Genomic DNA, 72,089 nt, shown 5'->3' on the forward strand with positions numbered 1-72,089 from the left:
CCATGTAACTTATGGGGCAGTAACAGAACACTTTTCAAAACGTGTTTTTCAGCCCGAAATAAACGCGTTTTTTCAGACATCAGGATCCTAATGTAACTGCAAGTCTCAGAAGAGCCCACACACTCTGCTCTTAACCCCAGTGTGCTGAAAGTGTCAAAACGTGTTTTTCAGCAGAAATAAACATGTTTCTGCAAGTTTGGTCAACCCCATGTAACTTATGGGGCAGTAACAGAACCCTTTTCAAAACGTGTTTTTCAGCCCGAAATAAACGCGTTTTTTCAGACATCAGAATCCTAATGTAACTGCAAGGCTCAGAAGAGCCTACACACTCTGCTCTAAACCCCAGTGTGCTGAAAATGTCAAAACGTGTTTTTCAGCAGAAATAAACATGTTTCTGCAAGTTTGGTCACCCCCATGTAAGTTATGGGGCAGTAACAGCACACTTTTCAAAACGTGTTTTTCAGCCCGAAATAAACGCGTTTTTTCAGACATCAGAATCCTAATGTAACTGCAAGGCTCAGAAGAGCCTACACACTCTGCTCTTAACCCCAGTGTGCTGAAAGTTTCAAAACGTGTTTTTCAGCAGAAATAAACATGTTTCTGCAAGTTTGGTCACCCCCATGTAAGTTATGGGGCAGTAACAGCACACTTTTCAAAACGTGTTTTTCAGCCCGAAATAAACGCGTTTTTTCAGACTTCAGAATCCTAATGTAACTGCAAGGCTCAGAAGAGCCTACACACTCTGCTCTTAACCCCAGTGTGCTGAAAGTTTCAAAACGTGTTTTTCAGCAGAAATAAACATGTTTCTGCAAGTTTGGTCACCCCCATGTAACTTATGGGGCAGTAACAGCACACTTTTCAAAACGTGTTTTTCAGCCCGAAATAAACGCGTTTTTTCAGACATCAGAATCCTAATGTAACTGCAAGGCTCAGAAGAGCCCACACACTCTGCTCTTAACCCCAGTGTGCTGAAAGTGTCAAAACGTGTTTTTCAGCAGAAATAAACATGTTTCTGCAAGTTTGGTCAACCCCATGTAACTTAAGGGGCAGTAACAGAACACTTTTCAAAACGTGTTTTTCAGCCCGAAATTAACGCGTTTTTTCAGACATCAGGATCCTAATGTAACTGCAAGTCTCAGAAGAGCCCACACACTCTGCTCTTAACCCCAGTGTGCTGAAAGTGTCAAAACGTGTTTTTCAGCAGAAATAAACATGTTTCTGCAAGTTTGGTCACCCCCATGTAACTTATGGGGCAGTAACAGCACACATTTCAAAACGTGTTTTTCAGCCTGAAATAAACGCGTTTTTTCAGACATCAGAATCCTAATGTATCTGCAAGGCTCAGAAGAGCCCACACACTCTGCTCTTAACCCCAGTGTGCTGAAAGTGTCAAAACGTGTTTTTCAGCAGAAATAAACATGTTTCTGCAAGTTTGGTCAACCCCATGTAACTTAAGGGGCAGTAACAGAACACTTTTCAAAACGTGTTTTTCAGCCCGAAATAAACGCGTTTTTTCAGACATCAGGATCCTAATGTAACTGCAAGTCTCAGAAGAGCCCACACACTCTGCTCTTAACCCCAGTGTGCTGAAAGTGTCAAAACGTGTTTTTCAGCAGAAATAAACATGTTTCTGCAAGTTTGGTCACCCCCATGTAAGTTATGGGGCAGTAACAGCACACTTTTCAAAACGTGTTTTTCAGCCCGAAATAAACGCGTTTTTTCAGACATCAGAATCCTAATGTAACTGCAAGGCTCAGAAGAGCCTACACACTCTGCTCTTAACCCCAGTGTGCTGAAAGTTTCAAAACGTGTTTTTCAGCAGAAATAAACATGTTTCTGCAAGTTTGGTCACCCCCATGTAAGTTATGGGGCAGTAACAGCACACTTTTCAAAACGTGTTTTTCAGCCCGAAATAAACACGTTTTTTCAGACTTCAGAATCCTAATGTAACTGCAAGGCTCAGAAGAGCCTACACACTCTGCTCTTAACCCCAGTGTGCTGAAAGTGTCAAAACGTGTTTTTCAGCAGAAATAAACATGTTTCTGCAAGTTTGGTCAACCCCATGTAACTTATGGGGCAGTAACAGAACACTTTTCAAAACGTGTTTTTCAGCCCGAAATAAACGCGTTTTTTCAGACATTAGGATCCTAAAGTAACTGCAAGGCTCAGAAGAGCCCACACACTCTGCTCTTAACCCCAGTGTGCTGAAAGTGTCAAAACGTGTTTTTCAGCAGAAATAAACATGTTTCTGCAAGTTTGGTCAACCCCATGTAACTTAAGGGGCAGTAACAGAACACTTTTCAAAACGTGTTTTTCAGCCCGAAATTAACGCGTTTTTTCAGACATCAGGATCCTAATGTAACTGCAAGTCTCAGAAGAGCCCACACACTCTGCTCTTAACCCCAGTGTGCTGAAAGTGTCAAAACGTGTTTTTCAGCAGAAATAAACATGTTTCTGCAAGTTTGGTCAACCCCATGTAACTTAAGGGGCAGTAACAGAACACTTTTCAAAACGTGTTTTTCAGCCCGAAATTAACGCGTTTTTTCAGACATCAGAATCCTAATGTAACTGCAAGGCTCAGAAGAGCCCACACACTCTGCTCTTAACCCCAGTGTGCTGAAAGTGTCAAAACGTGTTTTTCAGCAGAAATAAACATGTTTCTGCAAGTTTGGTCACCCCCATGTAACTTATGGGGCAGTAACAGCACCCTTTTCAAAACGTGTTTTTCAGCCCGAAATAAACGCGTTTTTTCAGACATCAGGATCCTAATGTAACTGCAAGTCTCAGAAGAGCCCACACACTCTGCTCTTAACCCCAGTGTGCTGAAAGTGTCAAAACGTGTTTTTCAGCAGAAATAAACATGTTTCTGCAAGTTTGGTCACCCCCATGTAAGTTATGGGGCAGTAACAGCACACTTTTCAAAACGTGTTTTTCAGCCCGAAATAAACGCGTTTTTTCAGACATCAGAATCCTAATGTAACTGCAAGGCTCAGAAGAGCCTACACACTCTGCTCTTAACCCCAGTGTGCTGAAAGTTTCAAAACGTGTTTTTCAGCAGAAATAAACATGTTTCTGCAAGTTTGGTCACCCCCATGTAAGTTATGGGGCAGTAACAGCACACTTTTCAAAACGTGTTTTTCAGCCCGAAATAAACACGTTTTTTCAGACATCAGAATCCTAATGTAACTGCAAGGCTCAGAAGAGCCCACACACTCTGCTCTTAACCCCAGTGTGCTGAAAGTGTCAAAACGTGTTTTTCAGCAGAAATAAACATGTTTCTGCAAGTTTGGTCAACCCCATGTAACTTATGGGGCAGTAACAGAACACTTTTCAAAACGTGTTTTTCAGCCCGAAATAAACGCGTTTTTTCAGACATCAGGATCCTAATGTAACTGCAAGTCTCAGAAGAGCCCACACACTCTGCTCTTAACCCCAGTGTGCTGAAAGTGTCAAAACGTGTTTTTCAGCAGAAATAAACATGTTTCTGCAAGTTTGGTCAACCCCATGTAACTTATGGGGCAGTAACAGAACCCTTTTCAAAACGTGTTTTTCAGCCCGAAATAAACGCGTTTTTTCAGACATCAGAATCCTAATGTAACTGCAAGGCTCAGAAGAGCCTACACACTCTGCTCTTAACCCCAGTGTGCTGAAAATGTCAAAACGTGTTTTTCAGCAGAAATAAACATGTTTCTGCAAGTTTGGTCACCCCCATGTAAGTTATGGGGCAGTAACAGCACACTTTTCAAAACGTGTTTTTCAGCCCGAAATAAACGCGTTTTTTCAGACATCAGAATCCTAATGTAACTGCAAGGCTCAGAAGAGCCTACACACTCTGCTCTTAACCCCAGTGTGCTGAAAGTTTCAAAACGTGTTTTTCAGCAGAAATAAACATGTTTCTGCAAGTTTGGTCACCCCCATGTAAGTTATGGGGCAGTAACAGCACACTTTTCAAAACGTGTTTTTCAGCCCGAAATAAACACGTTTTTTCAGACTTCAGAATCCTAATGTAACTGCAAGGCTCAGAAGAGCCTACACACTCTGCTCTTAACCCCAGTGTGCTGAAAGTTTCAAAACGTGTTTTTCATCAGAAATAAACATGTTTCTGCAAGTTTAGTCACCCCCATGTAACTTATGGGGCAGTAACAGCACACTTTTCAAAACGTGTTTTTCAGCCCGAAATAAACGCGTTTTTTCAGACATCAGAATCCTAATGTAACTGCAAGGCTCAGAAGAGCCCACACACTCTGCTCTTAACCCCAGTGTGCTGAAAGTGTCAAAACGTGTTTTTCAGCAGAAATAAACATGTTTCTGCAAGTTTGGTCAACCCCATGTAACTTAAGGGGCAGTAACAGAACACTTTTCAAAACGTGTTTTTCAGCCCGAAATTAACGCGTTTTTTCAGACATCAGAATCCTAATGTAACTGCAAGGCTCAGAAGAGCCCACACACTCTGCTCTTAACCCCAGTGTGCTGAAAGTGTCAAAACGTGTTTTTCAGCAGAAATAAACATGTTTCTGCAAGTTTGGTCAACCCCATGTAACTTAAGGGGCAGTAACAGAACACTTTTCAAAACGTGTTTTTCAGCCCGAAATTAACGCGTTTTTTCAGACATCAGGATCCTAATGTAACTGCAAGTCTCAGAAGAGCCCACACACTCTGCTCTTAACCCCAGTGTGCTGAAAGTGTCAAAACGTGTTTTTCAGCAGAAATAAACATGTTTCTGCAAGTTTGGTCAACCCCATGTAACTTAAGGGGCAGTAACAGAACACTTTTCAAAACGTGTTTTTCAGCCCGAAATTAACGCGTTTTTTCAGACATCAGAATCCTAATGTAACTGCAAGGCTCAGAAGAGCCCACACACTCTGCTCTTAACCCCAGTGTGCTGAAAGTGTCAAAACGTGTTTTTCAGCAGAAATAAACATGTTTCTGCAAGTTTGGTCACCCCCATGTAACTTATGGGGCAGTAACAGCACCCTTTTCAAAACGTGTTTTTCAGCCCGAAATAAACGCGTTTTTTCAGACATCAGGATCCTAATGTAACTGCAAGTCTCAGAAGAGCCCACACACTCTGCTCTTAACCCCAGTGTGCTGAAAGTGTCAAAACGTGTTTTTCAGCAGAAATAAACATGTTTCTGCAAGTTTGGTCACCCCCATGTAAGTTATGGGGCAGTAACAGCACACTTTTCAAAACGTGTTTTTCAGCCCGAAATAAACGCGTTTTTTCAGACATCAGAATCCTAATGTAACTGCAAGGCTCAGAAGAGCCTACACACTCTGCTCTTAACCCCAGTGTGCTGAAAGTTTCAAAACGTGTTTTTCAGCAGAAATAAACATGTTTCTGCAAGTTTGGTCACCCCCATGTAAGTTATGGGGCAGTAACAGCACACTTTTCAAAACGTGTTTTTCAGCCCGAAATAAACGCGTTTTTTCAGACATCAGGATCCTAATGTAACTGCAAGGCTCAGAAGAGCCCACACACTCTGCTCTTAACCCCAGTGTGCTGAAAGTGTCAAAACGTGTTTTTCAGCAGAAATAAACATGTTTCTGCAAGTTTGGTCAACCCCATGTAACTTATGGGGCAGTAACAGAACACTTTTCAAAACGTGTTTTTCAGCCCGAAATAAACGCGTTTTTTCAGACATCAGGATCCTAATGTAACTGCAAGTCTCAGAAGAGCCCACACACTCTGCTCTTAACCCCAGTGTGCTGAAAGTGTCAAAACGTGTTTTTCAGCAGAAATAAACATGTTTCTGCAAGTTTGGTCAACCCCATGTAACTTATGGGGCAGTAACAGAACCCTTTTCAAAACGTGTTTTTCAGCCCGAAATAAACGCGTTTTTTCAGACATCAGAATCCTAATGTAACTGCAAGGCTCAGAAGAGCCTACACACTCTGCTCTAAACCCCAGTGTGCTGAAAATGTCAAAACGTGTTTTTCAGCAGAAATAAACATGTTTCTGCAAGTTTGGTCACCCCCATGTAAGTTATGGGGCAGTAACAGCACACTTTTCAAAACGTGTTTTTCAGCCCGAAATAAACGCGTTTTTTCAGACATCAGAATCCTAATGTAACTGCAAGGCTCAGAAGAGCCTACACACTCTGCTCTTAACCCCAGTGTGCTGAAAGTTTCAAAACGTGTTTTTCAGCAGAAATAAACATGTTTCTGCAAGTTTGGTCACCCCCATGTAAGTTATGGGGCAGTAACAGCACACTTTTCAAAACGTGTTTTTCAGCCCGAAATAAACGCGTTTTTTCAGACTTCAGAATCCTAATGTAACTGCAAGGCTCAGAAGAGCCTACACACTCTGCTCTTAACCCCAGTGTGCTGAAAGTTTCAAAACGTGTTTTTCAGCAGAAATAAACATGTTTCTGCAAGTTTGGTCACCCCCATGTAACTTATGGGGCAGTAACAGCACACTTTTCAAAACGTGTTTTTCAGCCCGAAATAAACGCGTTTTTTCAGACATCAGAATCCTAATGTAACTGCAAGGCTCAGAAGAGCCCACACACTCTGCTCTTAACCCCAGTGTGCTGAAAGTGTCAAAACGTGTTTTTCAGCAGAAATAAACATGTTTCTGCAAGTTTGGTCAACCCCATGTAACTTAAGGGGCAGTAACAGAACACTTTTCAAAACGTGTTTTTCAGCCCGAAATTAACGCGTTTTTTCAGACATCAGGATCCTAATGTAACTGCAAGTCTCAGAAGAGCCCACACACTCTGCTCTTAACCCCAGTGTGCTGAAAGTGTCAAAACGTGTTTTTCAGCAGAAATAAACATGTTTCTGCAAGTTTGGTCACCCCCATGTAACTTATGGGGCAGTAACAGCACACATTTCAAAACGTGTTTTTCAGCCTGAAATAAACGCGTTTTTTCAGACATCAGAATCCTAATGTATCTGCAAGGCTCAGAAGAGCCCACACACTCTGCTCTTAACCCCAGTGTGCTGAAAGTGTCAAAACGTGTTTTTCAGCAGAAATAAACATGTTTCTGCAAGTTTGGTCAACCCCATGTAACTTAAGGGGCAGTAACAGAACACTTTTCAAAACGTGTTTTTCAGCCCGAAATAAACGCGTTTTTTCAGACATCAGGATCCTAATGTAACTGCAAGTCTCAGAAGAGCCCACACACTCTGCTCTTAACCCCAGTGTGCTGAAAGTGTCAAAACGTGTTTTTCAGCAGAAATAAACATGTTTCTGCAAGTTTGGTCACCCCCATGTAAGTTATGGGGCAGTAACAGCACACTTTTCAAAACGTGTTTTTCAGCCCGATATAAACGCGTTTTTTCAGACATCAGAATCCTAATGTAACTGCAAGGCTCAGAAGAGCCTACACACTCTGCTCTTAACCCCAGTGTGCTGAAAGTTTCAAAACGTGTTTTTCAGCAGAAATAAACATGTTTCTGCAAGTTTGGTCACCCCCATGTAACTTATGGGGCAGTAACAGCACACTTTTCAAAACGTGTTTTTCAGCCCGAAATAAACGCGTTTTTTCAGACATCAGAATCCTAATGTAACTGCAAGGCTCAGAAGAGCCCACACACTCTGCTCTTAACCCCAGTGTGCTGAAAGTGTCAAAACGTGTTTTTCAGCAGAAATAAACATGTTTCTGCAAGTTTGGTCAACCCCATGTAACTTAAGGGGCAGTAACAGAACACTTTTCAAAACGTGTTTTTCAGCCCGAAATTAACGCGTTTTTTCAGACATCAGGATCCTAATGTAACTGCAAGTCTCAGAAGAGCCCACACACTCTGCTCTTAACCCCAGTGTGCTGAAAGTGTCAAAACGTGTTTTTCAGCAGAAATAAACATGTTTCTGCAAGTTTGGTCACCCCCATGTAACTTATGGGGCAGTAACAGCACACATTTCAAAACGTGTTTTTCAGCCTGAAATAAACGCGTTTTTTCAGACATCAGAATCCTAATGTATCTGCAAGGCTCAGAAGAGCCCACACACTCTGCTCTTAACCCCAGTGTGCTGAAAGTGTCAAAACGTGTTTTTCAGCAGAAATAAACATGTTTCTGCAAGTTTGGTCAACCCCATGTAACTTAAGGGGCAGTAACAGAACACTTTTCAAAACGTGTTTTTCAGCCCGAAATAAACGCGTTTTTTCAGACATCAGGATCCTAATGTAACTGCAAGTCTCAGAAGAGCCCACACACTCTGCTCTTAACCCCAGTGTGCTGAAAGTGTCAAAACGTGTTTTTCAGCAGAAATAAACATGTTTCTGCAAGTTTGGTCACCCCCATGTAAGTTATGGGGCAGTAACAGCACACTTTTCAAAACGTGTTTTTCAGCCCGATATAAACGCGTTTTTTCAGACATCAGAATCCTAATGTAACTGCAAGGCTCAGAAGAGCCTACACACTCTGCTCTTAACCCCAGTGTGCTGAAAGTTTCAAAACGTGTTTTTCAGCAGAAATAAACATGTTTCTGCAAGTTTGGTCACCCCCATGTAAGTTATGGGGCAGTAACAGCACACTTTTCAAAACGTGTTTTTCAGCCCGAAATAAACACGTTTTTTCAGACTTCAGAATCCTAATGTAACTGCAAGGCTCAGAAGAGCCTACACACTCTGCTCTTAACCCCAGTGTGCTGAAAGTGTCAAAACGTGTTTTTCAGCAGAAATAAACATGTTTCTGCAAGTTTGGTCAACCCCATGTAACTTATGGGGCAGTAACAGAACACTTTTCAAAACGTGTTTTTCAGCCCGAAATAAACGCGTTTTTTCAGACATTAGGATCCTAAAGTAACTGCAAGGCTCAGAAGAGCCCACACACTCTGCTCTTAACCCCAGTGTGCTGAAAGTGTCAAAACGTGTTTTTCAGCAGAAATAAACATGTTTCTGCAAGTTTGGTCAACCCCATGTAACTTAAGGGGCAGTAACAGAACACTTTTCAAAACGTGTTTTTCAGCCCGAAATTAACGCGTTTTTTCAGACATCAGGATCCTAATGTAACTGCAAGTCTCAGAAGAGCCCACACACTCTGCTCTTAACCCCAGTGTGCTGAAAGTGTCAAAACGTGTTTTTCAGCAGAAATAAACATGTTTCTGCAAGTTTGGTCAACCCCATGTAACTTAAGGGGCAGTAACAGAACACTTTTCAAAACGTGTTTTTCAGCCCGAAATTAACGCGTTTTTTCAGACATCAGAATCCTAATGTAACTGCAAGGCTCAGAAGAGCCCACACACTCTGCTCTTAACCCCAGTGTGCTGAAAGTGTCAAAACGTGTTTTTCAGCAGAAATAAACATGTTTCTGCAAGTTTGGTCACCCCCATGTAACTTATGGGGCAGTAACAGCACCCTTTTCAAAACGTGTTTTTCAGCCCGAAATAAACGCGTTTTTTCAGACATCAGGATCCTAATGTAACTGCAAGTCTCAGAAGAGCCCACACACTCTGCTCTTAACCCCAGTGTGCTGAAAGTGTCAAAACGTGTTTTTCAGCAGAAATAAACATGTTTCTGCAAGTTTGGTCACCCCCATGTAAGTTATGGGGCAGTAACAGCACACTTTTCAAAACGTGTTTTTCAGCCCGAAATAAACGCGTTTTTTCAGACATCAGAATCCTAATGTAACTGCAAGGCTCAGAAGAGCCTACACACTCTGCTCTTAACCCCAGTGTGCTGAAAGTTTCAAAACGTGTTTTTCAGCAGAAATAAACATGTTTCTGCAAGTTTGGTCACCCCCATGTAAGTTATGGGGCAGTAACAGCACACTTTTCAAAACGTGTTTTTCAGCCCGAAATAAACACGTTTTTTCAGACATCAGAATCCTAATGTAACTGCAAGGCTCAGAAGAGCCCACACACTCTGCTCTTAACCCCAGTGTGCTAAAAGTGTCAAAACGTGTTTTTCAGCAGAAATAAACATGTTTCTGCAAGTTTGGTCAACCCCATGTAACTTATGGGGCAGTAACAGAACACTTTTCAAAACGTGTTTTTCAGCCCGAAATAAACGCGTTTTTTCAGACATCAGGATCCTAATGTAACTGCAAGTCTCAGAAGAGCCCACACACTCTGCTCTTAACCCCAGTGTGCTGAAAGTGTCAAAACGTGTTTTTCAGCAGAAATAAACATGTTTCTGCAAGTTTGGTCAACCCCATGTAACTTATGGGGCAGTAACAGAACCCTTTTCAAAACGTGTTTTTCAGCCCGAAATAAACGCGTTTTTTCAGACATCAGAATCCTAATGTAACTGCAAGGCTCAGAAGAGCCTACACACTCTGCTCTTAACCCCAGTGTGCTGAAAATGTCAAAACGTGTTTTTCAGCAGAAATAAACATGTTTCTGCAAGTTTGGTCACCCCCATGTAAGTTATGGGGCAGTAACAGCACACTTTTCAAAACGTGTTTTTCAGCCCGAAATAAACGCGTTTTTTCAGACATCAGAATCCTAATGTAACTGCAAGGCTCAGAAGAGCCTACACACTCTGCTCTTAACCCCAGTGTGCTGAAAGTTTCAAAACGTGTTTTTCAGCAGAAATAAACATGTTTCTGCAAGTTTGGTCACCCCCATGTAAGTTATGGGGCAGTAACAGCACACTTTTCAAAACGTGTTTTTCAGCCCGAAATAAACACGTTTTTTCAGACTTCAGAATCCTAATGTAACTGCAAGGCTCAGAAGAGCCTACACACTCTGCTCTTAACCCCAGTGTGCTGAAAGTTTCAAAACGTGTTTTTCATCAGAAATAAACATGTTTCTGCAAGTTTAGTCACCCCCATGTAACTTATGGGGCAGTAACAGCACACTTTTCAAAACGTGTTTTTCAGCCCGAAATAAACGCGTTTTTTCAGACATCAGAATCCTAATGTAACTGCAAGGCTCAGAAGAGCCCACACACTCTGCTCTTAACCCCAGTGTGCTGAAAGTGTCAAAACGTGTTTTTCAGCAGAAATAAACATGTTTCTGCAAGTTTGGTCAACCCCATGTAACTTAAGGGGCAGTAACAGAACACTTTTCAAAACGTGTTTTTCAGCCCGAAATTAACGCGTTTTTTCAGACATCAGAATCCTAATGTAACTGCAAGGCTCAGAAGAGCCCACACACTCTGCTCTTAACCCCAGTGTGCTGAAAGTGTCAAAACGTGTTTTTCAGCAGAAATAAACATGTTTCTGCAAGTTTGGTCACCCCCATGTAACTTATAGGGCAGTAACAGCACCTTTTCAAAACGTGTTTTTCAGCCCGAAATAAACGCGTTTTTTCAGACATCAGAATCCTAATGTAACTGCAAGGCTCAGAAGAGCCCACACACTCTGCTCTTAACCCCAGTGTGCTGAAAGTGTCAAAACGTGTTTTTCAGCAGAAATAAACATGTTTCTGCAAGTTTGGTCACCCCCATGTAAGTTATGGGGCAGTAACAGAACACTTTTCAAAACGTGTTTTTCAGCCCGAAATAAACGCGTTTTTTCAGACATCAGAATCCTAATGTAACTGCAAGGCTCAGAAGAGCCTACACACTCTGCTCTTAACCCCAGTGTGCTGAAAGTTTCAAAACATGTTTTTCAGCAGAAATAAACATGTTTCTGCAAGTTTGGTCACCCCCATGTAAGTTATGGGGCAGTAACAGCACACTTTTCAAAACGTGTTTTTCAGCCCGAAATAAACACGTTTTTTCAGACTTCAGAATCCTAATGTAACTGCAAGGCTCAGAAGAGCCTACACACTCTGCTCTTAATCCCAGTGTGCTGAAAGTTTCAAAACGTGTTTTTCAGCAGAAATAAACATGTTTCTGCAAGTTTGGTCACACCCATGTAACTTATGGGGCAGTAACAGCACCCTTTTCAAAACGTGTTTTTCAGCCCGAAATAAACGCTTTTTTTCAGACATCAGAATCCTAATGTAACTGCAAGGCTCAGAAGAGCCCACACACTCTGCTCTTAACCCCAGTGTGCTGAAAGTGTCAAAACGTGTTTTTCAGCAGAAATAAACATGTTTCTGCAAGTTTGGTCAACCCCATGTAACTTATGGGGCAGTAACAGAACACTTTTCAAAACGTGTTTTTCAGCCCGAAATAAACGCGTTTTTTCAGACATTAGGATCCTAAAGTAACTGCAAGGCTCAGAAGAGCCCACACACTCTGCTCTTAACCCCAGTGTGCTGAAAGTGTCAAAACGTGTTTTTCAGCAGAAATAAACATGTTTCTGCAAGTTTGGTCAACCCCATGTAACTTATGGGGCAGTAACAGAACCCTTTTCAAAACGTGTTTTTCAGCCCGAAATAAACGCGTTTTTTCAGACATCAGAATCCTAATGTAACTGCAAGGCTCAGAAGAGCCTACACACTCTGCTCTTAACCCCAGTGTTCTGAAAATGTCAAAACGTGTTTTTCAGCAGAAATAAACATGTTTCTGCAAGTTTGGTCACCCCCATGTAAGTTATGGGGCAGTAACAGCACACTTTTCAAAACGTGTTTTTCAGCCCGAAATAAACGCGTTTTTTCAGACATCAGAATCCTAATGTAACTGCAAGGCTCAGAAGAGCCTACACACTCTGCTCTTAACCCCAGTGTGCTGAAAGTTTCAAAACGTGTTTTTCAGCAGAAATAAACATGTTTCTGCAAGTTTGGTCACCCCCATGTAAGTTATGGGGCAGTAACAGCACACTTTTCAAAACGTGTTTTTCAGCCCGAAATAAACACGTTTTTTCAGACTTCAGAATCCTAATGTAACTGCAAGGCTCAGAAGAGTCCACACACTCTGCTCTTAACCCCAGTGTGCAGAAAGTTTCAAAACGTGTTTTTCAGCAGAAATAAACATGTTTCTGCAAGTTTGGTCACCCCCATGTAACTTATGGGGCAGTAACAGCACACTTTTCAAAACGTGTTTTTCAGCCCGAAATAAACGCGTTTTTTCAGACATCAGAATCCTAATGTAACTGCAAGGCTCAGAAGAGCCTACACACTCTGCTCTTAACCCCAGTGTGCTGAAAGTTTCAAAACGTGTTTTTCAGCAGAAATAAACATGTTTCTGCAAGTTTGGTCACCCCCATGTAACTTATGGGGCAGTAACAGCACACTTTTCAAAACGTGTTTTTCAGCCCGAAATAAACGCGTTTTTTCAGACATCAGAATCCTAATGTAACTGCAAGGCTCAGAAGAGCCCACACACTCTGCTCTTAACCCCAGTGTGCTGAAAGTGTCAAAACGTGTTTTTCAGCAGAAATAAACATGTTTCTGCAAGTTTGGTCAACCCCATGTAACTTATGGGGCAGTAACAGAACACTTTTCAAAACGTGTTTTTCAGCCCGAAATAAACGCGTTTTTTCAGACATCAGGATCCTAATGTAACTGCAAGTCTCAGAAGAGCCCACACACTCTGCTCTTAACCCCAGTGTGCTGAAAGTGTCAAAACGTGTTTTTCAGCAGAAATAAACATGTTTCTGCAAGTTTGGTCAACCCCATGTAACTTATGGGGCAGTAACAGAACCCTTTTCAAAACGTGTTTTTCAGCCCGAAATAAACGCGTTTTTTCAGACATCAGAATCCTAATGTAACTGCAAGGCTCAGAAGAGCCTACACACTCTGCTCTAAACCCCAGTGTGCTGAAAATGTCAAAACGTGTTTTTCAGCAGAAATAAACATGTTTCTGCAAGTTTGGTCACCCCCATGTAAGTTATGGGGCAGTAACAGCACACTTTTCAAAACGTGTTTTTCAGCCCGAAATAAACGCGTTTTTTCAGACATCAGAATCCTAATGTAACTGCAAGGCTCAGAAGAGCCTACACACTCTGCTCTTAACCCCAGTGTGCTGAAAGTTTCAAAACGTGTTTTTCAGCAGAAATAAACATGTTTCTGCAAGTTTGGTTACCCCCATGTAAGTTATGGGGCAGTAACAGCACACTTTTCAAAACGTGTTTTTCAGCCCGAAATAAACGCGTTTTTTCAGACTTCAGAATCCTAATGTAACTGCAAGGCTCAGAAGAGCCTACACACTCTGCTCTTAACCCCAGTGTGCTGAAAGTTTCAAAACGTGTTTTTCAGCAGAAATAAACATGTTTCTGCAAGTTTGGTCACCCCCATGTAACTTATGGGGCAGTAACAGCACACTTTTCAAAACGTGTTTTTCAGCCCGAAATAAACGCGTTTTTTCAGACATCAGAATCCTAATGTAACTGCAAGGCTCAGAAGAGCCCACACACTCTGCTCTTAACCCCAGTGTGCTGAAAGTGTCAAAACGTGTTTTTCAGCAGAAATAAACATGTTTCTGCAAGTTTGGTCAACCCCATGTAACTTAAGGGGCAGTAACAGAACACTTTTCAAAACGTGTTTTTCAGCCCGAAATAAACGCGTTTTTTCAGACATCAGGATCCTAATGTAACTGCAAGTCTCAGAAGAGCCCACACACTCTGCTCTTAACCCCAGTGTGCTGAAAGTGTCAAAACGTGTTTTTCAGCAGAAATAAACATGTTTCTGCAAGTTTGGTCACCCCCATGTAAGTTATGGGGCAGTAACAGCACACTTTTCAAAACGTGTTTTTCAGCCCGAAATAAACGCGTTTTTTCAGACATCAGAATCCTAATGTAACTGCAAGGCTCAGAAGAGCCTACACACTCTGCTCTTAACCCCAGTGTGCTGAAAGTTTCAAAACGTGTTTTTCAGCAGAAATAAACATGTTTCTGCAAGTTTGGTCACCCCCATGTAAGTTATGGGGCAGTAACAGCACACTTTTCAAAACGTGTTTTTCAGCCCGAAATAAACACGTTTTTTCAGACTTCAGAATCCTAATGTAACTGCAAGGCTCAGAAGAGCCTACACACTCTGCTCTTAACCCCAGTGTGCTGAAAGTGTCAAAACGTGTTTTTCAGCAGAAATAAACATGTTTCTGCAAGTTTGGTCAACCCCATGTAACTTATGGGGCAGTAACAGAACACTTTTCAAAACGTGTTTTTCAGCCCGAAATAAACGCGTTTTTTCAGACATTAGGATCCTAAAGTAACTGCAAGGCTCAGAAGAGCCCACACACTCTGCTCTTAACCCCAGTGTGCTGAAAGTGTCAAAACGTGTTTTTCAGCAGAAATAAACATGTTTCTGCAAGTTTGGTCAACCCCATGTAACTTAAGGGGCAGTAACAGAACACTTTTCAAAACGTGTTTTTCAGCCCGAAATTAACGCGTTTTTTCAGACATCAGGATCCTAATGTAACTGCAAGTCTCAGAAGAGCCCACACACTCTGCTCTTAACCCCAGTGTGCTGAAAGTGTCAAAACGTGTTTTTCAGCAGAAATAAACATGTTTCTGCAAGTTTGGTCAACCCCATGTAACTTAAGGGGCAGTAACAGAACACTTTTCAAAACGTGTTTTTCAGCCCGAAATTAACGCGTTTTTTCAGACATCAGAATCCTAATGTAACTGCAAGGCTCAGAAGAGCCCACACACTCTGCTCTTAACCCCAGTGTGCTCAAAGTGTCAAAACGTGTTTTTCAGCAGAAATAAACATGTTTCTGCAAGTTTGGTCACCCCCATGTAACTTATGGGGCAGTAACAGCACCCTTTTCAAAACGTGTTTTTCAGCCCGAAATAAACGCGTTTTTTCAGACATCAGGATCCTAATGTAACTGCAAGTCTCAGAAGAGCCCACACACTCTGCTCTTAACCCCAGTGTGCTGAAGGTGTCAAAACGTGTTTTTCAGCAGAAATAAACATGTTTCTGCAAGTTTGGTCACCCCCATGTAAGTTATGGGGCAGTAACAGCACACTTTTCAAAACGTGTTTTTCAGCCCGAAATAAACGCGTTTTTTCAGACATCAGAATCCTAATGTAACTGCAAGGCTCAGAAGAGCCTACACACTCTGCTCTTAACCCCAGTGTGCTGAAAGTTTCAAAACGTGTTTTTCAGCAGAAATAAACATGTTTCTGCAAGTTTGGTCACCCCCATGTAAGTTATGGGGCAGTAACAGCACACTTTTCAAAACGTGTTTTTCAGCCCGAAATAAACACGTTTTTTCAGACATCAGAATCCTAATGTAACTGCAAGGCTCAGAAGAGCCCACACACTCTGCTCTTAACCCCAGTGTGCTGAAAGTGTCAAAACGTGTTTTTCAGCAGAAATAAACATGTTTCTGCAAGTTTGGTCAACCCCATGTAACTTATGGGGCAGTAACAGAACACTTTTCAAAACGTGTTTTTCAGCCCGAAATAAACGCGTTTTTTCAGACATCAGGATCCTAATGTAACTGCAAGTCTCAGAAGAGCCCACACACTCTGCTCTTAACCCCAGTGTGCTGAAAGTGTCAAAACGTGTTTTTCAGCAGAAATAAACATGTTTCTGCAAGTTTGGTCAACCCCATGTAACTTATGGGGCAGTAACAGAACCCTTTTCAAAACGTGTTTTTCAGCCCGAAATAAACGCGTTTTTTCAGACATCAGAATCCTAATGTAACTGCAAGGCTCAGAAGAGCCTACACACTCTGCTCTTAACCCCAGTGTGCTGAAAATGTCAAAACGTGTTTTTCAGCAGAAATAAACATGTTTCTGCAAGTTTGGTCACCCCCATGTAAGTTATGGGGCAGTAACAGCACACTTTTCAAAACGTGTTTTTCAGCCCGAAATAAACGCGTTTTTTCAGACATCAGAATCCTAATGTAACTGCAAGGCTCAGAAGAGCCTACACACTCTGCTCTTAACCCCAGTGTGCTGAAAGTTTCAAAACGTGTTTTTCAGCAGAAATAAACATGTTTCTGCAAGTTTGGTCACCCCCATGTAAGTTATGGGGCAGTAACAGCACACTTTTCAAAACGTGTTTTTCAGCCCGAAATAAACACGTTTTTTCAGACTTCAGAATCCTAATGTAACTGCAAGGCTCAGAAGAGCCTACACACTCTGCTCTTAACCCCAGTGTGCTGAAAGTTTCAAAACGTGTTTTTCAGCAGAAATAAACATGTTTCTGCAAGTTTAGTCACCCCCATGTAACTTATGGGGCAGTAACAGCACACTTTTCAAAACGTGTTTTTCAGCCCGAAATAAACGCGTTTTTTCAGACATCAGAATCCTAATGTAACTGCAAGGCTCAGAAGAGCCCACACACTCTGCTCTTAACCCCAGTGTGCTGAAAGTGTCAAAACGTGTTTTTCAGCAGAAATAAACATGTTTCTGCAAGTTTGGTCAACCCCATGTAACTTAAGGGGCAGTAACAGAACACTTTTCAAAACGTGTTTTTCAGCCCGAAATTAACGCGTTTTTTCAGACATCAGAATCCTAATGTAACTGCAAGGCTCAGAAGAGCCCACACACTCTGCTCTTAACCCCAGTGTGCTGAAAGTGTCAAAACGTGTTTTTCAGCAGAAATAAACATGTTTCTGCAAGTTTGGTCACCCCCATGTAACTTATAGGGCAGTAACAGCACCTTTTCAAAACGTGTTTTTCAGCCCGAAATAAACGCGTTTTTTCAGACATCAGAATCCTAATGTAACTGCAAGGCTCAGAAGAGCCCACACACTCTGCTCTTAACCCCAGTGTGCTGAAAGTGTCAAAACGTGTTTTTCAGCAGAAATAAACATGTTTCTGCAAGTTTGGTCACCCCCATGTAAGTTATGGGGCAGTAACAGAACACTTTTCAAAACGTGTTTTTCAGCCCGAAATAAACGCGTTTTTTCAGACATCAGAATCCTAATGTAACTGCAAGGCTCAGAAGAGCCTACACACTCTGCTCTTAACCCCAGTGTGCTGAAAGTTTCAAAACGTGTTTTTCAGCAGAAATAAACATGTTTCTGCAAGTTTGGTCACCCCCATGTAAGTTATGGGGCAGTAACAGCACACTTTTCAAAACGTGTTTTTCAGCCCGAAATAAACACGTTTTTTCAGACTTCAGAATCCTAATGTAACTGCAAGGCTCAGAAGAGCCTACACACTCTGCTCTTAATCCCAGTGTGCTGAAAGTTTCAAAACGTGTTTTTCAGCAGAAATAAACATGTTTCTGCAAGTTTGGTCACACCCATGTAACTTATGGGGCAGTAACAGCACCCTTTTCAAAACGTGTTTTTCAGCCCGAAATAAACGCGTTTTTTCAGACATCAGAATCCTAATGTAACTGCAAGGCTCAGAAGAGCCTACACACTCTGCTCTTAACCCCAGTGTGCTGAAAGTGTCAAAACGTGTTTTTCAGCAGAAATAAACATGTTTCTGCAAGTTTGGTCAACCCCATGTAACTTATGGGGCAGTAACAGAACACTTTTCAAAACGTGTTTTTCAGCCCGAAATAAACGCGTTTTTTCAGACATTAGGATCCTAAAGTAACTGCAAGGCTCAGAAGAGCCCACACACTCTGCTCTTAACCCCAGTGTGCTGAAAGTGTCAAAACGTGTTTTTCAGCAGAAATAAACATGTTTCTGCAAGTTTGGTCAACCCCATGTAACTTATGGGGCAGTAACAGAACCCTTTTCAAAACGTGTTTTTCAGCCCGAAATAAACGCGTTTTTTCAGACATCAGAATCCTAATGTAACTGCAAGGCTCAGAAGAGCCTACACACTCTGCTCTTAACCCCAGTGTTCTGAAAATGTCAAAACGTGTTTTTCAGCAGAAATAAACATGTTTCTGCAAGTTTGGTCACCCCCATGTAAGTTATGGGGCAGTAACAGCACACTTTTCAAAACGTGTTTTTCAGCCCGAAATAAACGCGTTTTTTCAGACATCAGAATCCTAATGTAACTGCAAGGCTCAGAAGAGCCTACACACTCTGCTCTTAACCCCAGTGTGCTGAAAGTTTCAAAACGTGTTTTTCAGCAGAAATAAACATGTTTCTGCAAGTTTGGTCACCCCCATGTAAGTTATGGGGCAGTAACAGCACACTTTTCAAAACGTGTTTTTCAGCCCGAAATAAACACGTTTTTTCAGACTTCAGAATCCTAATGTAACTGCAAGGCTCAGAAGAGTCCACACACTCTGCTCTTAACCCCAGTGTGCAGAAAGTTTCAAAACGTGTTTTTCAGCAGAAATAAACATGTTTCTGCAAGTTTGGTCACCCCCATGTAACTTATGGGGCAGTAACAGCACACTTTTCAAAACGTGTTTTTCAGCCCGAAATAAACGCGTTTTTTCAGACATCAGAATCCTAATGTAACTGCAAGGCTCAGAAGAGCCCACACACTCTGCTCTTAACCCCAGTGTGCTGAAAGTGTCAAAACGTGTTTTTCAGCAGAAATAAACATGTTTCTGCAAGTTTGGTCAACCCCATGTAACTTAAGGGGCAGTAACAGAACACTTTTCAAAACGTGTTTTTCAGCCCGAAATTAACGCGTTTTTTCAGACATCAGGATCCTAATGTAACTGCAAGTCTCAGAAGAGCCCACACACTCTGCTCTTAACCCCAGTGTGCTGAAAGTGTCAAAACGTGTTTTTCAGCAGAAATAAACATGTTTCTGCAAGTTTGGTCACCCCCATGTAACTTATGGGGCAGTAACAGCACACATTTCAAAACGTGTTTTTCAGCCTGAAATAAACGCGTTTTTTCAGACATCAGAATCCTAATGTATCTGCAAGGCTCAGAAGAGCCCACACACTCTGCTCTTAACCCCAGTGTGCTGAAAGTGTCAAAACGTGTTTTTCAGCAGAAATAAACATGTTTCTGCAAGTTTGGTCAACCCCATGTAACTTAAGGGGCAGTAACAGAACACTTTTCAAAACGTGTTTTTCAGCCCGAAATAAACGCGTTTTTTCAGACATCAGAATCCTAATGTAACTGCAAGGCTCAGAAGAGCCCACACACTCTGCTCTTAACCCCAGTGTGCTGAAAGTGTCAAAACGTGTTTTTCAGCAGAAATAAACATGTTTCTGCAAGTTTGGTCAACCCCATGTAACTTATGGGGCAGTAACAGAACACTTTTCAAAACGTGTTTTTCAGCCCGAAATAAACGCGTTTTTTCAGACATTAGGATCCTAAAGTAACTGCAAGGCTCAGAAGAGCCCACACACTCTGCTCTTAACCCCAGTGTGCTGAAAGTGTCAAAACGTGTTTTTCAGCAGAAATAAACATGTTTCTGCAAGTTTGGTCAACCCCATGTAACTTATGGGGCAGTAACAGAACCCTTTTCAAAACGTGTTTTTCAGCCCGAAATAAACGCGTTTTTTCAGACATCAGAATCCTAATGTAACTGCAAGGCTCAGAAGAGCCTACACACTCTGCTCTTAACCCCAGTGTTCTGAAAATGTCAAAACGTGTTTTTCAGCAGAAATAAACATGTTTCTGCAAGTTTGGTCACCCCCATGTAAGTTATGGGGCAGTAACAGCACACTTTTCAAAACGTGTTTTTCAGCCCGAAATAAACGCGTTTTTTCAGACATCAGAATCCTAATGTAACTGCAAGGCTCAGAAGAGCCTACACACTCTGCTCTTAACCCCAGTGTGCTGAAAGTTTCAAAACGTGTTTTTCAGCAGAAATAAACATGTTTCTGCAAGTTTGGTCACCCCCATGTAAGTTATGGGGCAGTAACAGCACACTTTTCAAAACGTGTTTTTCAGCCCGAAATAAACACGTTTTTTCAGACTTCAGAATCCTAATGTAACTGCAAGGCTCAGAAGAGCCTACACACTCTGCCCTTAACCCCAGTGTGCTGAAAGTTTCAAAACGTGTTTTTCAGCAGAAATAAACATGTTTCTGCAAGTTTAGTCACCCCCATGTAACTTATGGGGCAGTAACAGCACACTTTTCAAAACGTGTTTTTCAGCCCGAAATAAACGCGTTTTTTCAGACATCAGAATCCTAATGTAACTGCAAGGCTCAGAAGAGTCCACACACTCTGCTCTTAACCCCAGTGTGCTGAAAGTTTCAAAACGTGTTTTTCAGCAGAAATAAACATGTTTCTGCAAGTTTGGTCACCCCCATGTAACTTATGGGGCAGTAACAGCACCCTTTTCAAAACGTGTTTTTCAGCCCGAAATAAACGCGTTTTTTCAGACATCAGAATCCTAATGTAACTGCAAGGCTCAGAAGAGCCCACACACTCTGCTCTTAACCCCAGTGTGCTGAAAGTGTCAAAACGTGTTTTTCAGCAGAAATAAACATGTTTCTGCAAGTTTGGTCAACCCCATGTAACTTATGGGGCAGTAACAGAACACTTTTCAAAACGTGTTTTTCAGCCCGAAATAAACGCGTTTTTTCAGACATTAGGATCCTAAAGTAACTGCAAGGCTCAGAAGAGCCCACACACTCTGCTCTTAACCCCAGTGTGCTGAAAGTGTCAAAACGTGTTTTTCAGCAGAAATAAACATGTTTCTGCAAGTTTGGTCAACCCCATGTAACTTATGGGGCAGTAACAGAACCCTTTTCAAAACGTGTTTTTCAGCCCGAAATAAACGCGTTTTTTCAGACATCAGAATCCTAATGTAACTGCAAGGCTCAGAAGAGCCTACACACTCTGCTCTTAACCCCAGTGTTCTGAAAATGTCAAAACGTGTTTTTCAGCAGAAATAAACATGTTTCTGCAAGTTTGGTCACCCCCATGTAAGTTATGGGGCAGTAACAGCACACTTTTCAAAACGTGTTTTTCAGCCCGAAATAAACGCGTTTTTTCAGACATCAGAATCCTAATGTAACTGCAAGGCTCAGAAGAGCCTACACACTCTGCTCTTAACCCCAGTGTGCTGAAAGTTTCAAAACGTGTTTTTCAGCAGAAATAAACATGTTTCTGCAAGTTTGGTCACCCCCATGTAAGTTATGGGGCAGTAACAGCACACTTTTCAAAACGTGTTTTTCAGCCCGAAATAAACACGTTTTTTCAGACTTCAGAATCCTAATGTAACTGCAAGGCTCAGAAGAGCCTACACACTCTGCCCTTAACCCCAGTGTGCTGAAAGTTTCAAAACGTGTTTTTCAGCAGAAATAAACATGTTTCTGCAAGTTTAGTCACCCCCATGTAACTTATGGGGCAGTAACAGCACACTTTTCAAAACGTGTTTTTCAGCCCGAAATAAACGCGTTTTTTCAGACATCAGAATCCTAATGTAACTGCAAGGCTCAGAAGAGTCCACACACTCTGCTCTTAACCCCAGTGTGCTGAAAGTTTCAAAACGTGTTTTTCAGCAGAAATAAACATGTTTCTGCAAGTTTGGTCACCCCCATGTAACTTATGGGGCAGTAACAGCACCCTTTTCAAAACGTGTTTTTCAGCCCGAAATAAACGCGTTTTTTCAGACATCAGAATCCTAATGTAACTGCAAGGCTCAGAAGAGCCCACACACTCTGCTCTTAACCCCAGTGTGCTGAAAGTGTCAAAACGTGTTTTTCAGCAGAAATAAACATGTTTCTGCAAGTTTGGTCAACCCCATGTAACTTATGGGGCAGTAACAGAACACTTTTCAAAACGTGTTTTTCAGCCCGAAATAAACGCGTTTTTTCAGACATCAGAATCCTAATGTAACTGCAAGGCTCAGAAGAGCCTACACACTCTGCTCTTAACCCCAGTGTGCTGAAAGTTTCAAAACGTGTTTTTCAGCAGAAATAAACATGTTTCTGCAAGTTTGGTCACCCCCATGTAAGTTATGGGGCAGTAACAGCACACTTTTCAAAACGTGTTTTTCAGCCCGAAATAAACACGTTTTTTCAGACTTCAGAATCCTAATGTAACTGCAAGGCTCAGAAGAGCCTACACACTCTGCTCTTAACCCCAGTGTGCTGAAAGTTTCAAAACGTGTTTTTCAGCAGAAATAAACATGTTTCTGCAAGTTTAGTCACCCCCATGTAACTTATGGGGCAGTAACAGCACACTTTTCAAAACGTGTTTTTCAGCCCGAAATAAACGCGTTTTTTCAGACATCAGAATCCTAATGTAACTGCAAGGCTCAGAAGAGTCCACACACTCTGCTCTTAACCCCAGTGTGCTGAAAGTTTCAAAACGTGTTTTTCAGCAGAAATAAACATGTTTCTGCAAGTTTGGTCACCCCCATGTAACTTATGGGGCAGTAACAGCACACTTTTCAAAACGTGTTTTTCAGCCCGAAATAAACGCGTTTTTTCAGACATCAGAATCCTAATGTAACTGCAAGGCTCAGAAGAGCCCACACACTCTGCTCTTAACCCCAGTGTGCTGAAAGTGTCAAAACGTGTTTTTCAGCAGAAATAAACATGTTTCTGCAAGTTTGGTCAACCCCATGTAACTTAAGGGGCAGTAACAGAACACTTTTCAAAACGTGTTTTTCAGCCCGAAATTAACGCGTTTTTTCAGACATCAGGATCCTAATGTAACTGCAAGTCTCAGAAGAGCCCACACACTCTGCTCTTAACCCCAGTGTGCTGAAAGTGTCAAAACGTGTTTTTCAGCAGAAATAAACATGTTTCTGCAAGTTTGGTCACCCCCATGTAACTTATGGGGCAGTAACAGCACACATTTCAAAACGTGTTTTTCAGCCTGAAATAAACGCGTTTTTTCAGACATCAGAATCCTAATGTATCTGCAAGGCTCAGAAGAGCCCACACACTCTGCTCTTAACCCCAGTGTGCTGAAAGTGTCAAAACGTGTTTTTCAGCAGAAATAAACATGTTTCTGCAAGTTTGGTCAACCCCATGTAACTTAAGGGGCAGTAACAGAACACTTTTCAAAACGTGTTTTTCAGCCCGATATTAACGCGTTTTTTCAGACATCAGAATCCTAATGTAACTGCAAGGCTCAGAAGAGCCCACACACTCTGCTCTTAACCCCAGTGTGCTGAAAGTGTCAAAACGTGTTTTTCAGCAGAAATAAACATGTTTCTGCAAGTTTGGTCACCCCCATGTAACTTATAGGGCAGTAACAGCACCTTTTCAAAACGTGTTTTTCAGCCCGAAATAAACGCGTTTTTTCAGACATCAGAATCCTAATGTAACTGCAAGGCTCAGAAGAGCCCACACACTCTGCTCTTAACCCCAGTGTGCTGAAAGTGTCAAAACGTGTTTTTCAGCAGAAATAAACATGTTTCTGCAAGTTTGGTCACCCCCATGTAAGTTATGGGGCAGTAACAGAACACTTTTCAAAACGTGTTTTTCAGCCCGAAATAAACGCGTTTTTTCAGACATCAGAATCCTAATGTAACTGCAAGGCTCAGAAGAGCCTACACACTCTGCTCTTAACCCCAGTGTGCTGAAAGTTTCAAAACGTGTTTTTCAGCAGAAATAAACATGTTTCTGCAAGTTTGGTCACCCCCATGTAAGTTATGGGGCAGTAACAGCACACTTTTCAAAACGTGTTTTTCAGCCCGAAATAAACACGTTTTTTCAGACTTCAGAATCCTAATGTAACTGCAAGGCTCAGAAGAGCCTACACACTCTGCTCTTAACCCCAGTGTGCTGAAAGTTTCAAAACGTGTTTTTCAGCAGAAATAAACATGTTTCTGCAAGTTTGGTCACACCCATGTAACTTATGGGGCAGTAACAGCACCCTTTTCAAAACTTGTTTTTCAGCCCGAAATAAACGCGTTTTTTCAGACATCAGAATCCTAATGTAACTGCAAGGCTCAGAAGAGCCCACACACTCTGCTCTTAACCCCAGTGTGCTGAAAGTGTCAAAACGTGTTTTTCAGCAGAAATAAACATGTTTCTGCAAGTTTGGTCAACCCCATGTAACTTATGGGGCAGTAACAGAACACTTTTCAAAACGTGTTTTTCAGCCCGAAATAAACGCGTTTTTTCAGACATTAGGATCCTAAAGTAACTGCAAGGCTCAGAAGAGCCCACACACTCTGCTCTTAACCCCAGTGTGCTGAAAGTTTCAAAACGTGTTTTTCAGCAGAAATAAACATGTTTCTGCAAGTTTGGTCACCCCCATGTAAGTTATGGGGCAGTAACAGCACACTTTTCAAAACGTGTTTTTCAGCCCGAAATAAACACGTTTTTTCAGACTTCAGAATCCTAATGTAACTGCAAGGCTCAGAAGAGCCTACACACTCTGCTCTTAACCCCAGTGTGCTGAAAGTTTCAAAACGTGTTTTTCAGCAGAAATAAACATGTTTCTGCAAGTTTAGTCACCCCCATGTAACTTATGGGGCAGTAACAGCACACTTTTCAAAACGTGTTTTTCAGCCCGAAATAAACGCGTTTTTTCAGACATCAGAATCCTAATGTAACTGCAAGGCTCAGAAGAGTCCACACACTCTGCTCTTAACCCCAGTGTGCTGAAAGTTTCAAAACGTGTTTTTCAGCAGAAATAAACATGTTTCTGCAAGTTTGGTCACCCCCATGTAACTTATGGGGCAGTAACAGCACACTTTTCAAAACGTGTTTTTCAGCCCGAAATAAACGCGTTTTTTCAGACATCAGAATCCTAATGTAACTGCAAGGCTCAGAAGAGCCCACACACTCTGCTCTTAACCCCAGTGTGCTGAAAGTGTCAAAACGTGTTTTTCAGCAGAAATAAACATGTTTCTGCAAGTTTGGTCAACCCCATGTAACTTAAGGGGCAGTAACAGAACACTTTTCAAAACGTGTTTTTCAGCCCGAAATTAACGCGTTTTTTCAGACATCAGGATCCTAATGTAACTGCAAGTCTCAGAAGAGCCCACACACTCTGCTCTTAACCCCAGTGTGCTGAAAGTGTCAAAACGTGTTTTTCAGCAGAAATAAACATGTTTCTGCAAGTTTGGTCACCCCCATGTAACTTATAGGGCAGTAACAGCACCTTTTCAAAACGTGTTTTTCAGCCCGAAATAAACGCGTTTTTTCAGACATCAGAATCCTAATGTAACTGCAAGGCTCAGAAGAGCCCACACACTCTGCTCTTAACCCCAGTGTGCTGAAAGTGTCAAAACGTGTTTTTCAGCAGAAATAAACATGTTTCTGCAAGTTTGGTCACCCCCATGTAAGTTATGGGGCAGTAACAGCACACTTTTCAAAACGTGTTTTTCAGCCCGAAATAAACACGTTTTTTCAGACTTCAGAATCCTAATGTAACTGCAAGGCTCAGAAGAGCCTACACACTCTGCTCTTAACCCCAGTGTGCTGAAAGTTTCAAAACGTGTTTTTCAGCAGAAATAAACATGTTTCTGCAAGTTTGGTCACCCCCATGTAAGTTATGGGGCAGTAACAGCACACTTTTCAAAACGTGTTTTTCAGCCCGAAATAAACACGTTTTTTCAGACTTCAGAATCCTAATGTAACTGCAAGGCTCAGAAGAGCCTACACACTCTGCTCTTAACCCCAGTGTGCTGAAAGTTTCAAAACGTGTTTTTCAGCAGAAATAAACATGTTTCTGCAAGTTTGGTCACACCCATGTAACTTATGGGGCAGTAACAGCACCCTTTTCAAAACGTGTTTTTCAGCCCGAAATAAACGCGTTTTTTCAGACATCAGAATCCTAATGTAACTGCAAGGCTCAGAAGAGCCCACACACTCTGCTCTTAACCCCAGTGTGCTGAAAGTGTCAAAACGTGTTTTTCAGCAGAAATAAACATGTTTCTGCAAGTTTGGTCAACCCCATGTAACTTATGGGGCAGTAACAGAACACTTTTCAAAACGTGTTTTTCAGCCCGAAATAAACGCGTTTTTTCAGACATTAGGATCCTAAAGTAACTGCAAGGCTCAGAAGAGCCCACACACTCTGCTCTTAACCCCAGTGTGCTGAAAGTGTCAAAACGTGTTTTTCAGCAGAAATAAACATGTTTCTGCAAGTTTGGTCAACCCCATGTAACTTATGGGGCAGTAACAGAACCCTTTTCAAAACGTGTTTTTCAGCCCGAAATAAACGCGTTTTTTCAGACATCAGAATCCTAATGTAACTGCAAGGCTCAGAAGAGCCTACACACTCTGCTCTTAACCCCAGTGTTCTGAAAATGTCAAAACGTGTTTTTCAGCAGAAATAAACATGTTTCTGCAAGTTTGGTCACCCCCATGTAAGTTATGGGGCAGTAACAGCACACTTTTCAAAACGTGTTTTTCAGCCCGAAATAAACGCGTTTTTTCAGACATCAGAATCCTAATGTAACTGCAAGGCTCAGAAGAGCCTACACACTCTGCTCTTAACCCCAGTGTGCTGAAAGTTTCAAAACGTGTTTTTCAGCAGAAATAAACATGTTTCTGCAAGTTTGGTCACCCCCATGTAAGTTATGGGGCAGTAACAGCACACTTTTCAAAACGTGTTTTTCAGCCCGAAATAAACACGTTTTTTCAGACTTCAGAATCCTAATGTAACTGCAAGGCTCAGAAGAGTCCACACACTCTGCTCTTAACCCCAGTGTGCTGAAAGTTTCAAAACGTGTTTTTCAGCAGAAATAAACATGTTTCTGCAAGTTTGGTCACCCCCATGTAACTTATGGGGCAGTAACAGCACACTTTTCAAAACGTGTTTTTCAGCCCGAAATAAACGCGTTTTTTCAGACATCAGAATCCTAATGTAACTGCAAGGCTCAGAAGAGCCCACACACTCTGCTCTTAACCCCAGTGTGCTGAAAGTGTCAAAACGTGTTTTTCAGCAGAAATAAACATGTTTCTGCAAGTTTGGTCAACCCCATGTAACTTAAGGGGCAGTAACAGAACACTTTTCAAAACGTGTTTTTCAGCCCGAAATTAACGCGTTTTTTCAGACATCAGGATCCTAATGTAACTGCAAGTCTCAGAAGAGCCCACACACTCTGCTCTTAACCCCAGTGTGCTGAAAGTGTCAAAACGTGTTTTTCAGCAGAAATAAACATGTTTCTGCAAGTTTGGTCACCCCCATGTAACTTATGGGGCAGTAACAGCACACATTTCAAAACGTGTTTTTCAGCCTGAAATAAACGCGTTTTTTCAGACATCAGAATCCTAATGTAACTGCAAGGCTCAGAAGAGCCCACACACTCTGCTCTTAACCCCAGTGTGCTGAAAGTGTCAAAACGTGTTTTTCAGCAGAAATAAACATGTTTCTGCAAGTTTGGTCACCCCCATGTAACTTATAGGGCAGTAACAGCACCTTTTCAAAACGTGTTTTTCAGCCCGAAATAAACGCGTTTTTTCAGACATCAGAATCCTAATGTAACTGCAAGGCTCAGAAGAGCCCACACACTCTGCTCTTAACCCCAGTGTGCTGAAAGTGTCAAAACGTGTTTTTCAGCAGAAATAAACATGTTTCTGCAAGTTTGGTCACCCCCATGTAAGTTATGGGGCAGTAACAGAACACTTTTCAAAACGTGTTTTTCAGCCCGAAATAAACGCGTTTTTTCAGACATCAGAATCCTAATGTAACTGCAAGGCTCAGAAGAGCCTACACACTCTGCTCTTAACCCCAGTGTGCTGAAAGTTTCAAAACGTGTTTTTCAGCAGAAATAAACATGTTTCTGCAAGTTTGGTCACCCCCATGTAAGTTATGGGGCAGTAACAGCACACTTTTCAAAACGTGTTTTTCAGCCCGAAATAAACACGTTTTTTCAGACTTCAGAATCCTAATGTAACTGCAAGGCTCAGAAGAGCCTACACACTCTGCTCTTAACCCCAGTGTGCTGAAAGTTTCAAAACGTGTTTTTCAGCAGAAATAAACATGTTTCTGCAAGTTTGGTCACACCCATGTAACTTATGGGGCAGTAACAGCACCCTTTTCAAAACGTGTTTTTCAGCCCGAAATAAACGCGTTTTTTCAGACATCAGAATCCTAATGTAACTGCAAGGCTCAGAAGAGCCCACACACTCTGCTCTTAACCCCAGTGTGCTGAAAGTGTCAAAACGTGTTTTTCAGCAGAAATAAACATGTTTCTGCAAGTTTGGTCAACCCCATGTAACTTATGGGGCAGTAACAGAACACTTTTCAAAACGTGTTTTTCAGCCCGAAATAAACGCGTTTTTTCAGACATTAGGATCCTAAAGTAACTGCAAGGCTCAGAAGAGCCCACACACTCTGCTCTTAACCCCAGTGTGCTGAAAGTGTCAAAACGTGTTTTTCAGCAGAAATAAACATGTTTCTGCAAGTTTGGTCAACCCCATGTAACTTATGGGGCAGTAACAGAACCCTTTTCAAAACGTGTTTTTCAGCCCGAAATAAACGCGTTTTTTCAGACATCAGAATCCTAATGTAACTGCAAGGCTCAGAAGAGCCTACACACTCTGCTCTTAACCCCAGTGTTCTGAAAATGTCAAAACGTGTTTTTCAGCAGAAATAAACATGTTTCTGCAAGTTTGGTCACCCCCATGTAAGTTATGGGGCAGTAACAGCACACTTTTCAAAACGTGTTTTTCAGCCCGAAATAAACGCGTTTTTTCAGACATCAGAATCCTAATGTAACTGCAAGGCTCAGAAGAGCCTACACACTCTGCTCTTAACCCCAGTGTGCTGAAAGTTTCAAAACGTGTTTTTCAGCAGAAATAAACATGTTTCTGCAAGTTTGGTCACCCCCATGTAAGTTATGGGGCAGTAACAGCACACTTTTCAAAACGTGTTTTTCAGCCCGAAATAAACACGTTTTTTCAGACTTCAGAATCCTAATGTAACTGCAAGGCTCAGAAGAGCCTACACACTCTGCCCTTAACCCCAGTGTGCTGAAAGTTTCAAAACGTGTTTTTCAGCAGAAATAAACATGTTTCTGCAAGTTTAGTCACCCCCATGTAACTTATGGGGCAGTAACAGCACACTTTTCAAAACGTGTTTTTCAGCCCGAAATAAACGCGTTTTTTCAGACATCAGAATCCTAATGTAACTGCAAGGCTCAGAAGAGTCCACACACTCTGCTCTTAACCCCAGTGTGCTGAAAGTTTCAAAACGTGTTTTTCAGCAGAAATAAACATGTTTCTGCAAGTTTGGTCACCCCCATGTAACTTATGGGGCAGTAACAGCACCCTTTTCAAAACGTGTTTTTCAGCCCGAAATAAACGCGTTTTTTCAGACATCAGAATCCTAATGTAACTGCAAGGCTCAGAAGAGCCCACACACTCTGCTCTTAACCCCAGTGTGCTGAAAGTGTCAAAACGTGTTTTTCAGCAGAAATAAACATGTTTCTGCAAGTTTGGTCAACCCCATGTAACTTATGGGGCAGTAACAGAACACTTTTCAAAACGTGTTTTTCAGCCCGAAATAAACGCGTTTTTTCAGACATTAGGATCCTAAAGTAACTGCAAGGCTCAGAAGAGCCCACACACTCTGCTCTTAACCCCAGTGTGCTGAAAGTGTCAAAACGTGTTTTTCAGCAGAAATAAACATGTTTCTGCAAGTTTGGTCAACCCCATGTAACTTATGGGGCAGTAACAGAACCCTTTTCAAAACGTGTTTTTCAGCCCGAAATAAACGCGTTTTTTCAGACATCAGAATCCTAATGTAACTGCAAGGCTCAGAAGAGCCTACACACTCTGCTCTTAACCCCAGTGTTCTGAAAATGTCAAAACGTGTTTTTCAGCAGAAATAAACATGTTTCTGCAAGTTTGGTCACCCCCATGTAAGTTATGGGGCAGTAACAGCACACTTTTCAAAACGTGTTTTTCAGCCCGAAATAAACGCGTTTTTTCAGACATCAGAATCCTAATGTAACTGCAAGGCTCAGAAGAGCCTACACACTCTGCTCTTAACCCCAGTGTGCTGAAAGTTTCAAAACGTGTTTTTCAGCAGAAATAAACATGTTTCTGCAAGTTTGGTCACCCCCATGTAAGTTATGGGGCAGTAACAGCACACTTTTCAAAACGTGTTTTTCAGCCCGAAATAAACACGTTTTTTCAGACTTCAGAATCCTAATGTAACTGCAAGGCTCAGAAGAGCCTACACACTCTGCCCTTAACCCCAGTGTGCTGAAAGTTTCAAAACGTGTTTTTCAGCAGAAATAAACATGTTTCTGCAAGTTTAGTCACCCCCATGTAACTTATGGGGCAGTAACAGCACACTTTTCAAAACGTGTTTTTCAGCCCGAAATAAACGCGTTTTTTCAGACATCAGAATCCTAATGTAACTGCAAGGCTCAGAAGAGTCCACACACTCTGCTCTTAACCCCAGTGTGCTGAAAGTTTCAAAACGTGTTTTTCAGCAGAAATAAACATGTTTCTGCAAGTTTGGTCACCCCCATGTAACTTATGGGGCAGTAACAGCACCCTTTTCAAAACGTGTTTTTCAGCCCGAAATAAACGCGTTTTTTCAGACATCAGAATCCTAATGTAACTGCAAGGCTCAGAAGAGCCCACACACTCTGCTCTTAACCCCAGTGTGCTGAAAGTGTCAAAACGTGTTTTTCAGCAGAAATAAACATGTTTCTGCAAGTTTGGTCAACCCCATGTAACTTATGGGGCAGTAACAGAACACTTTTCAAAACGTGTTTTTCAGCCCGAAATAAACGCGTTTTTTCAGACATCAGAATCCTAATGTAACTGCAAGGCTCAGAAGAGCCTACACACTCTGCTCTTAACCCCAGTGTGCTGAAAGTTTCAAAACGTGTTTTTCAGCAGAAATAAACATGTTTCTGCAAGTTTGGTCACCCCCATGTAAGTTATGGGGCAGTAACAGCACACTTTTCAAAACGTGTTTTTCAGCCCGAAATAAACACGTTTTTTCAGACTTCAGAATCCTAATGTAACTGCAAGGCTCAGAAGAGCCTACACACTCTGCTCTTAACCCCAGTGTGCTGAAAGTTTCAAAACGTGTTTTTCAGCAGAAATAAACATGTTTCTGCAAGTTTGGTCACCCCCATGTAAGTTATGGGGCAGTAACAGCACACTTTTCAAAACGTGTTTTTCAGCCCGAAATAAACACGTTTTTTCAGACTTCAGAATCCTAATGTAACTGCAAGGCTCAGAAGAGCCTACACACTCTGCTCTTAACCCCAGTGTGCTGAAAGTTTCAAAACGTGTTTTTCAGCAGAAATAAACATGTTTCTGCAAGTTTAGTCACCCCCATGTAACTTATGGGGCAGTAACAGCACACTTTTCAAAACGTGTTTTTCAGCCCGAAATAAACGCGTTTTTTCAGACATCAGAATCCTAATGTAACTGCAAGGCTCAGAAGAGTCCACACACTCTGCTCTTAACCCCAGTGTGCTGAAAGTTTCAAAACGTGTTTTTCAGCAGAAATAAACATGTTTCTGCAAGTTTGGTCAACCCCATGTAACTTAAGGGGCAGTAACAGAACACTTTTCAAAACGTGTTTTTCAGCCCGAAATTAACGCGTTTTTTCAGACATCAGAATCCTAATGTAACTGCAAGGCTCAGAAGAGCCCACACACTCTGCTCTTAACCCCAGTGTGCTGAAAGTGTCAAAACGTGTTTTTCAGCAGAAATAAACATGTTTCTGCAAGTTTGGTCAACCCCATGTAACTTATGGGGCAGTAACAGAACACTTTTCAAAACGTGTTTTTCAGCCCGAAATAAACGCGTTTTTTCAGACATCAGGATCCTAATGTAACTGCAAGTCTCAGAAGAGCCCACACACTCTGCTCTTAACCCCAGTGTGCTGAAAGTGTCAAAACGTGTTTTTCAGCAGAAATAAACATGTTTCTGCAAGTTTGGTCACCCCCATGTAACTTATGGGGCAGTAACAGCACACATTTCAAAACGTGTTTTTCAGCCTGAAATAAACGCGTTTTTTCAGACATCAGAATCCTAATGTAACTGCAAGGCTCAGAAGAGCCCACACACTCTGCTCTTAACCCCAGTGTGCTGAAAGTGTCAAAACGTGTTTTTCAGCAGAAATAAACATGTTTCTGCAAGTTTGGTCAACCCCATGTAACTTAAGGGGCAGTAACAGAACACTTTTCAAAACGTGTTTTTCAGCCCGAAATTAACGCGTTTTTTCAGACATCAGAATCCTAATGTAACTGCAAGGCTCAGAAGAGCCCACACACTCTGCTCTTAACCCCAGTGTGCTGAAAGTGTCAAAACGTGTTTTTCAGCAGAAATAAACATGTTTCTGCAAGTTTGGTCACCCCCATGTAACTTATGGGGCAGTAACAGCACCCTTTTCAAAACGTGTTTTTCAGCCCGAAATAAACGCGTTTTTTCAGACATCAGAATCCTAATGTAACTGCAAGGCTCAGAAGAGCCCACACACTCTGCTCTTAACCCCAGTGTGCTGAAAGTGTCAAAACGTGTTTTTCAGCAGAAATAAACATGTTTCTGCAAGTTTGGTCACCCCCATGTAAGTTATGGGGCAGTAACAGAACACTTTTCAAAACGTGTTTTTCAGCCCGAAATAAACGCGTTTTTTCAGACATTAGGATCCTAAAGTAACTGCAAGGCTCAGAAGAGCCCACACACTCTGCTCTTAACCCCAGTGTGCTGAAAGTGTCAAAACGTGTTTTTCAGCAGAAATAAACATGTTTCTGCAAGTTTGGTCAACCCCATGTAACTTATGGGGCAGTAACAGAACCCTTTTCAAAACGTGTTTTTCAGCCCGAAATAAACGCGTTTTTTCAGACATCAGAATCCTAATGTAACTGCAAGGCTCAGAAGAGCCTACACACTCTGCTCTTAACCCCAGTGTTCTGAAAATGTCAAAACGTGTTTTTCAGCAGAAATAAACATGTTTCTGCAAGTTTGGTCACCCCCATGTAAGTTATGGGGCAGTAACAGCACACTTTTCAAAACGTGTTTTTCAGCCCGAAATAAACGCGTTTTTTCAGACATCAGAATCCTAATGTAACTGCAAGGCTCAGAAGAGCCCACACACTCTGCTCTTAACCCCAGTGTGCTGAAAGTGTCAAAACGTGTTTTTCAGCAGAAATAAACATGTTTCTGCAAGTTTGGTCACCCCCATGTAACTTATAGGGCAGTAACAGCACCTTTTCAAAACGTGTTTTTCAGCCCGAAATAAACGCGTTTTTTCAGACATCAGAATCCTAATGTAACTGCAAGGCTCAGAAGAGCCCACACACTCTGCTCTTAACCCCAGTGTGCTGAAAGTGTCAAAACGTGTTTTTCAGCAGAAATAAACATGTTTCTGCAAGTTTGGTCACCCCCATGTAAGTTATGGGGCAGTAACAGAACACTTTTCAAAACGTGTTTTTCAGCCCGAAATAAACGCGTTTTTTCAGACATCAGAATCCTAATGTAACTGCAAGGCTCAGAAGAGCCTACACACTCTGCTCTTAACCCCAGTGTGCTGAAAGTTTCAAAACGTGTTTTTCAGCAGAAATAAACATGTTTCTGCAAGTTTGGTCACCCCCATGTAAGTTATGGGGCAGTAACAGCACACTTTTCAAAACGTGTTTTTCAGCCCGAAATAAACACGTTTTTTCAGACTTCAGAATCCTAATGTAACTGCAAGGCTCAGAAGAGCCTACACACTCTGCTCTTAACCCCAGTGTGCTGAAAGTTTCAAAACGTGTTTTTCAGCAGAAATAAACATGTTTCTGCAAGTTTGGTCACACCCATGTAACTTATGGGGCAGTAACAGCACCCTTTTCAAAACGTGTTTTTCAGCCCGAAATAAACGCGTTTTTTCAGACATCAGAATCCTAATGTAACTGCAAGGCTCAGAAGAGCCCACACACTCTGCTCTTAACCCCAGTGTGCTGAAAGTGTCAAAACGTGTTTTTCAGCAGAAATAAACATGTTTCTGCAAGTTTGGTCAACCCCATGTAACTTATGGGGCAGTAACAGAACACTTTTCAAAACGTGTTTTTCAGCCCGAAATAAACGCGTTTTTTCAGACATTAGGATCCTAAAGTAACTGCAAGGCTCAGAAGAGCCCACACACTCTGCTCTTAACCCCAGTGTGCTGAAAGTGTCAAAACGTGTTTTTCAGCAGAAATAAACATGTTTCTGCAAGTTTGGTCAACCCCATGTAACTTATGGGGCAGTAACAGAACCCTTTTCAAAACGTGTTTTTCAGCCCGAAATAAACGCGTTTTTTCAGACATCAGAATCCTAATGTAACTGCAAGGCTCAGAAGAGCCTACACACTCTGCTCTTAACCCCAGTGTTCTGAAAATGTCAAAACGTGTTTTTCAGCAGAAATAAACATGTTTCTGCAAGTTTGGTCACCCCCATGTAAGTTATGGGGCAGTAACAGCACACTTTTCAAAACGTGTTTTTCAGCCCGAAATAAACGCGTTTTTTCAGACATCAGAATCCTAATGTAACTGCAAGGCTCAGAAGAGCCTACACACTCTGCTCTTAACCCCAGTGTGCTGAAAGTTTCAAAACGTGTTTTTCAGCAGAAATAAACATGTTTCTGCAAGTTTGGTCACCCCCATGTAAGTTATGGGGCAGTAACAGCACACTTTTCAAAACGTGTTTTTCAGCCCGAAATAAACACGTTTTTTCAGACTTCAGAATCCTAATGTAACTGCAAGGCTCAGAAGAGCCTACACACTCTGCCCTTAACCCCAGTGTGCTGAAAGTTTCAAAACGTGTTTTTCAGCAGAAATAAACATGTTTCTGCAAGTTTAGTCACCCCCATGTAACTTATGGGGCAGTAACAGCACACTTTTCAAAACGTGTTTTTCAGCCCGAAATAAACGGGTTTTTTCAGACATCAGAATCCTAATGTAACTGCAAGGCTCAGAAGAGTCCACACACTCTGCTCTTAACCCCAGTGTGCTGAAAGTTTCAAAACGTGTTTTTCAGCAGAAATAAACATGTTTCTGCAAGTTTGGTCACCCCCATGTAACTTATGGGGCAGTAACAGCACCCTTTTCAAAACGTGTTTTTCAGCCCGAAATAAACGCGTTTTTTCAGACATCAGAATCCTAATGTAACTGCAAGGCTCAGAAGAGCCCACACACTCTGCTCTTAACCCCAGTGTGCTGAAAGTGTCAAAACGTGTTTTTCAGCAGAAATAAACATGTTTCTGCAAGTTTGGTCAACCCCATGTAACTTATGGGGCAGTAACAGAACACTTTTCAAAACGTGTTTTTCAGCCCGAAATAAACGCGTTTTTTCAGACATTAGGATCCTAAAGTAACTGCAAGGCTCAGAAGAGCCCACACACTCTGCTCTTAACCCCAGTGTGCTGAAAGTGTCAAAACGTGTTTTTCAGCAGAAATAAACATGTTTCTGCAAGTTTGGTCAACCCCATGTAACTTATGGGGCAGTAACAGAACCCTTTTCAAAACGTGTTTTTCAGCCCGAAATAAACGCGTTTTTTCAGACATCAGAATCCTAATGTAACTGCAAGGCTCAGAAGAGCCTACACACTCTGCTCTTAACCCCAGTGTTCTGAAAATGTCAAAACGTGTTTTTCAGCAGAAATAAACATGTTTCTGCAAGTTTGGTCACCCCCATGTAAGTTATGGGGCAGTAACAGCACACTTTTCAAAACGTGTTTTTCAGCCCGAAATAAACGCGTTTTTTCAGACATCAGAATCCTAATGTAACTGCAAGGCTCAGAAGAGCCTACACACTCTGCTCTTAACCCCAGTGTGCTGAAAGTTTCAAAACGTGTTTTTCAGCAGAAATAAACATGTTTCTGCAAGTTTGGTCACCCCCATGTAAGTTATGGGGCAGTAACAGCACACTTTTCAAAACGTGTTTTTCAGCCCGAAATAAACACGTTTTTTCAGACTTCAGAATCCTAATGTAACTGCAAGGCTCAGAAGAGCCTACACACTCTGCCCTTAACCCCAGTGTGCTGAAAGTTTCAAAACGTGTTTTTCAGCAGAAATAAACATGTTTCTGCAAGTTTAGTCACCCCCATGTAACTTATGGGGCAGTAACAGCACACTTTTCAAAACGTGTTTTTCAGCCCGAAATAAACGCGTTTTTTCAGACATCAGAATCCTAATGTAACTGCAAGGCTCAGAAGAGTCCACACACTCTGCTCTTAACCCCAGTGTGCTGAAAGTTTCAAAACGTGTTTTTCAGCAGAAATAAACATGTTTCTGCAAGTTTGGTCACCCCCATGTAACTTATGGGGCAGTAACAGCACCCTTTTCAAAACGTGTTTTTCAGCCCGAAATAAACGCGTTTTTTCAGACATCAGAATCCTAATGTAACTGCAAGGCTCAGAAGAGCCCACACACTCTGCTCTTAACCCCAGTGTGCTGAAAGTGTCAAAACGTGTTTTTCAGCAGAAATAAACATGTTTCTGCAAGTTTGGTCAACCCCATGTAACTTATGGGGCAGTAACAGAACACTTTTCAAAACGTGTTTTTCAGCCCGAAATAAACGCGTTTTTTCAGACATCAGAATCCTAATGTAACTGCAAGGCTCAGAAGAGCCTACACACTCTGCTCTTAACCCCAGTGTGCTGAAAGTTTCAAAACGTGTTTTTCAGCAGAAATAAACATGTTTCTGCAAGTTTGGTCACCCCCATGTAAGTTATGGGGCAGTAACAGCACACTTTTCAAAACGTGTTTTTCAGCCCGAAATAAACACGTTTTTTCAGACTTCAGAATCCTAATGTAACTGCAAGGCTCAGAAGAGCCTACACACTCTGCTCTTAACCCCAGTGTGCTGAAAGTTTCAAAACGTGTTTTTCAGCAGAAATAAACATGTTTCTGCAAGTTTGGTCACCCCCATGTAAGTTATGGGGCAGTAACAGCACACTTTTCAAAACGTGTTTTTCAGCCCGAAATAAACACGTTTTTTCAGACTTCAGAATCCTAATGTAACTGCAAGGCTCAGAAGAGCCTACACACTCTGCTCTTAACCCCAGTGTGCTGAAAGTTTCAAAACGTGTTTTTCAGCAGAAATAAACATGTTTCTGCAAGTTTAGTCACCCCCATGTAACTTATGGGGCAGTAACAGCACACTTTTCAAAACGTGTTTTTCAGCCCGAAATAAACGCGTTTTTTCAGACATCAGAATCCTAATGTAACTGCAAGGCTCAGAAGAGTCCACACACTCTGCTCTTAACCCCAGTGTGCTGAAAGTTTCAAAACGTGTTTTTCAGCAGAAATAAACATGTTTCTGCAAGTTTGGTCAACCCCATGTAACTTAAGGGGCAGTAACAGAACACTTTTCAAAACGTGTTTTTCAGCCCGAAATTAACGCGTTTTTTCAGACATCAGAATCCTAATGTAACTGCAAGGCTCAGAAGAGCCCACACACTCTGCTCTTAACCCCAGTGTGCTGAAAGTGTCAAAACGTGTTTTTCAGCAGAAATAAACATGTTTCTGCAAGTTTGGTCAACCCCATGTAACTTATGGGGCAGTAACAGAACACTTTTCAAAACGTGTTTTTCAGCCCGAAATAAACGCGTTTTTTCAGACATCAGGATCCTAATGTAACTGCAAGTCTCAGAAGAGCCCACACACTCTGCTCTTAACCCCAGTGTGCTGAAAGTGTCAAAACGTGTTTTTCAGCAGAAATAAACATGTTTCTGCAAGTTTGGTCACCCCCATGTAACTTATGGGGCAGTAACAGCACACATTTCAAAACGTGTTTTTCAGCCTGAAATAAACGCGTTTTTTCAGACATCAGAATCCTAATGTAACTGCAAGGCTCAGAAGAGCCCACACACTCTGCTCTTAACCCCAGTGTGCTGAAAGTGTCAAAACGTGTTTTTCAGCAGAAATAAACATGTTTCTGCAAGTTTGGTCAACCCCATGTAACTTAAGGGGCAGTAACAGAACACTTTTCAAAACGTGTTTTTCAGCCCGAAATTAACGCGTTTTTTCAGACATCAGAATCCTAATGTAACTGCAAGGCTCAGAAGAGCCCACACACTCTGCTCTTAACCCCAGTGTGCTGAAAGTGTCAAAACGTGTTTTTCAGCAGAAATAAACATGTTTCTGCAAGTTTGGTCACCCCCATGTAACTTATGGGGCAGTAACAGCACCCTTTTCAAAACGTGTTTTTCAGCCCGAAATAAACGCGTTTTTTCAGACATCAGAATCCTAATGTAACTGCAAGGCTCAGAAGAGCCCACACACTCTGCTCTTAACCCCAGTGTGCTGAAAGTGTCAAAACGTGTTTTTCAGCAGAAATAAACATGTTTCTGCAAGTTTGGTCACCCCCATGTAAGTTATGGGGCAGTAACAGAACACTTTTCAAAACGTGTTTTTCAGCCCGAAATAAACGCGTTTTTTCAGACATTAGGATCCTAAAGTAACTGCAAGGCTCAGAAGAGCCCACACACTCTGCTCTTAACCCCAGTGTGCTGAAAGTGTCAAAACGTGTTTTTCAGCAGAAATAAACATGTTTCTGCAAGTTTGGTCAACCCCATGTAACTTATGGGGCAGTAACAGAACCCTTTTCAAAACGTGTTTTTCAGCCCGAAATAAACGCGTTTTTTCAGACATCAGAATCCTAATGTAACTGCAAGGCTCAGAAGAGCCTACACACTCTGCTCTTAACCCCAGTGTTCTGAAAATGTCAAAACGTGTTTTTCAGCAGAAATAAACATGTTTCTGCAAGTTTGGTCACCCCCATGTAAGTTATGGGGCAGTAACAGCACACTTTTCAAAACGTGTTTTTCAGCCCGAAATAAACGCGTTTTTTCAGACATCAGAATCCTAATGTAACTGCAAGGCTCAGAAGAGCCTACACACTCTGCTCTTAACCCCAGTGTGCTGAAAGTTTCAAAACGTGTTTTTCAGCAGAAATAAACATGTTTCTGCAAGTTTGGTCACCCCCATGTAAGTTATGGGGCAGTAACAGCACACTTTTCAAAACGTGTTTTTCAGCCCGAAATAAACACGTTTTTTCAGACTTCAGAATCCTAATGTAACTGCAAGGCTCAGAAGAGCCTACACACTCTGCCCTTAACCCCAGTGTGCTGAAAGTTTCAAAACGTGTTTTTCAGCAGAAATAAACATGTTTCTGCAAGTTTAGTCACCCCCATGTAACTTATGGGGCAGTAACAGCACACTTTTCAAAACGTGTTTTTCAGCCCGAAATAAACGCGTTTTTTCAGACATCAGAATCCTAATGTAACTGCAAGGCTCAGAAGAGTCCACACACTCTGCTCTTAACCCCAGTGTGCTGAAAGTTTCAAAACGTGTTTTTCAGCAGAAATAAACATGTTTCTGCAAGTTTGGTCACCCCCATGTAACTTATGGGGCAGTAACAGCACCCTTTTCAAAACGTGTTTTTCAGCCCGAAATAAACGCGTTTTTTCAGACATCAGAATCCTAATGTAACTGCAAGGCTCAGAAGAGCCCACACACTCTGCTCTTAACCCCAGTGTGCTGAAAGTGTCAAAACGTGTTTTTCAGCAGAAATAAACATGTTTCTGCAAGTTTGGTCAACCCCATGTAACTTATGGGGCAGTAACAGAACACTTTTCAAAACGTGTTTTTCAGCCCGAAATAAACGCGTTTTTTCAGACATTAGGATCCTAAAGTAACTGCAAGGCTCAGAAGAGCCCACACACTCTGCTCTTAACCCCAGTGTGCTGAAAGTGTCAAAACGTGTTTTTCAGCAGAAATAAACATGTTTCTGCAAGTTTGGTCAACCCCATGTAACTTATGGGGCAGTAACAGAACCCTTTTCAAAACGTGTTTTTCAGCCCGAAATAAACGCGTTTTTTCAGACATCAGAATCCTAATGTAACTGCAAGGCTCAGAAGAGCCTACACACTCTGCTCTTAACCCCAGTGTTCTGAAAATGTCAAAACGTGTTTTTCAGCAGAAATAAACATGTTTCTGCAAGTTTGGTCACCCCCATGTAAGTTATGGGGCAGTAACAGCACACTTTTCAAAACGTGTTTTTCAGCCCGAAATAAACGCGTTTTTTCAGACATCAGAATCCTAATGTAACTGCAAGGCTCAGAAGAGCCTACACACTCTGCTCTTAACCCCAGTGTGCTGAAAGTTTCAAAACGTGTTTTTCAGCAGAAATAAACATGTTTCTGCAAGTTTGGTCACCCCCATGTAAGTTATGGGGCAGTAACAGCACACTTTTCAAAACGTGTTTTTCAGCCCGAAATAAACACGTTTTTTCAGACTTCAGAATCCTAATGTAACTGCAAGGCTCAGAAGAGCCTACACACTCTGCCCTTAACCCCAGTGTGCTGAAAGTTTCAAAACGTGTTTTTCAGCAGAAATAAACATGTTTCTGCAAGTTTAGTCACCCCCATGTAACTTATGGGGCAGTAACAGCACACTTTTCAAAACGTGTTTTTCAGCCCGAAATAAACGCGTTTTTTCAGACATCAGAATCCTAATGTAACTGCAAGGCTCAGAAGAGTCCACACACTCTGCTCTTAACCCCAGTGTGCTGAAAGTTTCAAAACGTGTTTTTCAGCAGAAATAAACATGTTTCTGCAAGTTTGGTCACCCCCATGTAACTTATGGGGCAGTAACAGCACCCTTTTCAAAACGTGTTTTTCAGCCCGAAATAAACGCGTTTTTTCAGACATCAGAATCCTAATGTAACTGCAAGGCTCAGAAGAGCCCACACACTCTGCTCTTAACCCCAGTGTGCTGAAAGTGTCAAAACGTGTTTTTCAGCAGAAATAAACATGTTTCTGCAAGTTTGGTCAACCCCATGTAACTTATGGGGCAGTAACAGAACACTTTTCAAAACGTGTTTTTCAGCCCGAAATAAACGCGTTTTTTCAGACATCAGAATCCTAATGTAACTGCAAGGCTCAGAAGAGCCTACACACTCTGCTCTTAACCCCAGTGTGCTGAAAGTTTCAAAACGTGTTTTTCAGCAGAAATAAACATGTTTCTGCAAGTTTGGTCACCCCCATGTAAGTTATGGGGCAGTAACAGCACACTTTTCAAAACGTGTTTTTCAGCCCGAAATAAACACGTTTTTTCAGACTTCAGAATCCTAATGTAACTGCAAGGCTCAGAAGAGCCTACACACTCTGCTCTTAACCCCAGTGTGCTGAAAGTTTCAAAACGTGTTTTTCAGCAGAAATAAACATGTTTCTGCAAGTTTAGTCACCCCCATGTAACTTATGGGGCAGTAACAGCACACTTTTCAAAACGTGTTTTTCAGCCCGAAATAAACGCGTTTTTTCAGACATCAGAATCCTAATGTAACTGCAAGGCTCAGAAGAGTCCACACACTCTGCTCTTAACCCCAGTGTGCTGAAAGTTTCAAAACGTGTTTTTCAGCAGAAATAAACATGTTTCTGCAAGTTTGGTCACCCCCATGTAACTTATGGGGCAGTAACAGCACACTTTTCAAAACGTGTTTTTCAGCCCGAAATAAACGCGTTTTTTCAGACATCAGAATCCTAATGTAACTGCAAGGCTCAGAAGAGCCCACACACTCTGCTCTTAACCCCAGTGTGCTGAAAGTGTCAAAACGTGTTTTTCAGCAGAAATAAACATGTTTCTGCAAGTTTGGTCAACCCCATGTAACTTAAGGGGCAGTAACAGAACACTTTTCAAAACGTGTTTTTCAGCCCGAAATTAACGCGTTTTTTCAGACATCAGGATCCTAATGTAACTGCAAGTCTCAGAAGAGCCCACACACTCTGCTCTTAACCCCAGTGTGCTGAAAGTGTCAAAACGTGTTTTTCAGCAGAAATAAACATGTTTCTGCAAGTTTGGTCACCCCCATGTAACTTATGGGGCAGTAACAGCACACATTTCAAAACGTGTTTTTCAGCCTGAAATAAACGCGTTTTTTCAGACATCAGAATCCTAATGTATCTGCAAGGCTCAGAAGAGCCCACACACTCTGCTCTTAACCCCAGTGTGCTGAAAGTGTCAAAACGTGTTTTTCAGCAGAAATAAACATGTTTCTGCAAGTTTGGTCAACCCCATGTAACTTAAGGGGCAGTAACAGAACACTTTTCAAAACGTGTTTTTCAGCCCGATATTAACGCGTTTTTTCAGACATCAGAATCCTAATGTAACTGCAAGGCTCAGAAGAGCCCACACACTCTGCTCTTAACCCCAGTGTGCTGAAAGTGTCAAAACGTGTTTTTCAGCAGAAATAAACATGTTTCTGCAAGTTTGGTCACCCCCATGTAACTTATAGGGCAGTAACAGCACCTTTTCAAAACGTGTTTTTCAGCCCGAAATAAACGCGTTTTTTCAGACATCAGAATCCTAATGTAACTGCAAGGCTCAGAAGAGCCCACACACTCTGCTCTTAACCCCAGTGTGCTGAAAGTGTCAAAACGTGTTTTTCAGCAGAAATAAACATGTTTCTGCAAGTTTGGTCACCCCCATGTAAGTTATGGGGCAGTAACAGAACACTTTTCAAAACGTGTTTTTCAGCCCGAAATAAACGCGTTTTTTCAGACATCAGAATCCTAATGTAACTGCAAGGCTCAGAAGAGCCTACACACTCTGCTCTTAACCCCAGTGTGCTGAAAGTTTCAAAACGTGTTTTTCAGCAGAAATAAACATGTTTCTGCAAGTTTGGTCACCCCCATGTAAGTTATGGGGCAGTAACAGCACACTTTTCAAAACGTGTTTTTCAGCCCGAAATAAACACGTTTTTTCAGACTTCAGAATCCTAATGTAACTGCAAGGCTCAGAAGAGCCTACACACTCTGCTCTTAACCCCAGTGTGCTGAAAGTTTCAAAACGTGTTTTTCAGCAGAAATAAACATGTTTCTGCAAGTTTGGTCACACCCATGTAACTTATGGGGCAGTAACAGCACCCTTTTCAAAACTTGTTTTTCAGCCCGAAATAAACGCGTTTTTTCAGACATCAGAATCCTAATGTAACTGCAAGGCTCAGAAGAGCCCACACACTCTGCTCTTAACCCCAGTGTGCTGAAAGTGTCAAAACGTGTTTTTCAGCAGAAATAAACATGTTTCTGCAAGTTTGGTCAACCCCATGTAACTTATGGGGCAGTAACAGAACACTTTTCAAAACGTGTTTTTCAGCCCGAAATAAACGCGTTTTTTCAGACATTAGGATCCTAAAGTAACTGCAAGGCTCAGAAGAGCCCACACACTCTGCTCTTAACCCCAGTGTGCTGAAAGTTTCAAAACGTGTTTTTCAGCAGAAATAAACATGTTTCTGCAAGTTTGGTCACCCCCATGTAAGTTATGGGGCAGTAACAGCACACTTTTCAAAACGTGTTTTTCAGCCCGAAATAAACACGTTTTTTCAGACTTCAGAATCCTAATGTAACTGCAAGGCTCAGAAGAGCCTACACACTCTGCTCTTAACCCCAGTGTGCTGAAAGTTTCAAAACGTGTTTTTCAGCAGAAATAAACATGTTTCTGCAAGTTTAGTCACCCCCATGTAACTTATGGGGCAGTAACAGCACACTTTTCAAAACGTGTTTTTCAGCCCGAAATAAACGCGTTTTTTCAGACATCAGAATCCTAATGTAACTGCAAGGCTCAGAAGAGTCCACACACTCTGCTCTTAACCCCAGTGTGCTGAAAGTTTCAAAACGTGTTTTTCAGCAGAAATAAACATGTTTCTGCAAGTTTGGTCACCCCCATGTAACTTATGGGGCAGTAACAGCACACTTTTCAAAACGTGTTTTTCAGCCCGAAATAAACGCGTTTTTTCAGACATCAGAATCCTAATGTAACTGCAAGGCTCAGAAGAGCCCACACACTCTGCTCTTAACCCCAGTGTGCTGAAAGTGTCAAAACGTGTTTTTCAGCAGAAATAAACATGTTTCTGCAAGTTTGGTCAACCCCATGTAACTTAAGGGGCAGTAACAGAACACTTTTCAAAACGTGTTTTTCAGCCCGAAATTAACGCGTTTTTTCAGACATCAGGATCCTAATGTAACTGCAAGGCTCAGAAGAGCCCACACACTCTGCTCTTAACCCCAGTGTGCTGAAAGTGTCAAAACGTGTTTTTCAGCAGAAATAAACATGATTCTGCAAGTTTGGTCACCCCCATGTAACTTATGGGGCAGTAACAGCACCCTTTTCAAAACGTTTTTTTCAGCCCGAAATAAACGCGTTTTTTCAGACATCAGAATCCTAATGTAACTGCAAGGCTCAGAAGAGCCCACACACTCTGCTCTCAACCCCAGTGTGCTGAAAGTGTCAAAACGTGTTTTTCAGCAGAAATAAACATGTTTCTGCAAGTTTGGTCAACCCCATGTAACTTATGGGGCAGTAACAGAACACTTTTCAAAACGTGTTTTTCAGCCCGAAATAAACGCGTTTCTTCAGACATCAGGATCCTAATGTAACTGCAAGGCTCAGAAGAGCCCACACACTCTGCTCTTAACCCCAGTGTGCTGAAAGTGTCAAAACGTGTTTTTCAGCAGAAATAAATATGTTTCTGCAAGTTTGGTCAACCCCATGTAACTTATGGGGCAGTAACAGAACACTTTTCAAAACGTGTTTTTCAGCCCGAAATAAACGCGTTTTTTCAGACATCAGAATCCTAATGTAACTGCAAGGCTCAGTAGAGCCCACACACTCAGCTCTTAACCCCAGTGTGCTGAAAGTGTCAAAACGTGTTTTTCAGCAGAAATAAACATGTTTCTGCAAGTTTGGTCAACCCCATGTAAGTTATGGGGCAGTAACAGCACCCTTTTCAAAACGTGTTTTTCAGCCCGAAATAAACGCGTTTTTTCAGACATCAGAATCCTAATGTAACTGCAAGGCTCAGAAGAGCCCACACACTCTGCTCTTAACCCCAGTGTGCTGAAAGTGTCAAAACGTGTTTTTCAGCAGAAATAAACATGTTTCTGCAAGTTTGGTCAACCCCATATAACTTATGGGGCAGTAACAGAACACTTTTCAAAACGTGTTTTTCAGCCCGAAATATACGCGTTTTTTCAGACATCAGAATCCTAATGTAACTGCAAGGCTCAGAAGAGCCTACACACTCTGCTCTTAACCCCAGTGTGCTGAAAGTTTCAAAACGTGTTTTTCAGCAGAAATAAACATGTTTCTGCAAGTTTGGTCACCCCCATGTAACTTATGGGGCAGTAACAGCACACTTTTCAAAACGTGTTTTTCAGCCCGAAATAAACACGTTTTTTCAGACTGCAGAATGCCAATGTAACTGCAAGGCTCAGAAGAGCCCACACACTCAGCTCTTAACCCCAGTGTGCTGAAAGTGTCAAAACGTGTTTTTCAGCAGAAATAAACATGTTTCTGCAAGTTTGATCAACCCCATGTAACTTATGGGGCAGTAACAGCACCCTTTTCAAAACGTGTTTTTCAGCCCGAAATAAACGCGTTTTTTCAGACATCAGAATCCTAATGTAACTGCAAGGGTCAGAAGAGCCCACACACTCTGCTCTTAACCCCAGTGTGCTGAAAGTGTCAAAACGTGTTTTTCAGCAGAAATAAACATGTTTCTGCAAGTTTGGTCAACCCCATGTAACTTATGGGGCAGTAACAGCACCCTTTTCAAAACGTGTTTTTCAGCCCGAAATAAACACGTTTTTTCAGACTTCAGAATCCCAATGTAACTGCAAGGCTCAGAAGAGCCTACACACTCTGCTCTTAACCCCAGTGTGCTGAAAGTTTCCAAACGTGTTTTTCAGCAGAAATAAACATGTTTCTGCAAGTTTGGTCACCCCCATGTAACTTATGGGGCAGTAACAGCACACTTTTCAAAACGTGTTTTTCAGCCCGAAATAAACACGTTTTTTCAGACTGCAGAATGCCAATGTAACTGCAAGGCTCAGAAGAGCCCACACACTCAGCTCTTAACCCCAGTGTGCTGAAAGTGTCAAAACGTGTTTTTCAGTAGAAATAAACATGTTTCTGCAAGTTTGGTCAACCCCATGTAACTTATGGGGCAGTAACAGCACCCTTTTCAAAACGTGTTTTTCAGCCCGAAATAAACGCGTTTTTTCATACATCAGAATCCTAATGTAACTGCAAGGCTCAGAAGAGCCCACACACTCTGCTCTTAACCCCAGTGTGCTGAAAGTGTCAAAACGTGTTTTTCAGTAGAAATAAACATGTTTCTGCAAGTTTGGTCAACCCCATGTAACTTATGGGGCAGTAACAGCACCCTTTTCAAAACGTGTTTTTCAGCCCGAAATAAACACGTTTTTTCAGACTTCAGAATCCCAATGTAACTGCAAGGCTCAGTAGAGCCCACACACTCAGCTCTTAACCCCAGTGTGCTGAAAGTGTCAAAACGTGTTTTTCAGCAGAAATAAACATGTTTCTGCAAGTTTGGTCACCCCTATGTAAGTTACGGGGCAGTAACAGTACACTTTTCAAAACGTGTTTTTCAGCCGAAATAAACGTGTTTTTTCAGACATCAGGATCCTAATGTAACTGCAAGGCTCAGAGGAGCCCACACACTCTGCTCTTAACCCCAGTGTGCTGAAAGTGTCAAAAGGTGTTTTTCAGCAGAAATAAACATGTTTCTGCAAGTTTGGTCAACCCCATGTAACTTATGGGGCAGTAACAGAACACTTTTCAAAACGTGTTTTTCAGCCCGAAATAAACGCGTTTTTTCAGACATCATAATCCTAATGTAACTGCAAGGCTCAGAAGAGCCCACACACTCTGCTCTCAACCCCAGTGTGCTGAAAGTGTCAAAACGTGTTTTTCAGCAGAAATAAACATGTTTCTGCAAGTTTGGTCAACCCCATGTAACTTATGGGGCAGTAACAGAACACTTTTCAAAACGTGTTTTTCAGCCCGAAATAAACGCGTTTCTTCAGACATCAGGATCCTAATGTAACTGCAAGGCTCAGAAGAGCCCACACACTCTGCTCTTAACCCCAGTGTGCTGAAAGTGTCAAAACGTGTTTTTCAGCAGAAATAAACATGTTTCTGCAAGTTTGGTCAACCCCATGTAACTTATGGGGCAGTAACAGAACACTTTTCAAAACGTGTTTTTCAGCCCGAAATAAACGCGTTTTTTCAGACATCAGAATCCTAATGTAACTGCAAGGCTCAGTAGAGCCCACACACTCAGCTCTTAACCCCAGTGTGCTGAAAGTGTCAAAACGTGTTTTTCAGCAGAAATAAACGTTTCTGCAAGTTTGGTCAACCCCATGTAAGTTATGGGGCAGTAACAGCACCCTTTTCAAAACGTGTTTTTCAGCCCGAAATAAACACGTTTTTTCAGACATCAGAATCCTAATGTAACTGCAAGGCTCAGAAGAGCCCACACACTCTGCTCTTAACCCCAGTGTGCTGAAAGTGTCAAAACGTGTTTTTCAGCAGAAATAAACATGTTTCTGCAAGTTTGGTCAACCCCATATAACTTATGGGGGAGTAACAGAACACTTTTCAAAACGTGTTTTTCAGCCCGAAATATACGCGTTTTTTCAGACATCAGAATCCTAATGTAACTGCAAGGCTCAGAAGAGCCTACACACTCTGCTCTTAACCCCAGTGTGCTGAAAGTGTCAAAACGTGTTTTTCAGCAGAAATAAACATGTTTCTGCAAGTTTGGTCACCCCCATGTAACTTATGGGGCAGTAACAGCACACTTTTTAAAACGTGTTTTTCAGCCCGAAATAAACGCGTTTTTTCAGACATCAGAATCCTAATGTAACTGCAAGGCTCAGTAGAGCCCACACACTCTGCTCTTAACCCCAGTGTGCTGAAAGTGTCAAAACGTGTTTTTCAGCAGAAATAAACATGTTTCTGCAAGTTTGGTCAACCCCATGTAACTTATGGGGCAGTAACAGAACACTTTTCAAAACGTGTTTTTCAGCCCGAAATAAACGCGTTTTTTCAGACATCAGAATCCTAATGTAACTGCAAGGCTCAGTAGAGCCCACACACTCAGCTCTTAACCCCAGTGTGCTGAAAGTGTCAAAACGTGTTTTTCAGCAGAAATAAACGTTTCTGCAAGTTTGGTCAACCCCATGTAAGTTATGGGGCAGTAACAGCACCCTTTTCAAAACGTGTTTTTCAGCCCGAAATAAACACGTTTTTTCAGACATCAGAATCCTAATGTAACTGCAAGGCTCAGAAGAGCCCACACACTCTGCTCTTAACCCCAGTGTGCTGAAAGTGTCAAAACGTGTTTTTCAGCAGAAATAAACATGTTTCTGCAAGTTTGGTCAACCCCATATAACTTATGGGGGAGTAACAGAACACTTTTCAAAACGTGTTTTTCAGCCCGAAATATACGCGTTTTTTCAGACATCAGAATCCTAATGTAACTGCAAGGCTCAGAAGAGCCTACACACTCTGCTCTTAACCCCAGTGTGCTGAAAGTGTCAAAACGTGTTTTTCAGCAGAAATAAACATGTTTCTGCAAGTTTGGTCACCCCCATGTAACTTATGGGGCAGTAACAGCACACTTTTTAAAACGTGTTTTTCAGCCCGAAATAAACGCGTTTTTTCAGACATCAGAATCCTAATGTAACTGCAAGGCTCAGTAGAGCCCACACACTCAGCTCTTAACCCCAGTGTGCTGAAAGTGTCAAAACGTGTTTTTCAGCAGAAATAAACATGTTTCTGCAAGTTTGGTCAACCCCATGTAAGTTATGGGGCAGTAACAGCACCCTTTTCAAAACGTGTTTTTCAGCCCGAAATAAACGCGTTTTTTCAGACATCAGAATCCTAATGTAACTGCAAGGCTCAGAAGAGCCCACACACTCTGCTCTTAACCCCAGTGTGCTGAAAGTGTCAAAACGTGTTTTTCAGCAGAAATAAACATGTTTCTGCAAGTTTGGTCAACCCCATATAACTTATGGGGCAGTAACAGAACACTTTTCAAAACGTGTTTTTCAGCCCGAAATATACGCGTTTTTTCAGACATCAGAATCCTAATGTAACTGCAAGGCTCAGAAGAGCCTACACACTCTGCTCTTAACCCCAGTGTGCTGAAAGTTTCAAAACGTGTTTTTCAGCAGAAATAAACATGTTTCTGCAAGTTTGGTCACCCCCATGTAACTTATGGGGCAGTAACAGCACACTTTTCAAAACGTGTTTTTCAGCCCGAAATAAACACGTTTTTTCAGACTGCAGAATGCCAATGTAACTGCAAGGCTCAGAAGAGCCCACACACTCAGCTCTTAACCCCAGTGTGCTGAAAGTGTCAAAACGTGTTTTTCAGCAGAAATAAACATGTTTCTGCAAGTTTGATCAACCCCATGTAACTTATGGGGCAGTAACAGCACACTTTTCAAAACGTGTTTTTCAGCCCGAAATAAACGCGTTTTTTCAGACATCAGAATCCTAATGTAACTGCAAGGCTCAGAAGAGCCCACACACTCTGCTCTTAACCCCAGTGTGCTGAAAGTGTCAAAACGTGTTTTTCAGTAGAAATAAACATGTTTCTGCAAGTTTGGTCAACCCCATGTAACTTATGGGGCAGTAACAGCACCCTTTTCAAAACGTGTTTTTCAGCCCGAAATAAACACGTTTTTTCAGACTTCAGAATTCCAATGTAACTGCAAGGCTCAGTAGAGCCCACACACTCAGTTCTTAACCCCAGTGTGCTGAAAGTGTCAAAACGTGTTTTTCAGCAGAAATAAACATGTTTCTGCAAGTTTGATCAACCCCATGTAACTTATGGGGCAGTAACAGCACCCTTTTCAAAACGTGTTTTTCAGCCCGAAATAAACGCGTTTTTTCAGACATCAGAATCCTAATGTAACTGCAAGGGTCAGAAGAGCCCACACACTCTGCTCTTAACCCCAGTGTGCTGAAAGTGTCAAAACGTGTTTTTCAGCAGAAATAAACATGTTTCTGCAAGTTTGGTCAACCCCATGTAACTTATGGGGCAGTAACAGCACCCTTTTCAAAACGTGTTTTTCAGCCCGAAATAAACACGTTTTTTCAGACTTCAGAATCCCAATGTAACTGCAAGGCTCAGAAGAGCCTACACACTCTGCTCTTAACCCCAGTGTGCTGAAAGTTTCCAAACGTGTTTTTCAGCAGAAATAAACATGTTTCTGCAAGTTTGGTCACCCCCATGTAACTTATGGGGCAGTAACAGCACACTTTTCAAAACGTGTTTTTCAGCCCGAAATAAACACGTTTTTTCAGACTGCAGAATGCCAATGTAACTGCAAGGCTCAGAAGAGCCCACACACTCAGCTCTTAACCCCAGTGTGCTGAAAGTGTCAAAACGTGTTTTTCAGTAGAAATAAACATGTTTCTGCAAGTTTGGTCAACCCCATGTAACTTATGGGGCAGTAACAGCACCCTTTTCAAAACGTGTTTTTCAGCCCGAAATAAACGCGTTTTTTCATACATCAGAATCCTAATGTAACTGCAAGGCTCAGAAGAGCCCACACACTCTGCTCTTAACCCCAGTGTGCTGAAAGTGTCAAAACGTGTTTTTCAGTAGAAATAAACATGTTTCTGCAAGTTTGGTCAACCCCATGTAACTTATGGGGCAGTAACAGCACCCTTTTCAAAACGTGTTTTTCAGCCCGAAATAAACACGTTTTTTCAGACTTCAGAATCCCAATGTAACTGCAAGGCTCAGTAGAGCCCACACACTCAGCTCTTAACCCCAGTGTGCTGAAAGTGTCAAAACGTGTTTTTCAGCAGAAATAAACATGTTTCTGCAAGTTTGGTCACCCCTATGTAAGTTACGGGGCAGTAACAGTACACTTTTCAAAACGTGTTTTTCAGCCGAAATAAACGTGTTTTTTCAGACATCAGGATCCTAATGTAACTGCAAGGCTCAGAGGAGCCCACACACTCTGCTCTTAACCCCAGTGTGCTGAAAGTGTCAAAACGTGTTTTTCAGCAGAAATAAACATGTTTCTGCAAGTTTGGTCAACCCCATGTAACTTATGGGGCAGTAACAGAACACTTTTCAAAACGTGTTTTTCAGCCCGAAATAAACGCGTTTTTTCAGACATCAGAATCCTAATGTAACTGCAAGGCTCAGAAGAGCCTACACACTCTGCTCTTAACCCCAGTGTGCTGAAAGTTTCAAAACGTGTTTTTCAGCAGAAATAAACATGTTTCTGCAAGTTTGGTCACCCCCATGTAACTTATGGGGCAATAACAGCACACATTTCAAAACGTGTTTTTCAGCCCGAAATAAACGCGTTTTTTCAGACATCAGAATCCTAATGTAACTGCAAGGCTCAGAAGAGCCCACACACTCTGCTCTTAACCCCAGTGTGCTGAAAGTGTCAAAACGTGTTTTTCAGCAGAAATAAACATGATTCTGCAAGTTTGGTCACCCCCATGTAACTTATGGGGCAGTAACAGCACCCTTTTCAAAACGTGTTTTTCAGCCCGAAATAAACGCGTTTTTTCAGACATCAGAATCCTAATGTAACTGCAAGGCTCAGAAGAGCCCACACACTCTGCTCTCAACCCCAGTGTGCTGAAAGTGTCAAAACGTGTTTTTCAGCAGAAATAAACATGTTTCTGCAAGTTTGGTCAACCCCATGTAACTTATGGGGCAGTAACAGAACACTTTTCAAAACGTGTTTTTCAGCCCGAAATAAACGCGTTTCTTCAGACATCAGGATCCTAATGTAACTGCAAGGCTCAGAAGAGCCCACACACTCTGCTCTTAACCCCAGTGTGCTGAAAGTGTCAAAACGTGTTTTTCAGCAGAAATAAATATGTTTCTGCAAGTTTGGTCAACCCCATGTAACTTATGGGGCAGTAACAGAACACTTTTCAAAACGTGTTTTTCAGCCCGAAATAAACGCGTTTTTTCAGACATCAGAATCCTAATGTAACTGCAAGGCTCAGTAGAGCCCACACACTCAGCTCTTAACCCCAGTGTGCTGAAAGTGTCAAAACGTGTTTTTCAGCAGAAATAAACATGTTTCTGCAAGTTTGGTCAACCCCATGTAAGTTATGGGGCAGTAACAGCACCCTTTTCAAAACGTGTTTTTCAGCCCGAAATAAACGCGTTTTTTCAGACATCAGAATCCTAATGTAACTGCAAGGCTCAGAAGAGCCCACACACTCTGCTCTTAACCCCAGTGTGCTGAAAGTGTCAAAACGTGTTTTTCAGCAGAAATAAACATGTTTCTGCAAGTTTGGTCAACCCCATATAACTTATGGGGCAGTAACAGAACACTTTTCAAAACGTGTTTTTCAGCCCGAAATATACGCGTTTTTTCAGACATCAGAATCCTAATGTAACTGCAAGGCTCAGAAGAGCCTACACACTCTGCTCTTAACCCCAGTGTGCTGAAAGTTTCAAAACGTGTTTTTCAGCAGAAATAAACATGTTTCTGCAAGTTTGGTCACCCCCATGTAACTTATGGGGCAGTAACAGCACACTTTTCAAAACGTGTTTTTCAGCCCGAAATAAACACGTTTTTTCAGACTGCAGAATGCCAATGTAACTGCAAGGCTCAGAAGAGCCCACACACTCAGCTCTTAACCCCAGTGTGCTGAAAGTGTCAAAACGTGTTTTTCAGCAGAAATAAACATGTTTCTGCAAGTTTGATCAACCCCATGTAACTTATGGGGCAGTAACAGCACACTTTTCAAAACGTGTTTTTCAGCCCGAAATAAACGCGTTTTTTCAGACATCAGAATCCTAATGTAACTGCAAGGCTCAGAAGAGCCCACACACTCTGCTCTTAACCCCAGTGTGCTGAAAGTGTCAAAACGTGTTTTTCAGTAGAAATAAACATGTTTCTGCAAGTTTGGTCAACCCCATGTAACTTATGGGGCAGTAACAGCACCCTTTTCAAAACGTGTTTTTCAGCCCGAAATAAACACGTTTTTTCAGACTTCAGAATTCCAATGTAACTGCAAGGCTCAGTAGAGCCCACACACTCAGCTCTTAACCCCAGTGTGCTGAAAGTGTCAAAACGTGTTTTTCAGTAGAAATAAACATGTTTCTGCAAGTTTGGTCAACCCCATGTAACTTATGGGGCAGTAACAGCACCCTTTTCAAAACGTGTTTTTCAGCCCGAAATAAACACGTTTTTTCAGACTTCAGAATCCTAATGTAACTGCAAGGCTCAGAAGAGCCCACACACTCTGCTCTTAACCCCAGTGTGCTGAAAGTGTCAAAACGTGTTTCTCAGTAGAAATAAACATGTTTCTGCAAGTTTGGTCAACCCCATGTAACTTATGGGGCAGTAACAGCACCCTTTTCAAAACGTGTTTTTCAGCCCGAAATAAACACGTTTTTTCAGACTTCAGAATCCCAATGTAACTGCAAGGCTCAGTAGAGCCCACACACTCAGCTCTTAACCCCAGTGTGCTGAAAGTGTCAAAACGTGTTTTTCAGCAGAAATAAACATGTTTCTGCAAGTTTGGTCACCCCTATGTAAGTTACGGGGCAGTAACAGTACACTTTTCAAAACGTGTTTTTCAGCCGAAATAAACGTGTTTTTTCAGACATCAGGATCCTAATGTAACTGCAAGGCTCAGAGGAGCCCACACACTCTGCTCTTAACCCCAGTGTGCTGAAAGTGTCAAAACGTGTTTTTCAGCAGAAATAAACATGTTTCTGCAAGTTTGGTCAACCCCATATAACTTATGGGGCAGTAACAGAACACTTTTCAAAACGTGTTTTTCAGCCCGAAATAAACGCGTTTTTTCAGACATCAGAATCCTAATGTAACTGCAAGGCTCAGAAGAGCCTACACACTCTGCTCTTAACCCCAGTGTGCTGAAAGTTTCAAAACGTGTTTTTCAGCAGAAATAAACATGTTTCTGCAAGTTTGGTCACCCCCATGTAACTTATGGGGCAATAACAGCACACATTTCAAAACGTGTTTTTCAGCCCGAAATAAACGCGTTTTTTCAGACATCAGAATCCTAATGTAACTGCAAGGCTCAGAAGAGCCCACACACTCTGCTCTTAACCCCAGTGTGCTGAAAGTGTCAAAACGTGTTTTTCAGCAGAAATAAACATGATTCTGCAAGTTTGGTCACCCCCATGTAACTTATGGGGCAGTAACAGCACCCTTTTCAAAACGTGTTTTTCAGCCCGAAATAAACGCGTTTTTTCAGACATCAGAATCCTAATGTAACTGCAAGGCTCAGAAGAGCCCACACACTCTGCTCTCAACCCCAGTGTGCTGAAAGTGTCAAAACGTGTTTTTCAGCAGAAATAAACATGTTTCTGCAAGTTTGGTCAACCCCATGTAACTTATGGGGCAGTAACAGAACACTTTTCAAAACGTGTTTTTCAGCCCGAAATAAACGCGTTTCTTCAGACATCAGGATCCTAATGTAACTGCAAGGCTCAGAAGAGCCCACACACTCTGCTCTTAACCCCAGTGTGCTGAAAGTGTCAAAACGTGTTTTTCAGCAGAAATAAACATGTTTCTGCAAGTTTGGTCAACCCCATGTAACTTATGGGGCAGTAACAGAACACTTTTCAAAACGTGTTTTTCAGCCCGAAATAAACGCGTTTTTTCAGACATCAGAATCCTAATGTAACTGCAAGGCTCAGTAGAGCCCACACACTCAGCTCTTAACCCCAGTGTGCTGAAAGTGTCAAAACGTGTTTTTCAGCAGAAATAAACATGTTTCTGCAAGTTTGGTCAACCCCATGTAAGTTATGGGGCAGTAACAGCACCCTTTTCAAAACGTGTTTTTCAGCCCGAAATAAACGCGTTTTTTCAGACATCAGAATCCTAATGTAACTGCAAGGCTCAGAAGAGCCCACACACTCTGCTCTTAACCCCAGTGTGCTGAAAGTGTCAAAACGTGTTTTTCAGCAGAAATAAACATGTTTCTGCAAGTTTGGTCAACCCCATATAACTTATGGGGCAGTAACAGAACACTTTTCAAAACGTGTTTTTCAGCCCGAAATATACGCGTTTTTTCAGACATCAGAATCCTAATGTAACTGCAAGGCTCAGAAGAGCCTACACACTCTGCTCTTAACCCCAGTGTGCTGAAAGTTTCAAAACGTGTTTTTCAGCAGAAATAAACATGTTTCTGCAAGTTTGGTCACCCCCATGTAACTTATGGGGCAGTAACAGCACACTTTTCAAAACGTGTTTTTCAGCCCGAAATAAACACGTTTTTTCAGACTGCAGAATGCCAATGTAACTGCAAGGCTCAGAAGAGCCCACACACTCAGCTCTTAACCCCAGTGTGCTGAAAGTGTCAAAACGTGTTTTTCAGCAGAAATAAACATGTTTCTGCAAGTTTGATCAACCCCATGTAACTTATGGGGCAGTAACAGCACACTTTTCAAAACGTGTTTTTCAGCCCGAAATAAACGCGTTTTTTCAGACATCAGAATCCTAATGTAACTGCAAGGCTCAGAAGAGCCCACACACTCTGCTCTTAACCCCAGTGTGCTGAAAGTGTCAAAACGTGTTTTTCAGTAGAAATAAACATGTTTCTGCAAGTTTGGTCAACCCCATGTAACTTATGGGGCAGTAACAGCACCCTTTTCAAAACGTGTTTTTCAGCCCGAAATAAACACGTTTTTTCAGACTTCAGAATTCCAATGTAACTGCAAGGCTCAGTAGAGCCCACACACTCAGTTCTTAACCCCAGTGTGCTGAAAGTGTCAAAACGTGTTTTTCAGCAGAAATAAACATGTTTCTGCAAGTTTGGTCACCCCCATGTAACTTATGGGGCAGTAACAGCACCCTTTTCAAAACGTGTTTTTCAGCCCGAAATAAACGCGTTTTTTCAGACATCAGAATCCTAATGTAACTGCAAGGCTCAGAAGAGCCCACACACTCTGCTCTTAACCCCAGTGTGCTGAAAGTGTCAAAACGTGTTTTTCAGCAGAAATAAACATGTTTCTGCAAGTTTGGTCACCCCCATGTAACTTATGGGGCAGTAACAGCACCCTTTTCAAAACGTGTTTTTCAGCCCGAAATAAACGCGTTTTTTCAGACATCAGAATCCTAATGTAACTGCAAGGCTCAGAAGAGTCCACACACTCTGCTCTTAACCCCAGTGTGCTGAAAGTTTCAAAACGTGTTTTTCAGCAGAAATAAACATGTTTCTGCAAGTTTGGTCACCCCCATGTAACTTATGGGGCAGTAACAGCACACTTTTCAAAACGTGTTTTTCAGCCCGAAATAAACGCGTTTTTTCAGACATCAGAATCCTAATGTAACTGCAAGGCTCAGAAGAGCCCACACACTCTGCTCTTAACCCCAGTGTGCTGAAAGTGTCAAAACGTGTTTTTCAGCAGAAATAAACATGTTTCTGCAAGTTTGGTCAACCCCATGTAACTTAAGGGGCAGTAACAGAACACTTTTCAAAACGTGTTTTTCAGCCCGAAATTAACGCGTTTTTTCAGACATCAGAATCCTAATGTAACTGCAAGGCTCAGAAGAGCCCACACACTCTGCTCTTAACCCCAGTGTGCTGAAAGTGTCAAAACGTGTTTTTCAGCAGAAATAAACATGTTTCTGCAAGTTTGGTCACCCCCATGTAACTTATGGGGCAGTAACAGCACCCTTTTCAAAACGTGTTTTTCAGCCCGAAATAACCGCGTTTTTTCAGACATCAGAATCCTAATGTAACTGCAAGGCTCAGAAGAGCCCACACACTCTGCTCTTAACCCCAGTGTGCTGAAAGTGTCAAAACGTGTTTTTCAGCAGAAATAAACATGTTTCTGCAAGTTTGGTCAACCCCATGTAACTTATGGGGCAGTAACAGAACACTTTTCAAAACGTGTTTTTCAGCCCGAAATAAACGCGTTTTTTCAGACATCAGTATCCTAATGTAACTGCAAGTCTCAGAAGAGCCCACACACTCTGCTCTTAACCCCAGTGTGCTGAAAGTGTCAAAACGTGTTTTTCAGCAGAAATAAACATGTTTCTGCAAGTTTGGTCACCCCCATGTAACTTATGGGGCAGTAACAGCACACATTTCAAAACGTGTTTTTCAGCCTGAAATAAACGCGTTTTTTCAGACATCAGAATCCTAATGTAACTGCAAGGCTCAGAAGAGCCCACACACTCTGCTCTTAACCCCAGTGTGCTGAAAGTGTCAAAACGTGTTTTTCAGCAGAAATAAACATGTTTCTGCAAGTTTGGTCAACCCCATGTAACTTAAGGGGCAGTAACAGAACACTTTTCAAAACGTGTTTTTCAGACCGAAATTAACGCGTTTTTTCAGACATCAGAATCCTAATGTAACTGCAAGGCTCAGAAGAGCCTACACACTCTGCTCTTAACCCCAGTGTGCTGAAAGTTTCAAAACGTGTTTTTCAGCAGAAATAACCATGTTTCTGCAAGTTTGGTCACCCCCATGTAAGTTATGGGGCAGTAACAGCACACTTTTCAAAACGTGTTTTTCAGCCCGAAATAAACACGTTTTTTCAGACTTCGAAATCCTAATGTAACTGCAAGGCTCAGAAGAGCCTACACACTCTGCTCTTAACCCCAGTGTGCTGAAAGTTTCAAAACGTGTTTTTCAGCAGAAATAAACATGTTTCTGCAAGTTTGGTCACACCCATGTAACTTATGGGGCAGTAACAGCACCCTTTTCAAAACGTGTTTTTCAGCCCGAAATAAACGCGTTTTTTCAGACATCAGAATCCTAATGTAACTGCAAGGCTCAGAAGAGCCCACACACTCTGCTCTTAACCCCAGTGTGCTGAAAGTGTCAAAACGTGTTTTTCAGCAGAAATAAACATGTTTCTGCAAGTTTGGTCAACCCCATGTAACTTATGGGGCAGTAACAGAACCCTTTTCAAAACGTGTTTTTCAGCCCGAAATAAACGCGTTTTTTCAGACATCAGAATCCTAATGTAACTGCAAGGCTCAGAAGAGCCTACACACTCTGCTCTTAACCCCAGTGTGCTGAAAATGTCAAAACGTGTTTTTCAGCAGAAATAAACATGTTTCTGCAAGTTTGGTCACCCCCATGTAAGTTATGGGGCAGTAACAGCACACTTTTCAAAACGTGTTTTTCAGCCCGAAATAAACGCGTTTTTTCAGACATCAGAATCCTAATGTAACTGCAAGGCTCAGAAGAGCCTACACACTCTGCTCTTAACCCCAGTGTGCTGAAAGTGTCAAAACGTGTTTTTCAGCAGAAATAAACATGTTTCTGCAAGTTTGGTCAACCCCATGTAACTTATGGGGCAGTAACAGAACCCTTTTCAAAACGTGTTTTTCAGCCCGAAATAAACGCGTTTTTTCAGACATCAGAATCCTAATGTAACTGCAAGGCTCAGAAGAGCCTACACACTCTGCTCTTAACCCCAGTGTGCTGAAAATGTCAAAACGTGTTTTTCAGCAGAAATAAACATGTTTCTGCAAGTTTGGTCACCCCCATGTAAGTTATGGGGCAGTAACAGCACACTTTTCAAAACGTGTTTTTCAGCCCGAAATAAACGCGTTTTTTCAGACATCAGAATCCTAATGTAACTGCAAGGCTCAGAAGAGCCTACACACTCTGCTCTTAACCCCAGTGTGCTGAAAGTTTCAAAACGTGTTTTTCAGCAGAAATAAACATGTTTCTGCAAGTTTGGTCACCCCCATGTAAGTTATGGGGCAGTAACAGCACACTTTTCAAAACGTGTTTTTCAGCCCGAAATAAACACGTTTTTTCAGACTTCAGAATCCTATTGTAACTGCAAGGCTCAGAAGAGCCTACACACTCTGCTCTTAACCCCAGTGTGCTGAAAGTTTCAAAACGTGTTTTTCAGCAGAAATAAACATGTTTCTGCAAGTTTAGTCACCCCCATGTAACTTATGGGGCAGTAACAGCACACTTTTCAAAACGTGTTTTTCAGCCCGAAATAAACGCGTTTTTTCAGACATCAGAATCCTAATGTAACTGCAAGGCTCAGAAGAGTCCACACACTCTGCTCTTAACCCCAGTGTGCTGAAAGTTTCAAAACGTGTTTTTCAGCAGAAATAAACATGTTTCTGCAAGTTTGGTCAACCCCATGTAACTTAAGGGGCAGTAACAGAACACTTTTCAAAACGTGTTTTTCAGCCCGAAATTAACGCGTTTTTTCAGACATCAGAATCCTAATGTAACTGCAAGGCTCAGAAGAGCCTACACACTCTGCTCTTAACCCCAGTGTGCTGAAAGTTTCAAAACGTGTTTTTCAGCAGAAATAACCATGTTTCTGCAAGTTTGGTCACCCCCATGTAAGTTATGGGGCAGTAACAGCACACTTTTCAAAACGTGTTTTTCAGCCCGAAATAAACACGTTTTTTCAGACTTCGAAATCCTAATGTAACTGCAAGGCTCAGAAGAGCCTACACACTCTGCTCTTAACCCCAGTGTGCTGAAAGTTTCAAAACGTGTTTTTCAGCAGAAATAAACATGTTTCTGCAAGTTTGGTCACACCCATGTAACTTATGGGGCAGTAACAGCACCCTTTTCAAAACGTGTTTTTCAGCCCGAAATAAACGCGTTTTTTCAGACATCAGAATCCTAATGTAACTGCAAGGCTCAGAAGAGCCCACACACTCTGCTCTTAACCCCAGTGTGCTGAAAGTGTCAAAACGTGTTTTTCAGCAGAAATAAACATGTTTCTGCAAGTTTGGTCAACCCCATGTAACTTATGGGGCAGTAACAGAACCCTTTTCAAAACGTGTTTTTCAGCCCGAAATAAACGCGTTTTTTCAGACATCAGAATCCTAATGTAACTGCAAGGCTCAGAAGAGCCTACACACTCTGCTCTTAACCCCAGTGTGCTGAAAATGTCAAAACGTGTTTTTCAGCAGAAATAAACATGTTTCTGCAAGTTTGGTCACCCCCATGTAAGTTATGGGGCAGTAACAGCACACTTTTCAAAACGTGTTTTTCAGCCCGAAATAAACGCGTTTTTTCAGACATCAGAATCCTAATGTAACTGCAAGGCTCAGAAGAGCCTACACACTCTGCTCTTAACCCCAGTGTGCTGAAAGTGTCAAAACGTGTTTTTCAGCAGAAATAAACATGTTTCTGCAAGTTTGGTCAACCCCATGTAACTTATGGGGCAGTAACAGAACCCTTTTCAAAACGTGTTTTTCAGCCCGAAATAAACGCGTTTTTTCAGACATCAGAATCCTAATGTAACTGCAAGGCTCAGAAGAGCCTACACACTCTGCTCTTAACCCCAGTGTGCTGAAAATGTCAAAACGTGTTTTTCAGCAGAAATAAACATGTTTCTGCAAGTTTGGTCACCCCCATGTAAGTTATGGGGCAGTAACAGCACACTTTTCAAAACGTGTTTTTCAGCCCGAAATAAACGCGTTTTTTCAGACATCAGAATCCTAATGTAACTGCAAGGCTCAGAAGAGCCTACACACTCTGCTCTTAACCCCAGTGTGCTGAAAGTTTCAAAACGTGTTTTTCAGCAGAAATAAACATGTTTCTGCAAGTTTGGTCACCCCCATGTAAGTTATGGGGCAGTAACAGCACACTTTTCAAAACGTGTTTTTCAGCCCGAAATAAACGCGTTTTTTCAGACATCAGAATCCTAATGTAACTGCAAGGCTCAGAAGAGTCCACACACTCTGCTCTTAACCCCAGTGTGCTGAAAGTTTCAAAACGTGTTTTTCAGCAGAAATAAACATGTTTCTGCAAGTTTGGTCAACCCCATGTAACTTAAGGGGCAGTAACAGAACACTTTTCAAAACGTGTTTTTCAGCCCGAAATTAACGCGTTTTTTCAGACATCAGAATCCTAATGTAACTGCAAGGCTCAGAAGAGCCCACACACTCTGCTCTTAACCCCAGTGTGCTGAAAGTGTCAAAACGTGTTTTTCAGCAGAAATAAACATGTTTCTGCAAGTTTGGTCACCCCCATGTAACTTATGGGGCAGTAACAGCACCCTTTTCAAAACGTGTTTTTCAGCCCGAAATAAACGCGTTTTTTCAGACATCAGAATCCTAATGTAACTGCAAGGCTCAGAAGAGCCCACACACTCTGCTCTTAACCCCAGTGTGCTGAAAGTGTAAAAACGTGTTTTTCAGCAGAAATAAACATGTTTCTGCAAGTTTGGTCACCCCCATGTAACTTATGGGGCAGTAACAGCACACATTTCAAAACGTGTTTTTCAGCCTTAAATAAACGCGTTTTTTCAGACATCAGAATCCTAATGTAACTGCAAGGCTCAGAAGAGCCCACACACTCTGCTCTTAACCCCAGTGTGCTGAAAGTGTCAAAACGTGTTTTTCAGCAGAAATAAACATGTTTCTGCAAGTTTGGTCAACCCCATGTAACTTAAGGGGCAGTAACAGAACACTTTTCAAAACGTGTTTTTCAGCCCGAAATTAACGCGTTTTTTCAGACATCAGAATCCTAATGTAACTGCAAGGCTCAGAAGAGCCCACACACTCTGCTCTTAACCCCAGTGTGCTGAAAGTGTCAAAACGTGTTTTTCAGCAGAAATAAACATGTTTCTGCAAGTTTGGTCACCCCCATGTAACTTATGGGGCAGTAACAGCACACTTTTCAAAACGTGTTTTTCAGCCCGAAATAAACGCGTTTTTTCAGACATCAGAATCCTAATGTAACTGCAAGGCTCAGAAGAGCCTACACACTCTGCTCTTAACCCCAGTGTGCTGAAAGTTTCAAAACGTGTTTTTCAGCAGAAATAAACATGTTTCTGCAAGTTTGGTCACCCCCATGTAAGTTATGGGGCAGTAACAGCACACTTTTCAAAACGTGTTTTTCAGCCCGAAATAAACACGTTTTTTCAGACTTCAGAATCCTAATGTAACTGCAAGGCTCAGAAGAGCCTACACACTCTGCTCTTAACCCCAGTGTGCTGAAAGTTTCAAAACGTGTTTTTCAGCAGAAATAAACATGTTTCTGCAAGTTTGGTCACACCCATGTAACTTATGGGGCAGTAACAGCACCCTTTTCAAAACTTGTTTTTCAGCCCGAAATAAACGCGTTTTTTCAGACATCAGAATCCTAATGTAACTGCAAGGCTCAGAAGAGCCCACACACTCTGCTCTTAACCCCAGTGTGCTGAAAGTGTCAAAACGTGTTTTTCAGCAGAAATAAACATGTTTCTGCAAGTTTGGTCAACCCCATGTAACTTATGGGGCAGTAACAGAACACTTTTCAAAACGTGTTTTTCAGCCCGAAATAAACGCGTTTTTTCAGACATTAGGATCCTAAAGTAACTGCAAGGCTCAGAAGAGCCCACACACTCTGCTCTTAACCCCAGTGTGCTGAAAGTTTCAAAACGTGTTTTTCAGCAGAAATAAACATGTTTCTGCAAGTTTGGTCACCCCCATGTAAGTTATGGGGCAGTAACAGCACACTTTTCAAAACGTGTTTTTCAGCCCGAAATAAACACGTTTTTTCAGACTTCAGAATCCTAATGTAACTGCAAGGCTCAGAAGAGCCTACACACTCTGCTCTTAACCCCAGTGTGCTGAAAGTTTCAAAACGTGTTTTTCAGCAGAAATAAACATGTTTCTGCAAGTTTAGTCACCCCCATGTAACTTATGGGGCAGTAACAGCACACTTTTCAAAACGTGTTTTTCAGCCCGAAATAAACGCGTTTTTTCAGACATCAGAATCCTAATGTAACTGCAAGGCTCAGAAGAGCCCACACACTCTGCTCTTAACCCCAGTGTGCTGAAAGTGTCAAAACGTGTTTTTCAGCAGAAATAAACATGTTTCTGCAAGTTTGGTCAACCCCATGTAACTTAAGGGGCAGTAACAGAACACTTTTCAAAACGTGTTTTTCAGCCCGAAATTAACGCGTTTTTTCAGACATCAGGATCCTAATGTAACTGCAAGTCTCAGAAGAGCCCACACACTCTGCTCTTAACCCCAGTGTGCTGAAAGTGTCAAAACGTGTTTTTCAGCAGAAATAAACATGTTTCTGCAAGTTTGGTCACCCCCATGTAACTTATAGGGCAGTAACAGCACCTTTTCAAAACGTGTTTTTCAGCCCGAAATAAACGCGTTTTTTCAGACATCAGAATCCTAATGTAACTGCAAGGCTCAGAAGAGCCCACACACTCTGCTCTTAACCCCAGTGTGCTGAAAGTGTCAAAACGTGTTTTTCAGCAGAAATAAACATGTTTCTGCAAGTTTGGTCAACCCCATGTAACTTAAGGGGCAGTAACAGAACACTTTTCAAAACGTGTTTTTCAGCCCGAAATTAACGCGTTTTTTCAGACATCAGGATCCTAATGTAACTGCAAGTCTCAGAAGAGCCCACACACTCTGCTCTTAACCCCAGTGTGCTGAAAGTGTCAAAACGTGTTTTTCAGCAGAAATAAACATGTTTCTGCAAGTTTGGTCACCCCCATGTAACTTATAGGGCAGTAACAGCACCTTTTCAAAACGTGTTTTTCAGCCCGAAATAAACGCGTTTTTTCAGACATCAGAATCCTAATGTAACTGCAAGGCTCAGAAGAGCCCACACACTCTGCTCTTAACCCCAGTGTGCTGAAAGTGTCAAAACGTGTTTTTCAGCAGAAATAAACATGTTTCTGCAAGTTTGGTCACCCCCATGTAAGTTATGGGGCAGTAACAGCACACTTTTCAAAACGTGTTTTTCAGCCCGAAATAAACACGTTTTTTCAGACTTCAGAATCCTAATGTAACTGCAAGGCTCAGAAGAGCCTACACACTCTGCTCTTAACCCCAGTGTGCTGAAAGTTTCAAAACGTGTTTTTCAGCAGAAATAAACATGTTTCTGCAAGTTTGGTCACCCCCATGTAAGTTATGGGGCAGTAACAGCACACTTTTCAAAACGTGTTTTTCAGCCCGAAATAAACACGTTTTTTCAGACTTCAGAATCCTAATGTAACTGCAAGGCTCAGAAGAGCCTACACACTCTGCTCTTAACCCCAGTGTGCTGAAAGTTTCAAAACGTGTTTTTCAGCAGAAATAAACATGTTTCTGCAAGTTTGGTCACACCCATGTAACTTATGGGGCAGTAACAGCACCCTTTTCAAAACGTGTTTTTCAGCCCGAAATAAACGCGTTTTTTCAGACATCAGAATCCTAATGTAACTGCAAGGCTCAGAAGAGCCCACACACTCTGCTCTTAACCCCAGTGTGCTGAAAGTGTCAAAACGTGTTTTTCAGCAGAAATAAACATGTTTCTGCAAGTTTGGTCAACCCCATGTAACTTATGGGGCAGTAACAGAACACTTTTCAAAACGTGTTTTTCAGCCCGAAATAAACGCGTTTTTTCAGACATTAGGATCCTAAAGTAACTGCAAGGCTCAGAAGAGCCCACACACTCTGCTCTTAACCCCAGTGTGCTGAAAGTGTCAAAACGTGTTTTTCAGCAGAAATAAACATGTTTCTGCAAGTTTGGTCAACCCCATGTAACTTATGGGGCAGTAACAGAACCCTTTTCAAAACGTGTTTTTCAGCCCGAAATAAACGCGTTTTTTCAGACATCAGAATCCTAATGTAACTGCAAGGCTCAGAAGAGCCTACACACTCTGCTCTTAACCCCAGTGTTCTGAAAATGTCAAAACGTGTTTTTCAGCAGAAATAAACATGTTTCTGCAAGTTTGGTCACCCCCATGTAAGTTATGGGGCAGTAACAGCACACTTTTCAAAACGTGTTTTTCAGCCCGAAATAAACGCGTTTTTTCAGACATCAGAATCCTAATGTAACTGCAAGGCTCAGAAGAGCCTACACACTCTGCTCTTAACCCCAGTGTGCTGAAAGTTTCAAAACGTGTTTTTCAGCAGAAATAAACATGTTTCTGCAAGTTTGGTCACCCCCATGTAAGTTATGGGGCAGTAACAGCACACTTTTCAAAACGTGTTTTTCAGCCCGAAATAAACACGTTTTTTCAGACTTCAGAATGCTAATGTAACTGCAAGGCTCAGAAGAGTCCACACACTCTGCTCTTAACCCCAGTGTGCTGAAAGTTTCAAAACGTGTTTTTCAGCAGAAATAAACATGTTTCTGCAAGTTTGGTCACCCCCATGTAACTTATGGGGCAGTAACAGCACACTTTTCAAAACGTGTTTTTCAGCCCGAAATAAACGCGTTTTTTCAGACATCAGAATCCTAATGTAACTGCAAGGCTCAGAAGAGCCCACACACTCTGCTCTTAACCCCAGTGTGCTGAAAGTGTCAAAACGTGTTTTTCAGCAGAAATAAACATGTTTCTGCAAGTTTGGTCAACCCCATGTAACTTAAGGGGCAGTAACAGAACACTTTTCAAAACGTGTTTTTCAGCCCGAAATTAACGCGTTTTTTCAGACATCAGGATCCTAATGTAACTGCAAGTCTCAGAAGAGCCCACACACTCTGCTCTTAACCCCAGTGTGCTGAAAGTGTCAAAACGTGTTTTTCAGCAGAAATAAACATGTTTCTGCAAGTTTGGTCACCCCCATGTAACTTATGGGGCAGTAACAGCACACATTTCAAAACGTGTTTTTCAGCCTGAAATAAACGCGTTTTTTCAGACATCAGAATCCTAATGTATCTGCAAGGCTCAGAAGAGCCCACACACTCTGCTCTTAACCCCAGTGTGCTGAAAGTGTCAAAACGTGTTTTTCAGCAGAAATAAACATGTTTCTGCAAGTTTGGTCACCCCCATGTAACTTATGGGGCAGTAACAGCACACATTTCAAAACGTGTTTTTCAGCCTGAAATAAACGCGTTTTTTCAGACATCAGAATCCTAATGTATCTGCAAGGCTCAGAAGAGCCCACACACTCTGCTCTTAACCCCAGTGTGCTGAAAGTGTCAAAACGTGTTTTTCAGCAGAAATAAACATGTTTCTGCAAGTTTGGTCAACCCCATGTAACTTAAGGGGCAGTAACAGAACACTTTTCAAAACGTGTTTTTCAGCCCGATATTAACGCGTTTTTTCAGACATCAGAATCCTAATGTAACTGCAAGGCTCAGAAGAGCCCACACACTCTGCTCTTAACCCCAGTGTGCTGAAAGTGTCAAAACGTGTTTTTCAGCAGAAATAAACATGTTTCTGCAAGTTTGGTCACCCCCATGTAACTTATAGGGCAGTAACAGCACCTTTTCAAAACGTGTTTTTCAGCCCGAAATAAACGCGTTTTTTCAGACATCAGAATCCTAATGTAACTGCAAGGCTCAGAAGAGCCCACACACTCTGCTCTTAACCCCAGTGTGCTGAAAGTGTCAAAACGTGTTTTTCAGCAGAAATAAACATGTTTCTGCAAGTTTGGTCACCCCCATGTAAGTTATGGGGCAGTAACAGAACACTTTTCAAAACGTGTTTTTCAGCCCGAAATAAACGCGTTTTTTCAGACATCAGAATCCTAATGTAACTGCAAGGCTCAGAAGAGCCTACACACTCTGCTCTTAACCCCAGTGTGCTGAAAGTTTCAAAACGTGTTTTTCAGCAGAAATAAACATGTTTCTGCAAGTTTGGTCACCCCCATGTAAGTTATGGGGCAGTAACAGCACACTTTTCAAAACGTGTTTTTCAGCCCGAAATAAACACGTTTTTTCAGACTTCAGAATCCTAATGTAACTGCAAGGCTCAGAAGAGCCTACACACTCTGCTCTTAACCCCAGTGTGCTGAAAGTTTCAAAACGTGTTTTTCAGCAGAAATAAACATGTTTCTGCAAGTTTGGTCACACCCATGTAACTTATGGGGCAGTAACAGCACCCTTTTCAAAACTTGTTTTTCAGCCCGAAATAAACGCGTTTTTTCAGACATCAGAATCCTAATGTAACTGCAAGGCTCAGAAGAGCCCACACACTCTGCTCTTAACCCCAGTGTGCTGAAAGTGTCAAAACGTGTTTTTCAGCAGAAATAAACATGTTTCTGCAAGTTTGGTCAACCCCATGTAACTTATGGGGCAGTAACAGAACACTTTTCAAAACGTGTTTTTCAGCCCGAAATAAACGCGTTTTTTCAGACATTAGGATCCTAAAGTAACTGCAAGGCTCAGAAGAGCCCACACACTCTGCTCTTAACCCCAGTGTGCTGAAAGTTTCAAAACGTGTTTTTCAGCAGAAATAAACATGTTTCTGCAAGTTTGGTCACCCCCATGTAAGTTATGGGGCAGTAACAGCACACTTTTCAAAACGTGTTTTTCAGCCCGAAATAAACACGTTTTTTCAGACTTCAGAATCCTAATGTAACTGCAAGGCTCAGAAGAGCCTACACACTCTGCTCTTAACCCCAGTGTGCTGAAAGTTTCAAAACGTGTTTTTCAGCAGAAATAAACATGTTTCTGCAAGTTTAGTCACCCCCATGTAACTTATGGGGCAGTAACAGCACACTTTTCAAAACGTGTTTTTCAGCCCGAAATAAACGCGTTTTTTCAGACATCAGAATCCTAATGTAACTGCAAGGCTCAGAAGAGCCTACACACTCTGCTCTTAACCCCAGTGTGCTGAAAGTTTCAAAACGTGTTTTTCAGCAGAAATAAACATGTTTCTGCAAGTTTGGTCACCCCCATGTAAGTTATGGGGCAGTAACAGCACACTTTTCAAAACGTGTTTTTCAGCCCGAAATAAACACGTTTTTTCAGACTTCAGAATCCTAATGTAACTGCAAGGCTCAGAAGAGCCTACACACTCTGCTCTTAACCCCAGTGTGCTGAAAGTTTCAAAACGTGTTTTTCAGCAGAAATAAACATGTTTCTGCAAGTTTGGTCACACCCATGTAACTTATGGGGCAGTAACAGCACCCTTTTCAAAACTTGTTTTTCAGCCCGAAATAAACGCGTTTTTTCAGACATCAGAATCCTAATGTAACTGCAAGGCTCAGAAGAGCCCACACACTCTGCTCTTAACCCCAGTGTGCTGAAAGTGTCAAAACGTGTTTTTCAGCAGAAATAAACATGTTTCTGCAAGTTTGGTCAACCCCATGTAACTTATGGGGCAGTAACAGAACACTTTTCAAAACGTGTTTTTCAGCCCGAAATAAACGCGTTTTTTCAGACATTAGGATCCTAAAGTAACTGCAAGGCTCAGAAGAGCCCACACACTCTGCTCTTAACCCCAGTGTGCTGAAAGTTTCAAAACGTGTTTTTCAGCAGAAATAAACATGTTTCTGCAAGTTTGGTCACCCCCATGTAAGTTATGGGGCAGTAACAGCACACTTTTCAAAACGTGTTTTTCAGCCCGAAATAAACACGTTTTTTCAGACTTCAGAATCCTAATGTAACTGCAAGGCTCAGAAGAGCCTACACACTCTGCTCTTAACCCCAGTGTGCTGAAAGTTTCAAAACGTGTTTTTCAGCAGAAATAAACATGTTTCTGCAAGTTTAGTCACCCCCATGTAACTTATGGGGCAGTAACAGCACACTTTTCAAAACGTGTTTTTCAGCCCGAAATAAACGCGTTTTTTCAGACATCAGAATCCTAATGTAACTGCAAGGCTCAGAAGAGCCCACACACTCTGCTCTTAACCCCAGTGTGCTGAAAGTGTCAAAACGTGTTTTTCAGCAGAAATAAACATGTTTCTGCAAGTTTGGTCAACCCCATGTAACTTAAGGGGCAGTAACAGAACACTTTTCAAAACGTGTTTTTCAGCCCGAAATTAACGCGTTTTTTCAGACATCAGGATCCTAATGTAACTGCAAGTCTCAGAAGAGCCCACACACTCTGCTCTTAACCCCAGTGTGCTGAAAGTGTCAAAACGTGTTTTTCAGCAGAAATAAACATGTTTCTGCAAGTTTGGTCACCCCCATGTAACTTATAGGGCAGTAACAGCACCTTTTCAAAACGTGTTTTTCAGCCCGAAATAAACGCGTTTTTTCAGACATCAGAATCCTAATGTAACTGCAAGGCTCAGAAGAGCCCACACACTCTGCTCTTAACCCCAGTGTGCTGAAAGTGTCAAAACGTGTTTTTCAGCAGAAATAAACATGTTTCTGCAAGTTTGGTCAACCCCATGTAACTTAAGGGGCAGTAACAGAACACTTTTCAAAACGTGTTTTTCAGCCCGAAATTAACGCGTTTTTTCAGACATCAGGATCCTAATGTAACTGCAAGTCTCAGAAGAGCCCACACACTCTGCTCTTAACCCCAGTGTGCTGAAAGTGTCAAAACGTGTTTTTCAGCAGAAATAAACATGTTTCTGCAAGTTTGGTCACCCCCATGTAACTTATAGGGCAGTAACAGCACCTTTTCAAAACGTGTTTTTCAGCCCGAAATAAACGCGTTTTTTCAGACATCAGAATCCTAATGTAACTGCAAGGCTCAGAAGAGCCCACACACTCTGCTCTTAACCCCAGTGTGCTGAAAGTGTCAAAACGTGTTTTTCAGCAGAAATAAACATGTTTCTGCAAGTTTGGTCACCCCCATGTAAGTTATGGGGCAGTAACAGCACACTTTTCAAAACGTGTTTTTCAGCCCGAAATAAACACGTTTTTTCAGACTTCAGAATCCTAATGTAACTGCAAGGCTCAGAAGAGCCTACACACTCTGCTCTTAACCCCAGTGTGCTGAAAGTTTCAAAACGTGTTTTTCAGCAGAAATAAACATGTTTCTGCAAGTTTGGTCACCCCCATGTAAGTTATGGGGCAGTAACAGCACACTTTTCAAAACGTGTTTTTCAGCCCGAAATAAACACGTTTTTTCAGACTTCAGAATCCTAATGTAACTGCAAGGCTCAGAAGAGCCTACACACTCTGCTCTTAACCCCAGTGTGCTGAAAGTTTCAAAACGTGTTTTTCAGCAGAAATAAACATGTTTCTGCAAGTTTGGTCACACCCATGTAACTTATGGGGCAGTAACAGCACCCTTTTCAAAACGTGTTTTTCAGCCCGAAATAAACGCGTTTTTTCAGACATCAGAATCCTAATGTAACTGCAAGGCTCAGAAGAGCCCACACACTCTGCTCTTAACCCCAGTGTGCTGAAAGTGTCAAAACGTGTTTTTCAGCAGAAATAAACATGTTTCTGCAAGTTTGGTCAACCCCATGTAACTTATGGGGCAGTAACAGAACACTTTTCAAAACGTGTTTTTCAGCCCGAAATAAACGCGTTTTTTCAGACATTAGGATCCTAAAGTAACTGCAAGGCTCAGAAGAGCCCACACACTCTGCTCTTAACCCCAGTGTGCTGAAAGTGTCAAAACGTGTTTTTCAGCAGAAATAAACATGTTTCTGCAAGTTTGGTCAACCCCATGTAACTTATGGGGCAGTAACAGAACCCTTTTCAAAACGTGTTTTTCAGCCCGAAATAAACGCGTTTTTTCAGACATCAGAATCCTAATGTAACTGCAAGGCTCAGAAGAGCCTACACACTCTGCTCTTAACCCCAGTGTTCTGAAAATGTCAAAACGTGTTTTTCAGCAGAAATAAACATGTTTCTGCAAGTTTGGTCACCCCCATGTAAGTTATGGGGCAGTAACAGCACACTTTTCAAAACGTGTTTTTCAGCCCGAAATAAACGCGTTTTTTCAGACATCAGAATCCTAATGTAACTGCAAGGCTCAGAAGAGCCTACACACTCTGCTCTTAACCCCAGTGTGCTGAAAGTTTCAAAACGTGTTTTTCAGCAGAAATAAACATGTTTCTGCAAGTTTGGTCACCCCCATGTAAGTTATGGGGCAGTAACAGCACACTTTTCAAAACGTGTTTTTCAGCCCGAAATAAACGCGTTTTTTCAGACATCAGAATCCTAATGTAACTGCAAGGCTCAGAAGAGCCCACACACTCTGCTCTTAACCCCAGTGTGCTGAAAGTGTCAAAACGTGTTTTTCAGCAGAAATAAACATGTTTCTGCAAGTTTGGTCAACCCCATGTAACTTAAGGGGCAGTAACAGAACACTTTTCAAAACGTGTTTTTCAGCCCGAAATTAACGCGTTTTTTCAGACATCAGGATCCTAATGTAACTGCAAGTCTCAGAAGAGCCCACACACTCTGCTCTTAACCCCAGTGTGCTGAAAGTGTCAAAACGTGTTTTTCAGCAGAAATAAACATGTTTCTGCAAGTTTGGTCACCCCCATGTAACTTATGGGGCAGTAACAGCACACATTTCAAAACGTGTTTTTCAGCCTGAAATAAACGCGTTTTTTCAGACATCAGAATCCTAATGTATCTGCAAGGCTCAGAAGAGCCCACACACTCTGCTCTTAACCCCAGTGTGCTGAAAGTGTCAAAACGTGTTTTTCAGCAGAAATAAACATGTTTCTGCAAGTTTGGTCAACCCCATGTAACTTAAGGGGCAGTAACAGAACACTTTTCAAAACGTGTTTTTCAGCCCGAAATTAACGCGTTTTTTCAGACATCAGAATCCTAATGTAACTGCAAGGCTCAGAAGAGCCCACACACTCTGCTCTTAACCCCAGTGTGCTGAAAGTGTCAAAACGTGTTTTTCAGCAGAAATAAACATGTTTCTGCAAGTTTGGTCACCCCCATGTAACTTATAGGGCAGTAACAGCACCTTTTCAAAACGTGTTTTTCAGCCCGAAATAAACGCGTTTTTTCAGACATCAGAATCCTAATGTAACTGCAAGGCTCAGAAGAGCCCACACACTCTGCTCTTAACCCCAGTGTGCTGAAAGTGTCAAAACGTGTTTTTCAGCAGAAATAAACATGTTTCTGCAAGTTTGGTCACCCCCATGTAAGTTATGGGGCAGTAACAGAACACTTTTCAAAACGTGTTTTTCAGCCCGAAATAAACGCGTTTTTTCAGACATCAGAATCCTAATGTAACTGCAAGGCTCAGAAGAGCCTACACACTCTGCTCTTAACCCCAGTGTGCTGAAAGTTTCAAAACGTGTTTTTCAGCAGAAATAAACATGTTTCTGCAAGTTTGGTCACCCCCATGTAAG

Source organism: Lepisosteus platostomus, chromosome 28 (genome assembly GCF_059453375.1).
Source record: "Lepisosteus platostomus isolate fLepPlt1 chromosome 28, fLepPlt1.hap1, whole genome shotgun sequence".
Taxonomy (NCBI): domain Eukaryota; kingdom Metazoa; phylum Chordata; class Actinopteri; order Semionotiformes; family Lepisosteidae; genus Lepisosteus; species Lepisosteus platostomus.